The sequence below is a fragment of the Vulpes lagopus genome, chromosome 19 (genome assembly GCF_018345385.1).
Source record: "Vulpes lagopus strain Blue_001 chromosome 19, ASM1834538v1, whole genome shotgun sequence".
In the NCBI taxonomy this organism is placed as follows: Eukaryota; Metazoa; Chordata; class Mammalia; order Carnivora; family Canidae; genus Vulpes; species Vulpes lagopus.
The window spans coordinates 6,452,864-6,524,952 of NC_054842.1; the positions used below are offsets into that span (position 1 = coordinate 6,452,864).

The window sequence follows — 72,089 nt, forward strand, 5'->3', positions numbered from 1 at the left end:
GCAGCACTCAGTCTTCGAAATTCAGAGGATAAGGTAGGTGCTTCTTGCCCATATTGGCTCCAACAAGCCACTCTAGAAACAACATGGCTGCCTGCCATGAGGCTGGAGGTTGGAGGATAGGTACCACTGCTACCACATAGAAGGCTGAAATTGGTGATAATCAACTGAAATTTACTAGTCAGGCTTTCTCCTGAAAGTTGCAGGCATACAAATAGACTCCAGATATCCATAATCGTTACTTCAGATAATTTCTTCCAGAACAATTCTTTTCTAGGTATAGAGACAGATTCCTGGTGCTTCCTATTCTGTCATCTTCCCTGATGTCCCCCCACAAAAGATTTTATGCAGTGTTAGAATGATTTTGAGAGGATTATCAAAAATAAAATGAAATAGGACATTGTGATCCATGGGCTATACAGAAGGATTAAGGGGTAGCCCAATATAAAATCTCATTTCCATCTTCCTCCACATTATTAGTGAGGAACAATTAGAACTCAACATAGTGATATTTTCTCCTACTTAATGATTTTCCTCATAATTTGAGTTGGTGTTAGCATCAAGCCCCATTATCCAGTTGTCCAATATTGAGTCTCAATTTGAAATTAATTGTCCATATGCCTTAGCTTGGTATAATGGAGTTCTCTTTTTACTGTTGTGTATACATTCTGGAAAACAGATATGAGGCAGAGAGACACAAGAGATTTATGTAACAGACTGAATCAAAGCATTAAGAGAATCACTTTTATCATGTCCTTGAGCAGATAAGACAATCTGTCATCTCACTCTTTAGTAAGGATCTCATACCCCATTGTCCTCAACTGGTGAACATAAATCACAATGATAATTCTAAAGACTAAATATTATATCCTCAAAGAGTAGCCAAATGTATTCTCATACCCAGCTGGGGAGATAATGACCATTCACATTTATCATAGAGTTTATTACTGTCTGGTCATTATAACCCAAAGGGAAATCTAAAATCTACTGGAGTGTTAAAAGGAAGCATTTAGTTCACCAACACATTTATAAGTCCAGAGAAGGTATTATTTGCCAGGCTTGAGTTTTTATATGTGTTGTAGTTTAAAACTATGCTCTCCCTCATCCTTCCAGTTAGTACCGCTTAATATGTGTATAGAAGTGAGAACCACACTGGGAAGAGGAAAAGGTCAATGATTTTAAAACTGTAAGTCACAGCCGAAATTGGTGATTTCTCAAAGAAACCTTTGTAAATGAAAGAATGAAGTGGAATGAAATAGGGTGCAGAAGAGAACAGAATAAAACAAGCAGATATCAAATGCATAAAGTACTATTTCCTAAAATTTCCTGAAATTACCTTAGATATCAATATGTATCCTTCTTACAATGTAAAAATAATATCCTATTGTGAATCATGATAAAAAAATTTGAAATTCACTTTTTGTAAAACACCTAGATTTTGAGATCCTGTTCAGCCATTTGGGGAAGGAAAATTTGAGATGGTTACCAGGAAAATGTCAAAGTATGAGGAAGTCATTTTATAATTAGTAACATTAGAAATGACACAAATAATAATGATAATGTAATGGTTTGTGCATGAAGCATACGAAAGGGCCCTGTAAATCATTAAGCACTAATGTGCATATCAACCCCCTCATTTATCTGGGAATGGTCTTCATTATTGTGTGTTGTTTTTAATAATAATGCTTGGTCCCCATCCTATGGATTTGCCTATGACCATGTGTATTTGAGAGACTACACAGGTGAATGCACAGCCAGGTTGAGACATTGGCATTATGCAAATGTGACAAATGAAATACAGAGCCAGAATAAATCTCCTTAATGTGAACATGTCCAATGGCAGCTTATATAGTTTTGCCTCCCATGAGTATAAAATGTTTGATTTTAATTTTCAGGGAAGAACTGTCTATTTCAGAGTGTGTGGTTATAATTTGAGACTTCAGCTGATAGAAGATTTATTCAGAGCATTCAACCCCTCACTTTGGAATAAAATCATAGAATTTAACATGCACAGTTACATCGGAGGACACGAGACATGTTACATGTTACATGTTCTGCAGTTCCTGATTCTTACTCAGAACTGCTCCTAGCCTGAAAATGAATAGTGTTGCTTTTGTAAAGGCTGTATCTACTTGAGAATGTTTGCCCTGCTCTTTTTGGCACCAGAATATCTGAATCTGGCTTCATGTTCCAATGTCTCAGCATAGAGATATCTTGGACCTTGCCTATTTCAGGATTACACACTGATGACGCTCTCTGTAACCAGACCACACTTTTCAGACTCTTCAGGGCTGCCATCTCTCTGGTCTAAGATTAGTTAGCGTTCTGAGGCTTATTGACAGAGGAGATGATGTTCTAAAGTGTGTTTGGTTGGAAGAGTCTTTTTCTGCTTGGAATTTGAAAATAAAACAGATCTTGGTTAAATTAAGTACAAATATATGGATCCTATTACCCTTTTTGCTAGTTGAAGTTTTGGATAAACCATACTGAAATAACCACCTTTGGGTCACTCCATGCTCAATATTTTATGAGGCCACATGACATATATGGTATTTTATTACTCATTCAAACATTGGAAGAGGTCTGGGGAATGACAGAAATTATCATGGGGACGTGGGAAAGGACTAGGCAGGTGGGAGATGGGAGGGAAATGCAAATCACAACAATCCCTGGTTTTGCTTTGAACCACTATCTTAGCAGACACAAGCTACATACCTAAGGTACCCGCTATGCACTAAAGGTGAGGCAACATGAATGAGATTGATATTTGGGATCTCTATTCAAGGAATATACATTCTACAAGAAAAGATGAGACAGATGCAAAATGCTCTAAAGAGCTAGAATGAAAATGATACACCAGTGAGCAGATCTGCCTGTTGTGTGTTGGCTTCTTGCACATCACAGTTCTTACAGCTGCCAGCAATCCCAAAGAGCAAACCATTTAGTGCCCGAGAGTAGAAAATATTTTAACTATTTTAAAGTAAGACTATTTCAGTTAGAAAAGAAGGGACATGAGAGATTAGATCTATTTACGTATTTCCTGTTAAGCCAACCTATTAGGAAATTAATTGAAAGAGGACAAAATGGCATCTTAAAGCACATTATTTTTGCATTATTCTACTACTAAGAGAATAGAATTATCAGTCACTGGGTTTTCCTTAGCAGGGACCTTGGTTCACCTTTCAAGCTATAGTTCCTCAGAGAACAAGAACTTCCAGTAAAATAGACCTTTTAAAGCTCCCAGAATAATCAACCAGATGCCATCCTTTCACCATTTTTATGTATCAGAAGACAGCTGATGTGACCTAAAAGTCAGGGAGTAAATATTGGACAAGAAAACTGGGGTTCTTGGCTAAGATGAGATAGAGTCAGATTCCCTAAAAGGCCCCACTGGGGCAAGCTCAGTGTTGTGAAGAAAAAAACATGAAATTCAGTTAGTACCCTAAATGTCTACAGCATAAAATGCTGGTGATGGGGTGGTCTAGGGGAAACAACTGAGTTTCCTTTTTGAGCAATACTCTGAGTGGCATTTAGCTTCCATTTTGAAAGTTTCCAAAGTTATCTCTGAATAATTACACATAACTTCCTTAGACTAGAAAAGATACTCTGTAGTAGAGCAACCAAGAGTATCTCAGCTAGCTGAGGCCAACCAGTAAGGGCCAACCAGTGAATGTATCTAGTAGACAGAGTATATATAAAAGGAAATGATTTTGGATTAAAAGCCTCTCTTCATACATGTTGATCAATAGACTGACAATACATGTGATAAATTAAGAAGAGAAACCCTATAAAACCTCATTCCTTTTTTTTGGTAATGAAATGGGAAGGGAAGAATAGAAAGAGTCTAAGGTTTTCTCCTCTTTGATACATCTGCATAAATGGGTCCATTATGAGTCATTTCTATTAATTCATTCACAATATGCTTTGGTTTAACTACAGTTATATTACTCTAAAGGCTATATCATAACATATGAGTTTCTCAAACTAAGTGCTAAACTTCTTCCCAACTTTGGCTGCATGGTTGTTTTTTGTTTTTTGTTTTTTTGGGGGGGTTGTTTTGTTCAAAATGTAGAACTTTGGTTTTTTTCAGTTTTTATTTTAATACCAGTTAGTCAATATACAGTGCTATACTACTTTCAAGTGCACAATACAGTGATTCAACACTTCCATATATCATCCAGTGGTCCTCATAGCAAATGCACTCCTTAATTCCCACCACTTATTTTACCCATCCCCTCACCCATCTCCCCTCTGGTAATGATCAGCTTCTTCTCTACAATTAAGAGTATATTTCTTGGTCTCTCTCTCAATCTCTCTCTCCCTCTCTCTCTTTGCTCATTTGTCTTTTTTATTAAATTCCACATATGAGGAAGTCATATGGTATTTGTTTCTCTGACTGACTTATTTCACTAAGCGTAATACTCTCTAGCCCTATCTATTTGTTACAAATGGCAAATTTCATTCGTTTTATGGCTGAGTAATATTCCATTGTGTGTATATACCACACCTTTTTTATATATTCATCTGTTGATGGACACATGGGTTGTTTCCATGTCTCAGTTATTATAAATAATGCTGCTATGAACATCAGGGTGCATGTATCCCTTTGAATTAGTATTTTTGTATTCTTTGGGTAAATACCCAGTAATGTGATTGCTGGATCATAGAGTAATTTTATTTTTAACTTTTTGAGGAATCTTCATACTGTTTTCCACACTGTCTGTTTTAGTTTGCATTCCCACCAACAATGCACAAGTGACCCTTTTTCTCCATACCTCACCAACACTTCTTGTTGGCTACATGTTTTTTGAAGTATGATTGGAGGTGGTGGTAGATGTGGGATCATATATACACATGTACATAACATTTCAGGCAATTCCAGAAGTTTCCCAGACCCTAAACACCACTGTGAGCCCTTGAAGTATTCTTAGTGAAATTATGAAACACTGTTCTACTGGATTCTTTTAGATTTTTATACATTTGATTGTTCATTAGTTTTATTTCTATATAACAGCAATTACTGCTATGTAAATTCATTTTTAATTTTAAAAAATTCTCACATTATAAGCAGAAATCCCAGTCCACTGGCATCTACCCTAAAACAGCCTGAGTCGCTGCTGATTTCACAGTTAACAAAGGTTACCTTTACCCTCTTTAATATTTCCTTGAGGTAACGTGTTTATAAATTAATTCCCAATCCTAGGTGGTTAGGTCCCCTTTGTTGTCCTAACCAGGGTTGTCTCATTGTTTTTGCAAGTTTGGGTAAACATTTTACACTTCATTAAACACTCTATTCTTATTTTTATACATATTTTGAAATATATGAGACATATATAGATACCTATAAATATCTCAGCATAGCAAAACTGAACTATACTTTCCAAATTTCAAAAGAGATGTAGCTTTATCTCATATTATGCTAGAGATTAAGTTATTTCTAAGAGCTTCTATGAGACATTCCCCCATTCTTTTTTATTTTTTATTTTTATTATTATTATTTTTTTAATAAATTTATTTTTTATTGGTGTTCAATTTACCAACATACAGAACAACACCCAGTGCTCATCCCATCAAGTGCCCCCCTCAGTGCCCGTCACCCATTCACCCCCACCCCCCCACCCTCCTCCCCTTCCACCAACCCTAGTTCGTTTCCCAGAGTTAGGAGCCTTCATGTTCTGTCTCCCTTTCTGATATTTCCCACACATTTCTTCTCCCTTCCCTTATATTCCCTTTCACTATTATTTATATTCCCCAAATGAATGAGAACATACACTGTTTGTCCTTCTCCGATTGACTTACTTCACTCAGCATAATACCCTCCAGTTCCATCCACGTTGAAGCAAATGGTGGGTGTTTGTCGTTTCTAATGGCTGAGTAATATTCCATTGTATACATAGACCACATCTTCTTTATCCATTCATCTTTCGGTGGACACCAAGGCTCCTTCCACAGTTTGGCTATTGTGGCCATTGCTGCTAGAAACATTGGGGTGCAGGTGTCCCAGCGTTTCATTGCATCTGTATATTTGGGGTAAATCCCCAACAGTGCAATTGCTGGGTTGTAGGGCAGATCTATTTTTAACTCTTTGAGGAACCTCCACACAGTTTTCCAGAGTGGCTGCACCAGTTCACATTCCCACCAACAATGTATACATTAACAATGAGACTGAAGAAAGAGAAATTAAGGAGTCAATCCCATTTACAGTTGCACCCAAAAGCATAAGATACCTAGGAATAAACCTAACCAAAGAGGTAAATGATGTATACCCTAAAAACTATTGAACACTTCTGAAAGAAATTGAGGAAGACACAAAGAGATGGAAAAATATTCCATGCTCATGGATTGGCAGAATTAATATTGTGAAAATGTCAATGTTACCCAGGGCAATGTACACGTTTAATGCAATCCCTATCAAAATACCATGGACTTTCTTCAGAGAGTTAGAATAAATTATTTTAAGATTTGTGTGGAATCAGAAAAGACCCCTATTCTCTTCATAGCAATTTCTATTTCTCTTTCTTTCTGCCACAACATCTAACAATACCAGATATCTCTAATGGGAGGAGTGTCCTTCCTCCATGCACATATCCTTGACTATATACTACGCAACACTGCATTATCATCAGATATGAAATCTCCATAGTTGCAGAGCCATTCTCCCCTACGAAGGAGCATACAAGAGACCAGGCTCATCCGAACCCTACATAAGCAAAATCGCCAGTGAAATGACTGCAGTGGCAGAGGTAGTTCATTTTGCTTGTCATGGTTATTAAAAGTGCTGCTGCTTTATTACCAGGGACAGAATCTACGGAGCATCCTGAGCTTGTGTTCAATGCTAGACCTGCACATTCACTCTGGATAAGATGGCAAGGAGGAGGGACTTGTATGTTCTGCTATAATTCATGACTTATTTGGCATCTGTTTTTATCGAATAGAACCAGCATCAGAGATGATTTCTCTGAATAAAGTTTTTTCTTTAGAAAACAAGAATTCTGACTGGATTGCTTGTTAAGGTAACAGTTGGCACAAGCCCGGACTACAATGGTAACTAACCCCATAGCTCAGCAGAAATCCATCCAGAAAAGTGTGAAATGGCCTCTGCTAAGAAAGCATGAAGCAATGAGTCAGAAACTAACAGCAAACACCTAGAAAGACACAAACACAGATGTCATCTCCCCTTTCTCCTTTTCTTCCCGCTTCTCACACACCCACCAACTGAGGAGGATGGTGAGATTTTTCACAGATGCAATGTGGGTAGGAGAGATTTAGGTTGTTTGCTAGAATTTTTTGCTTTGTTTTGTTTTGTGCATTTGTTTTCTTTAATGTACTCCCGAATTTTCTCCCCAAATGATGTTTATCTCCAATCTCCATTTGCTTATTATTCTCCAAAGTAATTTAAAGTGAAGAAATCAGTATGCTTATCTTGATACTGGTCACATTGTTATAATGATTTTATATAATCAAGAGAGACAGAAAAATAAAAAGTGAAAGAGAAAAAAGCAAGAAGAGAATTTTTTTTTTAATTTTGAGAAATGACAAAAATAAAAGTCAACAGAGGATGACATATCCTTTGGTACCTAAATTATGTTAACATTTTCTTGGCACTGTTGGACTGAGAGTCATCATTTCTATTATTTAATAAATAGCATATTATCTTCCTGTAATCCCAATATAAATCCTGCTTAGAAATCCTGGGATTTGAATTACTTAACAAACTCTTTCTATCCCCATTCCTATACATCTAAGCAAGAAGAAAGTCTATTAGCCCATTCATGCTACTCTATAATTAAGAATGATGCTACTCTATAAATTTGGCTTTGAAACTCTGAACTATATGACTATAATTGAATTGTGTCCCCCTTTCCCAAATTAATATGTTCTAACACCCAGATATATTTTATATGTATGTACATATTTTATATGTATATATGAATATATATATATATATTTTTCAATCAAGTTACCATAGGGTTAGGGTGGGCTTTATCCAATATGACTGGTGCCCTTATAAAAAGGGAAAAATTGGAGATGGACATGTGCATAGGGAGAATGAAGATGAAGACAGAGATTGAAATGATAATTCTACAAGTTAAGAAATGCCAAAGATGGCCATCAAACCACCAGAAGCTAGGCAAGAGATATGGAATGGACTTTCAAAGCTGCGACAAACTGATCTAAAACACCTTGACCTTGGTATCACCCAAATCTGCATGATTTTATTGTGGAACTTGGTGTGGCAAAGTAATATATTGGCCTTATTCTTTTTATGCCTACCAGGACCTGCCTATCACCAACAAAGTACCCTATGAAGTCAGAAATAAAGTAGAAATCAGGATAACCAATTTTAAGGAGATATAAAAAGGCCTCTTTTACAATGTCCCAATTTAATATCTTGATATTCCAGAGAGAAAACATTCAACCATTAGAAATGTCATCGTCTGGGAAAAAGAAAAAAAGTACATGATATCAGTTATATGAGTTACAAAATAAAATTCATAGTTTTCTTATTCTAAACCAAGGTAAACATTAAAAATTGTCATCAAGATATAAAACAAAATCAATGAAAGCCTATGAGTGCCACCTCATATAAGACCTCCTAATATAATAAATTATGTCACAGTGTCTCCAGACCTATACTTAACAGTTTTGCAGTGATTGGTTTTAAACTATACTTGCCTTGAGACTCGAAATGAATAAATAACCAAATAACCACACGTTTTGCATGGATAGGTAGGCAAGTAAGTATTCACTTATAAAAGGTGCTCATCTAACTTCAAGTGGGACAATAAAACTCCTTATTTCAACAACTGTCACACAGTGCATCACAGTGCCTTCTGGAAAAGTATGATTTTCATCCTTTTATAATCATAACCATCATGAAATAAACTGTCCTGCCATTAAAGAGACTTGATTGACTCTTATGATATGTTGAATGAGGTTAAAAACAATTTGATCTGATTTTCAGAAAAAAGGCCATCTTAGCATATATGATAAATTTGATAATTATATAGTTATTCCCAAGGATAAAATAGATACCGTTTATTGAACACTCACTATGAGCAAGTCATTGGGTTTTGTATATATTATTTCATTTAATCCTCATAAAGCTAGGATTTTTTTTCTCTGCTACCTAATTTTGATGTGAGAATTATATTTAAATACATGAATGTGTTAATGAGTTTTATTTTCATAATTTAAAAATAATAGTTAAGTGATGTTGTCATCTTTTTGTGCCAACCCAAGTATTCATCCATGGATGTTAGGATGTCGGAGCTAGAAAATACATATGACTTTCTGATATCTGTGTGGATTCATAAGCAACCTGATTAATAGACCTAACATATCTGTTAAATATTTACATATTGGATGTTGCCCAATCTAATAATGCCAAACAGTCCAATTAAGTGATTATATCTCAAGTTTGTTTAGTTAGTTTACACAATTTCTGATTCCACCTGAGTCATAGCTACCATTTCTCCACATTCACATTAGATTAATATGGAAGTTCTGGACTATGAATGGAAATAGACTGAAGAAACAAGAACTAGCAGCAAGTATATACAAGGATCAACCAAGAAGATATTTTAGACCCAAGGATGTACAGAAGCTGAAGTTGCGGATAGGGCAATGAGACAGTGATAGGGAAAGGGGTGGAAAGAAGGAGGAAAAGAAGGGAGGGGCTTTAAAGGAGAAATTACATTGGGGGGAGGTGATGGAAATGTTGATTCAATTGTGGTGGTGCTTTCATGCGTGTACACATATGTAAAAACTCATAAAATTGTACCCTGAAATATGTACAGTTTACTATGATATATCAACCATACCTCAATAAATCTTTTTTTTTTAATGAGAAAAACTTATGTAATTTATTCACATATACGCAGTGGGGAACAGAGGAAAGAAAATATTATTTTTTAATCCGAAAAAGTAGTTTTATTGTTTATTCACCCTCTGAACTATTATACAGGAGCAAGTTGGGGGAGCTATGTGGACAGCCAACACTGCCAGCAGGGGTTGCCACAGGCTACCTGCCAAGCTCACGCTGGCTGTAAGTCTATCTACTAGATTAGAGACATGAGGGAGTTTGAAGAAATTTGTCATTTTATCTGGAATAATCTGTGGGGAGGTCCTGCTGCCATGTCTTGGACTAAGCCTTGTCTTTCACCTCCAATTTGTCTAAGATGCTGTGGGTACCTGCTTCGGTGGGTCCAATGGCTCCGTGCCAAAAAGAGAGCTAAAGGCTCCCAGATGTCACAAACAGTGAAAGAGCTAAGGGGCAGGCTTCATTGTCTGTAGATGCCAGTAATGTGTCACCAAGGTCCAAATAAACATCTGCAGGGGGTCAGATGCCAGAGTCCTCATCCTCAGAGGGAGGACAGAAAGCAGTTGGATCCACAGCTAAGAGATGCTCTTGGCACAGGACAGTCTAGGCCCAGCTCGGGACAGGGCAGTCTGTTCCCTAACTTCCAATCAGTCAGCTCTCAGGTTTCTCAGCAACTCTGTTTGGAATCCCTTTTTCAGAACTGAAGAATCAAACATTCCCAGCGAAAGTACTGCATTCATGAGAGCCCGTCCGAACTTTTTCAGTTTCCTTCCAGACTCTGAGGATACTGGCAGGAAATCCCCAGCCTCAACTTCCTCAGTGGGTCTTGCCCACTCCTGTTCTTATTTTGCCTTTGGTGGAGGCAGGAGTGCAGCCTGCCACAGTCTGGGCTCAGGCTAGAAAGCTTCAGGCCATTGCTAGTATGTCGTCCATTCAGTTGGCAAACTGGGACAAGCCCATAGGACACCACACGGTCAGTCTCGGTCTGAAAGACTCTGCTGGTAGGGGGTAAGGGGACTGATTTCTAAGTAGAGAGACAGCAGGTACAGGGAAGGTGGGATAAGCAAGCAGGGGCCTTCTAAGAGTTCCCATAACTGAACTGCTCTTTTAACCATTTCATATGCTGAGAAGTCACTGATGTTTGAAAAACTCCTGCCATAGGGCACAGGTGCCAGGGAAGAAATGTGTAGAATTTTAAGGAGAACAGCAACTTGTGCCTGGCGCAATGTCTTCAGTGAAGGAAAGAAAGGAAAGAAAATATTAAAATCAAAATTGAAAAAAAAAATAAAATCAAATCAAAATTGAATCTATTATACCTCCTAAGAGAGATGCAAAATGCATATCTCTACTACTACCTTCTCTGTGAGAAGATAAACAGATACTTCAAAGCCTCTGCCACTGATAATCTCTTGACTCACAAAGTACATTAATAAGTATTATATATTCAAAAGTAGGGCTCAAAGTTTAGAAAGGGATGTAAAGATAACTTGCCATATGAAATGAAATAAGCAAATTTAAGGGGATCCCTGGGTGGCTCAGTAGTTTAATACCTGCCTTCAGCCCAGGGCATGATCTTGGAGTCCCAGGATCAAGTCCCACATCAGGCTCCCTGCACGGAGTCTGCTTCCCTCTCTGCCTGTGTCTCTGCCTCTCTCTCTCTCTCTCTCTCTCTCTCTCTCTCTGTTACTATCATAAATAAATTAAAAAAAAATTTAAAAAATAAAAAAAAATAAAAATAAATAAAAAAAAATAAGTTCTTTATAGATTTTGGAAACTAGCCCTTTATCTGATACGTCATTTGCAAATATCTTCTCCCATTCTGTAGGTTGTCTTTTCGTTTTGTTGACTGTATCCTTTGCTGTGCAAAAGCTTCTTATCTTGAAGAAGTCCCAATAGTTCATTTTTGCTTTTGTTTCTTTTGCCTTTGTGGATGTATCTTGCAAGAAGTTACTGTGGCCGAGTTCAAAAAGGGTGTTGCCTGTGTTCTCTTCTATGATTTTGATGGACTCTTGTCTCACATTTAGATCTTTCATCCATTTTGAGTTTATCTTTGTGTATGGTGAAAGAGAGTGGTCCAGTTTCATTCTTCTGCATGTGGATGTCCAATTTTCCCAGCATCATTTATTGAAGAGACTGTCTTTCTTCCAATGGATAGTCTTTCCTCCTTTATCGAATATTAGATGACCATACATTTCAGGATCCACTTCTGGGTTCTCTATTCTGTTCCATTGATCTATGTGTCTGTTTTTGTGCCAGTACCACCCTGTCTTGATGACCACAGCTTTGTAGTACAGCCTGAAATCTGGCATTGTGATGCCCCCAGCTATGGTTTTCTTTTTTAAAATTCCCCTGGCTATTCGGGGTCTTTTCTGATTCCACACAAATCTTAAAATAATTTGTTCTAACTCTCTGAAGAAAGTCCATGGTATTTTGATAGGGATTGCATTAAACGTGTAAATTGCCCTGGGTAACATTGACATTTTTACAATATTAATTCTGCCAATCCATGAGCATGGAATATTTTTCCATCTCTTTGTGTCTTCCTCAATTTCTTTCAGAAGTGTTCTATAGTTTTTAGGGTATAGATCTTTTACCTCTTTGGTTAGGTTTATTCCTAGGTATCTTATGCTTTTGGGTGCAATTGTAAATGGGATTGACTCCTTAATTTCTCTTTCTTCAGTCTCATTGTTAGTGTATAGAAATGCCATTGATTTCTGGGCATTGATTTTGTATCCTGCCACGCTACCAAATTGCTGTATGAGTTCTAGCAATCTTGAGGTGGAGGCTTTTGGGTTTTCTATGTAGAGTATCATGTCATGGGCGAAGAGGGAGAGTTTGACTTCTTCTTTGCCAATTTGAATGCCTTTAATGTCTTTTTGTTGTCTGATTGCTGAGGCGAGGACTTCCAGAACTATGTTGAACAGCAGTGGTGAGAGTGGACATCCTTGTCTTGTTCCTGATCTTAGGGGAAAGGCTCCCAGTGCTTCCCCATTGAGAATGATATTTGCTGTGGGCTTTTCGTAGATGGCTTTTAAGATGTCGAGGAAAGTTCCCTCTATCCCTACACTCTGAAGGGTTTGATCAGGAATGGATGCTGTATTTTGTCAAATGCTTTCTCTGCATCTAATGAGAGGATCATATGGTTCTTGGTTTTCCTCTTGCTGATATGATGAATCACATTGATGGTTTTACGAGTTTTGAACCAGCCTTGTGTCCCGGGGATAAATCCTACTTGGTCATGGTGAATAATTTTCTTAATGTGTTGTTGGATCCTATTGGCTAGTATCTTGTTGAGAATTTTTGCATCCATGTTCATCAGGGATATTGGTCTGTAATTCTCCTTTTTGGTGGGGTCTTTGTCTGGTTTCGGAATTAAGGTGATGCTGGCCTCATAGAACGAATTTGGAAGTACTCCATCTCTTTCTATCTTTCCAAACAGCTTTAGTAGAATAGGTATGATTTCTTCTTTAAACATTTGATAGAATTCCCCTGGGAAGCCATCTGGCCCTGGACTCTTGTGTCTTGGGAGGTGTTTGATGACTGCTTCAATTTCCTCCCTGGTTATTGGCCTGTTCAGGTTTTCTATTTCTTCCTGCTCCAGTTTTGGTAGTTTGTGGCTTTCCAGGAATGCGTCCATTTCTTCCAGATTTCCTAATTTTTTGGCATACAGCTGTTCATAATATGTTTTTAAAATCGTTTGTATTTCCTTGGTGTTGGTAGTGATCTCTCCTTTCTCATTCATGATTTTATTAATTTGAGTCTTCTCTCTCTTCTTCTTAATAAGGTTGGCTAATGGTTTATCTATCTTATTAATTCTTCCAAAGAACCAACTCCTGGTTCTGTTGATCTGTTCCACAGTTCTTTTGGTCTCGATATCATTTAGTTCTGCTCGAATTTTAATTAACTGTCTTCTTCTGCTGGGGGGGGGGTCTATTTGTTGCTTTTTCTCTAGTTCCTTTATGTGTAAGGTGAGCTTTTGAATTTGAGATCTTTCCAGTTTTTGAATGAATGCTTGTATTGCAATGTATTTCCCCCTCAGGACTGCTTTTGCTGCATCCCAAAGATTCTGAACGGTTGTATCTTCATTCTCATTAGTTTCCATGAATCTTTTTAATTCTTCCTTCATTTCCTGGTTGACCTTTTCATCTTTTAGCAGGATGGTCCTTAACCTCCACGTGTTTGTGGTCCTTCCAAACTTCTTGTTGTGATTACGTTCTAATTTCAAGGCATTATGGTCTGAGAATATACAGGGGACTATCCCGATCTTTTGGTATCGGTTCAGACCCGATTTGTGACCCAGTATGTGGTCTATTCTGGAGAAAGTTCCATGTGCACTTGAGAAGAATGTGTATTCAGTAGAGTTTGGATGTAAAGTTCTGTAGGTATCTGTGAAATCCATCTGGTCCAGTGTATCATTTAAAGCTCTCGTTTCTTTGGATATGTTGTGCTTAGAAGACCTATCTAGTATAGAGAGAGCTAGATTGAAGTCACCAAGTATAAGTGTATTATTTTCAAAGTATTTCTTCACTTTGGTTATTAATTGGTTTAAATATTTGGCAGCTCCCACATTCGGGGCATATATATTGAGGATTGTTAAGTCCTCTTGTTGGATAGATCCTTTGAGTATGAGATAGTGTCCCTCTTCATCTCTCACTATAGTCTTCGGGGTAAATTTTAATTTATCTGATATAAGGATGGCAACCCCTGCTTTCTTTTGAGGACCATTTGAATGGTAAATGGTTCTCCAACCTTTATTTTCAGGTTGTAGCTGTCCTTCTGTCTAAAATGAGTCTCTTGTAGACAGCAAATAGATGGGTCCTGCTTTTTTATCCAGTCTGAAACCCTGCGCCTTTAGATGGGGTCATTAAGCCCGTTCACATTCAGAGTTACTATTGAGAGATATGAGTTTAGTGTCATCATATCTATTCAGTTCTTGTTTTTGTGGATTGTTCCACTGAACTTCTTCTTAAAGGGGAATTTTAAGAGTCCCCCTTAAAATTTCTTGCAGAGCTGGTTTGGAGGTTACATATTCTTTCAGTTGCTGCCTGTCTTGGAAGCTCTTTATCTCTCCTTCCATTTTGAATGAGAGCCTTGCTGGGTAAAGTATTCTTGGTTGCATGTTCTTCTCATTTTGGACCCTGAATATATCCTGCCATCCCTTTCTGGCCTGCCAGGTCTCTGTGGAGAGGTCTGCTGTTACCCTAATATTCCTCCCCATAAAAGTCAGGGACTTTTTTTCTCTTGCTGCTTTAAGGATCTTCTCCTTATCTTTGGGATTTGCAAGCTTCACTATTAAATGTCGAGGTGTTGAACGGTTTTTGTTGATTTTAGGGGGGGATCTCTCTATTTCCTGGATCGGAATGCCTGTTTCCCTTCCTAGATTCGGAAAGTTTTCAGCTAGGATTTGTTCAAATACATATTCTGGCCCTCTGGCCCTTTTGGCGCCCTCGGGAACCCCAATTAAACGTAGGTTTTTCTTCCTCACGCTGTCATTTATTTCCCTTAATCTATCTTCATGGTCTTTTAATTGCCTGTCTCTTTTTTCCTCAGTTTCCCTCTTTGCCATCAACTTGTCTTCTATGTCACTCACTCATTCTTCCACCTCGTCAAGCCTCGTTGTTAGGACTTCTAGCTTGGATTGCATCTCATTTAATTGATTTTTAATTTCTGTCTGATTGGATCTAAATTCTGCAGTCATGAAGTCTCTTGAGTCCTTTATGGTTTTTTCTAGAGCCACCAGTAGCTGTATAATAGCGCTTCTGAATTGGCTTTCTGACATTGAATTGTAATTCAGGTTTTGTAACTCTGTGGGAGAGAGGGCTGTTTCTGATTCTTTTTTTTGAGGTGAGGTTTTCCTTCTAGTCATTTTGCTCAGTGCAGAGTGGCCAAAAACAAGTTGTATGGGGAAAAGGAGAAAAAGAGAGAGAAGGAAAGAAAAGAGAAAAAGAAAAAAGAGAAAGAAAAAAAGGGGGAAAAGAGAAGAAAAAGAGAAAGAAAAGAAAGAAAGGAGAAAAAAAGAAAGAAAAAAGTGGGGGGTGGGGGAAGCAATCAGAAATCAAGAAGAAAGGAAGAAAAAAAAAGCACAAAACAAAACAAAACAAACAAAAACAAAAACAAAAAAACAAAACAAAACAAAAAAACACGGGGGAGTATCTTCCGACTCTGTTTACTTTAAGTTCGTTGACTTCCCTTGGAACTGGTCCGTGTCGCTGGTCTTCTGGGGGAGGGGCCTGCTGTGCTGATTCTCAGGTGTTAGCACTTGGGGGAGCTGCTCTGCCCCTGCCTGGTGCAGGGCTCAGTGGGGGGTGTTTACCCCGTGAGGCCCTGGGAGGAAGCCACAGTGGCGGGGCCAGCTCTGCAGCCCTGGAGTCAGCTCCCGCAGTAGCTCAGGAGCTCTCCGTCTGCAGGGCCTGGGGGCTCCGGGGCGGGGCCGCTGATCTGCTCAGCTCGGGGCAGGAGCGTCCTTGCTGTCCTGGGCCCTCCCGGCCTCTGCCTGTCCCGGGGGAGGCCGGATCCTGGGCTGTGTCCCGGCGCCCTGTGCTCCGGGGCCTGCGCTGTTGGATTTGCGCTCCCGCCCCGCAGCCCCCTCCGCGGAGCCGCCGCCCGAGCCCCTCCGAGCTGCTCCGGGTCCGGCCGTGCACGCTGCAGCCCTTAGGGAGCTCGGCGCACTCTCCGGGGCGCAGGTGCCTGTTAGTGTCCCAGGGAGCCCGAGGGCATCCCCGCCCTCCTGGGGTCCTGCTCCACCTCCCTGCGGGCCCCTTTCCTCCGGGAAGGTTGGTGCAGCTCCTGCTCCTCCGGGACGGGGCTCTCCTGTCCTGGGGACACTCGCCCCGGCCTCAGCCTGGCTCCTCGCGGGGCCCCTCCCCCTTGGAGGCCTTTTGTTTCTTTATTTCTTTTTCCCCGTCTTCCTACCTTGATAGAGGCGCGAACTCTTCTCACTGTAGCGTTCCAGCTGTTCTCTCTTTAAATCTCAGGCGGAATTCGTAGATTTTCAGGATGATTGGAAGGTTTTCTAGGTAATTTGTTGAGGACAGGTGACTTGGGGACCCTGCTCTTCTGCCATCTTGCCCCTCCCCCTCTCTTATTTCTGATCTTAAGTAGCATAGACTTTAAAGTAAACCAAGGAAAATAACTGTTAATAAATGTTTCTGTTCCACATAGCATCAGAAGAAAATGGGGGCATTGAGACTTTTGCAAAGAAACATTCATGGCAGAAATAGCAAGAAAAAAAAAAAGTAGAGGAGAAGTCAAACAAGAATCAATATCTATTTACAGAGGACCTTCTTTTTTAAAAAAAATGAATCATAAAACCTCCTGGGAAGGAAATGGCTTACAGTGCCTATAATGTTTGACCCCTGACCAGACCTTTGGTAAACAGTCTACTAGTCTAATTGGATTTAGTTAACAGGGGAACATATCTTTAAAATGTTTTTTAGTAGTATGTACTCAAGCATCCAGATTTGTTAAGATAAATAAACTTGGAATTTATAGAGTTGTGGGCTGTGGTTGGATGGAGAATAGGAAGCAATCAGGCAGATTTTTTTTCTCTGTGTCTGACTAAGAAAGAATAAATACTGAGAAGCCCCAATCTCAGACAGATTCCCTGAGAACAATGTTTTATACTTAATGCTACTGCAAAGACAAATCTCAACCCAGGGAAAGAAACATCTTATAGAAGCTATGTCTGATGGTTTCAGGTCATTCTGGAGAAGAATGTGTTTATGCTGCTTTTTTGCTTTATTCTTTCCGTAGCTGGCAACAGTTTTTGTTGGATAAGTATGTAAATCACTTGAGTCTATCTTAACAATTTAACCCTTGTGATGATGTACCAATTGTAAAGAGAAAACACTAGGTTTTACCTTGTGATGGGCTATTTGTATAATAGAGGAGACAGGTGTTGTAGGCTTAATGTTTGTGTGCCCCACCAAAATTCATAAATTGACATCCTAACTCCCAAGGTGATGGTATTAGGAAGTGGGTCTTGTGGAGTTGACTAGGTTTTGAGGGGAAGAGAGCTCCTGAGGGATATTAGGGATCTTACAAAGGAGCCTGCAGATAGCTCCCTCCCCTTACCCCTTCTATTACGATGTGGGGACACAGCAAGAAGTAGGCTCATCTGAAACCTGGCACAGGGCCCTGACAGGAACTCAATCATGCTGGCACATTGATCTTGAACTTCTAGTCTCTAAAAATTTCTGACATTTATGACCACTTAATGTATGCTACTTATGATGCAGCAACCTGAACTAATACAACAGGGCACAGGCCATTTCAATCTTGTGTTATGAGAGAAATCAGCATAGGGTACCAAGGAAAGAAATTACTCACTTAATTCTGAATCTTTTTAATTTTTTTAGTCATTAGTATGTCTCAGAGTCTTGTGGTTAATGAATAGTGTAGTTAATTTATTTAACTGCATTATTTTCTTAGTTTGTAACTCTCAGAAGGAAAGCATTTTGACTACTTACTTCTCTTTGAATACTGGTAAATTTCTAGTATATCTACCCATTTCAATTAGGTGCTAAATAAAATATTTTATAAAGAAAAGAAAAACATGATAAATATAGAAATCATTTAAATATTCAGTATGTAGAGATGTGAAGATATGTTTTTCTTCAAAATCTGCTGCCTTTGGCACAAAGCAAATATTTATTTTTATAGATTTTTATGTATGCTACATATTCCTAAAATATTTCTTTCAAAATAATCCTACCTTATCGTCCTTCTGCAAGGTCCACTTTACAACATATAATTATCAAGGATGGGCCCTTTTACTACATGACAGACTACATTTTATAATTTCTAAGGGAAAAATGGTACTTAAATACAGAGTAGAGATCTTATTTTTTTCCACTAGAGAAATGCTGCCTATGCACTACTGTAAATATATCTTCCTCAAAAGTCCAGAAGTTCAATTTAATATATTAAAAGAGCAGAGGTGATATTATTTATCAGGTTGATTGCTTTATGAGTGTTGAACCAGACTTGCATCCCAGGGATAAATCCCACTTGGTCATGGTGAATAATCTCAAAAAGAGAAAAAACAAGAACCATATGATCCTCTCAATAGATGCAGAGAAAGCATTTGACAAAATACAGCATCCATTCCTGATCAAAACTCTTCAGAGTGTAGGGATAGAGGGAGCATTTCTCAGCATCTTAAAAGCCATCTACGAAAAGCCTGCATCAAATATCATTCTCAATGGGGAAACGCTGGGAGCCTTTCCCCTAAGATCAGGAACAAAACAGGGATGTCCACTCTCACCACTGCTATGCACATATTATTAGAAGCCCTAGCCTCAGAAATCACGCAACAAAAAGAAATGAAAGGCATTCAAATTGGCAAAGAAGAAGTCAAACTCTCCCTCTTCACAGATGACATGATACTGTACATAGAAAACCCAAAAGACTCCACCCCAAGATTGCTAGAACTCATACAGCAATTTGGCAGTGTGGCAGGATGCAAAATCAATGCACAGAAATCAGTGGCATTTCTATGCACTAACAATGAGACTGAAGAAAGAGAAATTAAGGAGTTAATCTCATTTAACCAAAACCATAAGATACCTAGGAATAAACATAACAAAAGAGGTAAAGGATTTATACCCTAAAAACTACAGAACACTTCTGAAAGAAATTGAGGAAGACACAAAGAGATGGAAAAATAGTCCATGCTCATGGATTGGAAGAATTAATATTGTGGAAATGTCATGCTACAGAGGGCAATTCACACATTTAATGCAATCCCTATCAAAATACCATGGACTTTCTTCAGAGAGTTGGAACAAATCATCTTAAGATTTGTGTGGAATCAAAAAAAAAAAAAAAAGATTTGTGTGGAATGAGAAAAGACCCCAAATAGCCAGGGGAATATTGAAAACGAAAACCAGAGCTGGGGGCATCACAATGCCGGACTTCAAGTTGTACTACAAATCTGTGGTCATCAAGACAGTGTGGTAGTGGCATAAAAACAGACACATAGATTAATGGAACAGAATAGAGAACCCAGAAGTGGACCCTCAACTCTATGGTCAACTAATATTCGACAAAGCAGGAAAGACTATCCACTGGAAATAGGACAGTCTCTTCAATAAATGATGCTGGGAAAATTGGACATTCACGTGCAGAAGAATGAAATTGGACCATTCTCTTACACCATACACAAAGATAAACTCAAAATGGAGGAAAGATCTAAATGTGAGAGGATAATCCATCAAAATCCTAGAGGAGAACACAGGCAACACCATTTTTAACTTGGCCACAGCAACTTCTTGCAAAATACATCTATGAAGGCAAGGGAAACCATAGCAAAAATGAATTATTGGACTTAATCAAGTTAAAAAGTTTCTGCACAGCAAAAGAAACAGTCAACAAAACTAAAAGACAACCTACAGAATGGGAGAAGATATTTGCAAATGACATATCAGATAAAGGGCTAGTTTCCAAGATCTATAAAGAACTTATTAAACTCAACACCAAAGAAACATACAATCCAATCATGAAATAGGCAAAAGACATGAACAGAAATTTCACTTAAGAAGACATACACATGGTCAACAAGCACATGAGAAAATGCTCCACATCACTGGCCTTCAGGGAAATACAAATCAAAACCACAATGAGATACCACCTCACACTGGTGAGAATGAGGAAAATTAACAAGACAGGAAAGAACAAATGTTGGAGAGGATGTGGAGAAAGGGGAACCCTCACTACTGGTGGGAATATAAACTGGTACAGCCACTCAGGAAAACCGTGTGGAGGTTCCTCAAAGAGTTAAAAATAGACCTGCCCTACGACCCAGCCATTGCACTGTTGGGGATTTACCCCAAAGATTCAGATGCAATGAAACGTCGGGACACCTGCACCCCGATGTTTATAGCAGCAATGTCCACAATAGCCAAACTGGAAGGAGCCTCGGTGTCCATAGAAAGTTGAATGTTAAAGAAGATGTGGTCTATGTATACAATGGAATATTCCTCAGCCATTAGAAATGACAAATACCCACCATTTGCTCCAACGTGGATGGAACTGGACGGTATTATGCTGAGTGAAATAAGTCAATTGGAGAAGGACAAATATTATATGGTCTCATTCATTTGGGGACTATAAAAAATAGTGAAAGGGAATAAAGGGAAAGGAGAGAAAACGAGTGGGAAATATCAGTGAGGGTTACAGAACATGAGAGCCACCTAGCTCTGGGAAATGAACAAGGGCGGTGGAAAGGGAGGTGGGCAGGGAGTTGGGGTGACTGAGTGATGGGCACTCAGGTGGGCACTTGATTAGACGAGCACTGGGTGTTATGCTATATGTTGGCAAATCGAACTCCAATAAAAAATATACAAAAAAAATAAAAAAATAAATCAAAGAGCAGAGGTGGACACAGACTCATATTAGTAGTAAAAGATTTGGTAATAGATTTAAATATATTTCTGGTAAGTACTTCTTGGTCTCTAAATGTGAGTTCCTCTTCTGCAAAATGTTGGCAACCCAGCTGGTTGAGTTCTAGTGAGGTTTCTCTTCCTGGCTTGCAGACTGCTATCTGAGAACCTATTTTCTGTGACCATTAGTCATTTTAAGAGAAAACAAAAATTATTTCAACTTAAATTTTTTGTAAATCTACTCAAGTAGAACTGCTAAAAATGGAAGGGCACTGTGGATCACTGTTGGTATATTTATACATTTCAGGATTTGTAACTGTCTTTAATGGTGATTTAAGATGGGCATTTGTAGGGGAGACAATACAATGTTCTCTTTTAGCAAGCAGATTGTCTATCCTTTACATATTATGTGGATTTTCAACCATAACAGATAACTGAATTCAACAAGGTAAATGAACTTAAAGACTTTTATCTCCATTATTCCAGATGTATATAGAGACCTTACACATTATTTCCTATTTGACAGAGGGTAAACAAGATAATAACTAAGCTAACTAACTTTTTCAAATCCTAGGCAAAACTGAATTAGGAAAGAAACAATTTAGAACGTCCAAATTCAGAATCTCAAAATATAAAATTATTTAAGTGTATCTCCTCAATGCCTGGTTCTTATCTAGTAATATGTAGACTTCAAGTTCAAATCAACAATAGTAAAGTATGGGAAAATAGGTGGAGGTGCTTTGTAAATCTCTTAGAATTTTCAGGAGAACCTTGAAGTATTTCAAAAACCATAAATTCAAGCAGTACGAAAAACACACTCTTTTAGAGGTGAAATTTTTTATTTTCTACTTTAATCTCTGAATCAGCAAAATGTAGCCATAATAGCTGTGCCTTAGCTTGCTTTCTGGCGCCATTCGAGGGAAATAAACAGCTTCCAAAAAAATGAAGCTTTGTCTTCATCTCTATAGTTATCATTATTAAATTACAGATATTTTTTATCTTTGCTCATTTCCATCTACACCTCCTCTCTCCCCTCCCCTAAATTGAAGAAAAAAAAACCCAAAACCGTCTTCACAAGAATAATATTCATTTTGAATAATGGCAAGTCTGATCCAGATATGGCTGGCTGTTTCTTTGGTTGTAATATTCCAGTCTACAGTTTAAGTTCTCTGTTTTCACTGATTACATGAAACATGTAAATTTATGTTGATTTTTCCATTCACATTAAATGGAAATTTGCCAATTACTATCCTAGCTCAGGTAAAATTCATATTTCTATTCTTTGTCTCTCTCTCTTTTCCTCTTTTCTCAGCAAAGTCTATATTATTTACAAATCTGCCCTCTTCTCTCTCCTCTCCTCAATAAACTTTCTGCCAGTAGGGTTGACTTGGGGTACATTTTTATTGAATTCAACCAAAAAAAAATGTAGTTGTGTTACCTGAACATTATGAAATATGAATTCTTCAGAAATGTAGTTTTATTGATTTCAGTAACTTAGCAAGACAAACCGAAGGTTAGTGGAATATTTCCTGAAAGATATCTTACTGTTTTACCAACATTTAAAAAAAAATCTCATTTTCTTTTTTATATCACCTTTTTTTGAAGTACTATGCACCCAATTTAAGAGTATAACTCAAGCTTCAGAAAACCCTATTTCAGGGATGAAAAACAGAATAAGGAAAACCGTATTTTAAGAAGAAATGCACCGATATGGTACATATGAACAGATAATTATTTTGCATCCTCTACATGATAACAAAATTTGGAGTAGTGCCCATATAAAGCATGACTACGTCATTGAGAATATTAATTTACAGTCTTATGTATAAGTATGATGTGATATAGAGAGGGAGAGAAGTATGCTAGAATAGAAAATTTGTAAGTTTTAAATGCATTTGGATCAATTTTGCTCTTACTTTGTCATTTTTGCTCATAATAGCAAAATAATAGAATTTCCCTTTCTCTGAAGATAAACCCATAATAGAAGTAAAAATTGCTAAGACAATTTTCAGCCACCAATCTAATTTGGTTATGTTATTTTTCTCTCTCAGAAGGAAAAATAGTGACTTTCTATCCTGCTTTATTTGATTCTCTTTTAGATGCACACTTTCAGTCAATATACCAAGCACCACCTAAATTGCTGTCAATGCATCTGTTTTTAAAATGTTATTCCTAACAATAGGACCTTAAACTTATATAAAACTGAATAGATTTAAGTACAATATATCTAGTTATCCTCAGCATTGGTCCCATCTCTGTTCAACTCAGGTTCAGCTGAGGACATAAGGCCAGCTATGTAGAAAGGACAAAGTGATCAGAAAATGAAGTGGTGACTGGTGGATGTGCAGCCAGGCAATCAGTGACACCCACAGGGACCCAGCTGTAACACCAGGATGTTCTCACAACAGACAATCTAGCACAGGATAAGGAAGCCATCTGCAAAGACATAGGCAGGTGGCCCTCATCTACAGATATTTGAGGACAGTCACACAGACATGAAACCAGGATTTTAGTACCCCAAATTACTCCATCCTGGGGGACCAAAAGAAACATTAGGACACCATTCAAAATAACTAGGTTCCTACAGCTGGGAGAAAAGGTGTCTCTGTGGGTCTGTCTCTAAGCTTCTGTCCTTCAAAACTAAACTCCTTGTGGCAGAAAGAGGGACCAATTTCAAATGCAAATTTGATCATTTGAGATCCTTCAGTGGTCCCTCAGGAACATATTATGAACAGACCTTTATGAACTAGATTATGCCTGCCTTTCTCATTTTCCACCATAGCCCTTTATATTATAGCTCTATTTCATGTTTGGGGATCTTTTTGTTACTCACTCCATCTGCCTGGAAAACGCTTTATCTCCTTTACTGCATGGCAAAATATCTTCTGTCCTAAAATCACATGTTTTTTTTTTTTATTTACCTAAGAAAGATTTATTGAATACCCACAAAAAGCACTGTGTTAGAATCTAATATAAAGATAAAGCAAAAAGGCCTTTGAATTCTGGGAATTTATAGGAAGGTGGTAACAGAGGAGCTTAGAGACACAAGATGAGCCACTAGAGGAGCCATTTAATGTAATGGCCGGTATAGTTGTTAAAGTATTATTTAAAAAAAATGTATAATCATAACATTCATACAGACAGAACAAGAAAATGCACCAAGGATTTAAAAACTATATTTTGCTCATTAATTAATGACAGAACCAGCAAGATATTATAGCTGATTCAAAGTAGAATTCAAAGATATATACATTAAATAATAATACATAAAAATTTAAAGAGATATATATATATATACATGCATGTGTATGTATATATAAATGCATACACACAAATATATATATATATGAAATAAGTTTGCAAATAAATAATAGGTATATCCATAGGACAATAATCAAATACATCCCACCAGATACAACTATTTTTCATTTCTATGGACAAGAATCATTTGCATCATTAATAGCTTTCAACATTTTTCAGAGTTGTAAAATAGCTCCAAAATAATGAAAGCGGGAGATAACTGATAGGTGAGCTAGACAGGATACACAGTAATGTTTTCCTGCCCATGTCAGAGTTTTCCACAAATTTTCTGACAGAGTTGAGGCATAGGAGAAGGTAGTGGTCATAGAGAGTATGCACTTAAATTTACCTAGAGTTGGAAGAATTCTGAGAAAGGCTTCAGGGGATATTTGATTTTGATTGTTATTGTGAATGGAATTTTCCCAGGTCAATGTGAGAATAAGGCATATGAACTCTGGCAAAAGAATGAGAAAAAGGTGTTGGCACAGACTTCAAGGTGGTAACATTCATGGGTCTCAAGATCTCCAGTTTTTTCAGGACTCTAGATACAACACTGATGCAAGGATTCCTCTGGGATGCTTTGAGATAAGAGCAGCCGATGGCCCTTCCATCTCAGCTTGGTTCTCAAAGTGTGGTCGAGGAACAACAGCATTGACAACACTTGGGAACTTGTTAAAAGTGAAAATTCATGGGCCCTAACCTACACCTATTGAATCAGAAATCTAAGGGTGTACCAGGGAATCTATTCTAAAGAGCCCTCCATGTGATTCTGTAGAACTACTGTCTTAGAGAAATAGGCAGTTTACCTGAAGACCTATGGAGAGACACGACCTTGAGAACCTCAGCTGGAGGAAGAAAATCCTTCTACAATTATATGACAAGAATATATATGGAAAAATACACGATTTCTGATTTTGGAAAACAATTTTTGAGAAACTGAGAAAGTTTTATTTTCCCCAATCCTCAAGCTGTTCATATAACCCTGCAGTAATAATCTACTTAACAGGCTCATAAGTATATTGGGATATGGAAATAATATAATGTTTATAAAAAGTGTAAAAACAATGACAATCAAAATAACATAATAACGAGTTCTTAGGAAGATTTTATGATGTGCCAGTCATGATAAGTGTTTTATAATCTTCAAAACTGTACTGTTAACTAGGTTCTATCAACCCCATTTTACAGATGAGGAAATTGAGGCACACTGAGATTAGGTAAAACAGACACACACACACACACAGACACACACACACACACACAGCAAATAACCAAGCAGATATTCAAATAAAACTATCAGGCTCCAAAGCAAAGTATTTTGTAGCAATTGCTTAAAATTTGTTTTTAATATAACACTCTATGTGACAAATGATTTATATAAAACAAGGCAGCAGGAGGAGAGTGGTGACTCCCCACTGCAAAGGGATTTACTGCAGGTGTCTTCACATATGATTTTATAAAACCGTTGCTTGGAATGACTAGAAAATGAGATGCTGCGGTAAAAGTGGTTGATCTGAAGGGTCTACAACTTGGAGGGAAGTGCTGTGATTATGGCATATGCAATCTGCCCAGTTATTTAAGACTGTGTCACATAACCAGCAGCCCTCAAAGCCAGCCCCCCACCCCATTCCCATGCAGTTTGCTCTCTCTGTATCTCTGAATTTCAGGAGTTTCCTCTGTACTATTATGTCTAACTTTACTTCTTATCTTCCCGTTTCTGACTTTGCCTTGCTTTTCAAACCAGAATCTTGACACGATTTTTTTTTTTTACCTCCTTACTCTTCTTACTGTGCTTCAGATTTCCTTGTTTACTTTGGTTAAAAACCGTGTCCATTCTAACACAGCCTCTGGGGCCATCAGTCTCAGCTCAGCTCCTTGGTGGGAATGAAGGATGTTTACTAAGTTGGCCCCTTGAATAAGATCCAGATTTGATAGAGAAATAGATTCTGATATCTCAAATCCTTTCTTGAAATACAGTCTGGTACCTAAGAAAATTTTGATTGAAATGCATGGGCACCAGACTCTTGACCCTCTGATGAACCTCATCCAACGATTCTTAAAGTTTTTATCAGTGCATCTAAGTATAAGGTTTCTATTCCTCACTCTCAAAAGGTCATTAAAGTGTATAGCTCTGGCTGGAAATGTGGTGAGTGTCATGTCTATTGGTGGCCCTAGAGGACCAGTCAGTGGTGAAGTGGTAATAGGGACTGTCAAATTGATTGCCATGGCATTTCACACCCCCATTATCTCTAAGAGGAGGAACAGGCTATGAGAAAGATCTGGATATCATTTCCTTCTTGGCTTTCAATAATTTGATCAGAGGCAGCCATGACCAACAGATGTTGAAGATCTCTCAGACATTAAAGGCATTTTATTACCTTTTCTGCTACCTTCTATACAGTTAGGCTTGGGCAAATGAATAAATATATTTGGGGTAGTGAGAGCCTAGTTTCTCAATGGTGGTATAAGGAGTTACAGAAAAGAATAAGGGAAGGACTAGAGTATATTCCATGGTGATACTGATTGGGATTAAAATAATCAACATGAATACAAGTCTTATAATTGGTATGGATATTTGTTAGCTCTGTTGCTCAGTGGTTCCAGAAGAAATGTTACACTATTAACAATAAGTGTACCTAGTGCCAGGGCTTTTGGGTAAAAATCTGATTTCAAGGCTGGGGTAAGGAAAGTAAAGATGAGACCGGGATATATGGGATAGTATGTGCTAAAAAATCATGGAAACATACCAAAAAGTCACAGGAGTTAGAATGAAGGGTTTCCTATAGTTAAATATGGGATAATTTGAGCATCAAAATAAGTAAAGATAGTAATGGATTATAACTCATTGTATAGGATAAGAATCCATGAGTCTGTATTGATTGGATAGATAGATAGATAGATAGATAGATAATAGATGATAGATAGATTAGATAGATAGATAGATAGATAGATAGATAGATAGACAGATAGATAGATAGATGACAGATAAATTCTTTTCAGTAGACGGTTAACTAACAAATATGAATGGAATTATGGAGTTAGAAAAGCATAAATGGGTGGTAAATCTAGTAGGTGAACATTTGATGACAAAATATTTATATTCTGTCAAAGATGAAATTACTCTCCATAAATTGAGGCCAAAGGGAAAAATAGTAACTTTGCAGTGGAGAAACTCAACAAATGTTATCTTAACCCAAGTATCATAGTTAATATGTCCAATATTGGGACAAATCCACATCATGGACCCTTTGATGTGATGTACCAAGAAGTTAGGGTATCATATCTGGAGTATTCCTGCCAAAAAGTCCTAGTCTAAACCTATTCATGAGAAGACATCAGCCAAACTCAAAGTAGGGGGCAGGCAAAGACATCAAGGTCAAGGACAAAGAAAGGCTGAGGAATCTCCAGATTAAGGAGCATGAAAGAGACTTAAGCTTTAATGAAATTCGTGATCCTAATCCTGATCCAGGGGGGAAAAAAAGCCAAGATACTGTTGCTATCTGTGATGAAGTTTGATTATAGACTGTAGATTAGATATTAATATTGTTATCAATGTTAAATTTCCTGATTCTGATCATTGTACTATGTAAGAGAATATATAGGTTATAGAAGGCAAAGCCCTTGTGATTAGAGAAGGCACACTGCAATATTTAGGCATAACAATGGCTATGTTTACAACCCAATTTCAAATGTTTCAGAAAACTGATGAGAGAGGGAAAGAAAATGTGAACAATTTCTGAAACTGCATAAAGGGTATATGATTTCCTTATACTTTCCTGAAATTTTTCTGTAGCTTTGAAATTGTATCACAAACAAAGAAAACATTTCCACCACTTGAAAGGGGATAGTTCTCTGGAAAAGAAAAAATAAATGTCTTTGAAGTGGGAAGTACTTAGTAATGTGAAAGCAGAAAAAGTATAAAGTGAAGTTTCTTTATTATCAATATAACATAATATTTGCAAGGAAACTACAACCAAAAGGGTGACTGAAATGCTAGGTAAGGAGCATATCTGAAACTTCAAAACTCAGTCTTCAGATTTGTAACTTCATAAAAAAACTAGAAGCCCTTTAAAAGCAACTGTTTTGTTCAAACTTGTAAGAGTTCCTGGTGCTTAGTATTTTCATTGAGATAAACACTAGATAAAAGCAAAGTAATCTGTGGCAGTAATAATTGGGGAAACCTTATCTTTGCCTTGCGTTAATGGGTGCACTCATTTAGCATAGCTGATGGGCTAGTCAGCCCTGAAGTAGGTCAGTGAAGCAGTGTGATGGGGAAGGATGGTCAACAGGTCCCCTCCACAAATGGAGCCCCAGTGCAGAATTCTTCCCTTCTTTCCTTTAGGGTCTTTAAATGTTTACAATTTGCTTTATTTTTCTTGTTAAGTAAAAAGGGGCTAAGACCACTGATCACTACCTGCTCTAGGCACACAGGAAGACACTGTTTCAATTAAACCTTTAACAAGAATGCTGGGAACAAGTTATTATCATCCTATTTTACAGATAAACCAAGGTTCTGAATGGTTGAGCAAGTGTCCAGTAATCATAAATGCAGTAAATGGCAGTATACCTACCTGTAGAATGTCTGCTCCTTCCACCACATTGCCCTCCTCTGCATAAAGATGTGCCCATTCTGGAGAAGGGATTGAGTTAAATCAGCTTCAGGAACATCTTCTATGCTGAGAAGGTGCCAGGTATGCAGGCACTAGCAGGGGGTATAAGTGATCATTGGAAAAAATCAAAAGTATAAGTAAAAGTTCTGTTCTGGTTTCTTTTTTATCAACCACCTTAGTTTTCTTATCATCCACTTTAAATTTCTTAATCACCCATTGCTCATTTCTTTATTTTCATGCTTTGAAATACTATTATGGATCTGAGAAGCAGGATGAAAATCTTTGTTTTTAGTAAATATACATTTGGAAACTACCCAGTGAGAAGTAATCCATGAAAGTTGCTATTAGGGCAGCCCATGGTAAATGGAGTGCGGAGAGTGAGTTCCAAGTGTGTCCCTACACACTCCATATCCACAATATTCACACACACACACACACACACACACACACACACACACACACTCATACAGTGAAAATAGCAGAAGCTGACAGAACACATAATCTGGAGTTTGACAGAAATAAATCCAAGGCCTAGTTTCTTCATTTATAACTGTCATGGCTCTCAGGAAATGACACACACTACAAGGAGTTCAGTTGGAGTCAAGAAGTGAGCGACTTGGGACATCACTGTTTCCCAGACAATATTGCCTCATGTTTCTCTTTTGTCCAAAGAGAATGAAGTATCATCCCTGTTATGTCAAGGATTGTTGTAATATCTACATTACATAATAAAGTGCTTGGGATACTATGAAGTCCTAAATAAAGTGTTGCTTTTGAAGCAATATTTTCTCTGTTGTCAATGAGTCACTCGATGTTGAGCAAGGATCAAACTCTACAAATATAAAATAATTCACATTAGTTCTCAAGAATATAATAATTCTCCATTAGACTAATCTGCACAGGCAAGAACCATGTTGGGCATAACCTAGGCATTCAACAAATAAAAAATATGCCTGGACACACGATGGCAATTGGAGGCCAAAGATTCTATGATATTGTGTTGGTTCCTCAAATTCTTTAAAACACCGGCCCCCAGCACAGTGTCTCTGATGGTTGATTTTATGTGTCATCTTGGCTGGGACGCAGTCCAAAGATATTTGGCCAAATGTTATACTAGATGTTTCTGTGAATGTGTATTGTGGATGAGATTAACATTTAAGTCAACAGACTCTGAGTACAGCAGATTACCTTCCATAAAATGAGTAGGCCTCACCCAATCACTTGAAGGCTTTAAAGGAACAAATGCTTCCCTTGAGCATGAAGGAATTCTGGAACCAGATAGCCTTTGGAATCAAAATGCAACTCTTCCCTGGGTCTCTGACCCACTAGCCTACCCTGCAGATTTTGGACTAATCGAGCCTCTGCAATCACATGAGCCAGTTCCTTAAAATAAACCTCTCTTGGCAAACCAGGAAATAGACTCTTAACTATAGAGAACAAACTGATCCTAACCAGAGGGGAGGTGAGTGGGGGGATAGGTGAAATAGGTGATGTGAATTAAGGAGTGCACTTGTGAAGAGGACCTAGTGTTGTGTGTAAGCACTGAATCATTTCATTGTACACCTGAAACTAATATTATACTATATATTAATTAATTAGAATTCAAATATAAATGTTAAAAATAACTGTTTCTCTATATACATACACATCCTATTGATTCTTTCTCTGAGAAGAACCCTGACTAATACCACTGTTTTTTTTTTTTTTTTAATTTTTATTGGAGTTCAATTTGCTAACATATAGCATAACACCCAGTGCTCATCCCAACAACTGCTCGCCACAGTGCCCGTCACCCAGTCACCCCAACCCCCCACTCAACTCCATTTCCACTACCCCTTGTTCGTTTCCCAGAGTTAGGTGGCTCTCATTTTCTGTAACCCTCACTGATATTTTCACTCATTTTTCTCTCCTTTCCCCTTTATTTCCTTTCACTATTTTTTATATTCCCCAAATGAATGAGACCATATAATGTTTGTCCTTCTCCGATTGACTTACTTCACTCAGCATAATACCCTCTAGTTCCATCTACGACGAAGCAAATGGTGGGTATTTGTCATTTCTAATGGCTGAGGAATATTCCATTGTATACACAGACCACATCTTCTTTATCCATTCATCTTTTGATGGACACCGAGGCTCCTTCCACAGTTTGGCTGTTGTGGACATTGCTGCTAGAAACATCGGGGTGCAGGTGTTCTGGCGTTTCACTGTATCTGTATCATTGGGGTAAATCCCCAGCAGTGCAATTGCTGGGTCCTAGGGCAGGTCTATTTTTAACTCTGAGGAACCTCCACAGAGTTTTCCAGAGTGGCTGCACCAGTTCACATTCCCACCAATAGTGCAAGAGGTTCCCCTTTCTCGGCAGCCTCTCCAACATTTGTTGTTTCCTGCCTTGTCAATTTTCCCCATTCTCACTGGTGTGAGGTGGTATCTCATTGTCGTTTTGATTTGTATTTCCCTGATGGCAAGTGATGCAGAGCATATTCTCATGTGCTTGTTGACCATGTTTATGTCTTCTTTGCTGAAATTTCTGTTCATCTTTTGCCTATTTCATGATTGGATTGTTTGTTTCTTTGCTGTTGAGTTTAAGAAGTTCTTTATAGATCTTGGATACTAGCCCTTTATCAGATATGTCATTTGCAAATATCTTCTCCCATTCTGTAGGTTATTTTTAGTTTTGTTGACTGTTTCTTTTGCTGTGCAGAAGCATTTTATCTTGATTGGGTCCTAATAATTCATTTTTGCTATGGTTACCCTTGCCTTCATGGATGTATCTTGCAAGAAGTTGCTGTGGCCAAGTTCAGAAAGGGTGTTGCCTGTGTTCTCCTCTAGGATTTTGATGGATTATCCTCTCACATTTAGATCTTTCCCCCATTTTGAGTTTATCTTTGGGTATGGTGTAAGAGAATGGTCCAATTTCATTCTTCTGCACGTGGCTGTCCAATTTTCCCAGCACCATTTATTGAAGAGACTGTCCTATTTCCAGTGGATTATCTTTCCTGCTTTGTCGAATATTAGTTGACCATAGAGTTGAGGGTCCACTTCTGGATTCTCTATTCTGTTCCATTGATCTATGTGTCTGTTTTTGTGCCAGTACCACACTGTCTTGTAGCACAACCTGAAATCTGGCATTGTGATGCCCCCAGCTCTGGTTTTCGTTTTCAATATTCCCCTGGCTATTTGGGGTCTTTTCTGATTCCACACAAATCTTAAAATAATTTTTTCTAACTCTCTGAAGAAAGTCCGTGGTATTTTGATAGGGATTGCATTAAACGTGTAAATTGCCCTGGGTAACATTGACATTTTCACAATATTAATTCTGCCAATCCATGAGCATGGAATATTTTTCCATCTCTTTGTGACTACCTCAATTCCTTTCAGAAGTGTTCTATAGTTTTTAGGGTATAGATCCTTTACCTCTTTGGTTAGGTTTATTCCTAGGTATCTTATGCTTTTGGGTGCAATTGTAAATGGGATTGACTCCTTAATTTCTTTCTTCAGTCTCACTGTTAGTGTATAGAAATGCCACTGATTTCTGGGCATTGATTTTGTATCCTGCCACGCTACCAAATTGCTGTATGAGTTCTAGCAATCTTGGGGTGGAGGCTTTTGGGTTTTCTATGTAGAGTATCATGTCATCGGCGAAGAGGGAGAGTTTGACTTCTTCTTTGCCCATTTGAATGCCTTTAATGTCTTTTTGTTGTCTGATTGCTGAGGCGAGGACTTCCAGTACTATGTTGAATAGCAGTGGTGAGAGTGGACATCCCTGTCTTGTTCCTGATCTTAGGGGAAAGGCTCCCAGTGCTTCCCCATTGGGAATGATATTTGCTGTGGGCTTTTCGTAGATGGCTTTTAAGATGTCGAGGAAAGTTCCCTCTATCCCTACACTCTGAAGAGTTTTGATCAGGAATGGAGGCTGTATTTTGTCAAATGCTTTCTCTGCATCTGTTGAGAGGATCATATGGTTCTTGGTTTCTCTCTTGCTGATATGATGAATCACATTGATTGTTTTGCGAGCGTTGAACCAGCCTTGTGTCCCGGGGATAAATCCTACTTGGTCATGGTGAATAATTTTCTTAATGTGTTGTTGGATCCTATTGGCTAGTATCTTGTTGAGAATTTTTGCATCCATGTTCATCAGGGATATTGGTCTGTAATTCTCCTTTTTGGTGGGGTCTTTTTCTGGTTTTGGAATTAAGGTGATGCTGGACTCATAGAATGAATTTGGAAGTACTCCATCTCTTTCTATCTTTCCAAACAGCTTTAGTAGAATAGGTATGATTCCTTCTTAAAACATTTGATAGAATTCTCCTGGGAAGCCATCTGGCCCTGGACTCTTGCGTCTTGGGAGGTTTTTGAGGACTGCTTCAATTTCCTCCGTGGTTATTGGCCAGTTCAGGTTTTCTATTTCTTCCTGCTCCAGTTTTGGTAGTTTGTGGCTTTCCAGGAATGCGTCCATTCCTTCTAGATTACCTAATTTATTGGCGTACAGCTGTTCATAATATGTTTTTAAAATCGTTTGTATTTCCTTGGTATTGGTAGTGATCTCTCCTTTCTCATTCATGATTTTATTAATTTGAGTCTTTTCTCTCTTCTTTTCAATAAGGCTGGCTAATGGTTTATCTATCTTATTAATTCTTTCAAAGAACCAACTCCTGGTTTTTTTGATCTGTTCCACAGTTCTTCTGGTCTCGATTTCATTGAGTTCTGCTCGAATCTTTATTAACTCTCTTCTTCTGCTGGGTGTAGGATCTATTTGCTGTTTTTTCTCTAGCTCCTTTAGGTGTAAGGGTAGCTTTTGTATTTGAGTTCTTTCCAGTTTTTGAATGGATGCTTGTATTGCGATGTATTTCCCCCTTAGGACTGCTTTTGCTGCATCCCACAGATTTTGAACGGTAGTATCTTCATTCTCATTAGTTTCCATGAATCTTTTTAATTCTTCCTTAATTTCCTGGTTGACCCTTCATATTTTAGCAGGATGGTCCTTTACCTCCACGTGTTTGAGGTCCTTCCAAACTTCTTTTTGTGATTTAGTTCTAATTTCAAGGCATTATGGTCTGAGAATATTCAGGAGACGAACCAATCTTCTGGTATCGGTTCAGACCCGATTTGTGACCCAGTATGTGGTCTATTCTGGAGAAAGTTCCACGTGCACTTGAGAAGAATGTGTATTCAGTTGAGTTTGGATGTAAAGTTCTGTAGATATCTGTGAAATCCATCTGGTCCAGTGTATCATTTAAAGCTCTCGTTTCTTTGGAGATGTTGTGCTTAGAAGACCTATCGAGGGTAGAAAGAGCTAGATTGAAGTCACCAAGTTTAAGTGTATTATTATCTAAGTATTTCTTCACTTTGGTTATTAATTGGTTTAAATATTTGGCAGCTCCCATATTCGGGGCATATATATTGAGGATTGTTAAGTCCTCTTGTTGGAGAGATCCTTTAAGTATCAGATAGTGTCCCTCTTCATCTCTCACTACAGTCTTCGGGGTAAATTTTAGTTTATCAGATATAAGGATGGCAACCCCTGCTTTCTTTTGAGGACCATTTGAATGGTAAATGGTTCTCCAATCTTTATTTTCAGGTTGTAGGTGTCCTTCTGTCTAAAATGAGTCTCTTGTAGACAGCAAATAGATGGGTCCTGCTCTTTTATCCAGTCTGAAACCCTGCACCTTTTGATGGGGTCATTAAGCCCATTCACGTTCAGAGTTACTATTGACAGATATGAGTTTAGTGTCATCATGATATCTATTCAGTCCTTGTTATTGTGGATTGTTCCACTGAAGTGCTTCTTAAAGGGGAATTTTAAGAGTCCCCCTTAAAATTTCTTGCAGCGCTGGTTTGGAGGTCACATATTCTTTCAGTTCCTGCCTGTCTTGGAAGCTCTTTATCTCTCCTTCCATTTTGAATGAGAGCCTTGCTGGATAAAATATTATTGGTTGCATGTTCTTCTCATTTAGGACCCTGAATATATCCTGCCAGCCCTTTCTGGCCTGCCAGGTCTCTGTGGAGAGGTCTGCTGTTACCCTAATATTCCTCCCCATAAAGGTCAGGGATTTCTTGTCTCTTGCTGCTTTAAGGATCTTCTCTTTATCTTTGGAATTTGCAAGTTTCACTATTAAACATTGAGGTGTTGAACAGCTTGTTTTGATTTTAGCGGGGCGGGGGGGACCTCTCTATCTCCTGGATCTGCATGCCTGTTGCCCTCCCCAAGTCAGCGGAAGTTCTCAGCTGTGATTTGATCAAATACACTTTCTGGTCCTCTCTATCTTTTGGTGCCCTCTGGAACCCCAATTAAATGTAGATTTTTCCTTCTGAAGCTGTCATTTATTTCCCTTAACCTTTCCTCATGATCTTTTAATTGTTTTTCTCTTTTTTCCTCAGCTTCCTTCTTTGCATCAACTTGTCTTCTATGTCACTCACTCATTCTTCTACCTCATTAACCCTGTTGTTAGGACCTTCAGTTTGGATTGCATCTCATTTAATTGATTTTTAATTTTGGCCTGATTAGATCTAAATTCTGCAGTCATGAAGTCTCTTGAATCCTTTATGCTTTTTTCCAAAACCACCAGTAGCTTTATAATTGTGCTTCTGTATTGGCTTTCTGACATTGAGCTGTTGAGTATTTTATTGAAACATGATGCCCTGCTGTCCCAACAGCATCCAGCCACCTCCCCCAGTGCCAAGTTGGCTGGGTCCCGATCCAGCGATGTGGTTGAGTTCAGACCCAATGGTGTCAGGCAGGACTCCAGACTGAGAAACTGGTTATCAAAGCAGGATACCAGATGAGAGTCCTTAGTTGACAAATATTTAAGTGGTAAAAGGCTCTTAAAGAATGTAGGATGAGAAGTTCTGAATGGAAGTGCTGGCGGCCCTCCTCAGAGTTGAGTGCTGGGATGGGGTGTGCCAAGGAGCGGGAAGGGCCCATGTGGCCAGCTGTGGGAGTGACTGAAGTTACCTGTGTGGACTGACCGGTGTGGACTGACCATGTGGATGGCATCCCTGAGGCTGTCCTGGTAGACAGGGCAGGAAACCCCAAGAGGGAAATCAGGCTGCTCTGCTCAGAACAATTCCCTTTTCTATCCTGGGCTGCCAAGTACAGACCCAAATGCCCAATTTTAGATAATTGAGATATTTGTACTTTCTCACTCTCCAGGAAGAGTACAAGGAAACCACAATGCAGCCTGTGGAGGGAAGATGGGGGAGGAACCACGCCCGGGGTGACACCCATGGGAGCCACAGGGGCTAGAGGAGAGCAGGTCCTCCAAGCAGCTCTCAGGAGTGCGACATCTTGTCTGGAGGCATGAACCCTGTGTCCCCGAGGGTCCTGAGCGCCACTCGGCCATCTGCCGCGCCGCCAGGTGGGTTATGCTGCCATTGTTGAGAGACAGGCGGAGCCAGCCTTCAGGAGGGAACTGCAGTGCCCGGCACACGATGTAGCGGATGACATTGGCATGGCAGGTGAAGATCTTGTAACTGTCCTCCTGCTGCTTGACATCTGCAGAAGGTGCCCTGATCTGGGCTCCGTCTTCATAATACACAGCCTCTGACTTCTAGTGGGACACAGGAGTGTCGGTCTCAATGGGGGCGCCCTCCCTCAGCAGGTCTGTGCCGACCTTGCAGACACCTGGCAGGTGCTTGTTGATGATTTCAGTGGTTTCCATGGCTCGGGTCATGGACGAATGGACAATTTCATTAGACTTCAACCCCAAGCTTGGAAGTCGGAGCCCAGTTAGTTCAGCCTGTTCACGACCCAGGGGTGTTAGAGAGCGGTGCTTTTCCAGGAAGGCATCCACGTGGTACTGGGAGTGCCTGATGAGGAAGATGTGTCGTGTGGCCTTTGCTTTGCAGTGGTCCAGCCTGGACGCCAGTTCTTCTTCTCCAGAGTCTAGGTTCCTCTTCCACAGGTTGACCAAGGATAGTGGTTCTTGCCTGTCCCAGGTGGGGTCCCAGACGCCCGGCCCGGGATGCGCGGTCCCCGCCCACGCCGGCACCCAGACCACGCGCGGCTCCGCGTCCCCGCCCGCGCGGGGCTTCCCCAGCGCCACCTCGGAGAAGAGCACCGAGGCGGAGCCCGGCCAGGCCGCAGGCCGCTAGCTGCAGCGCCCGTCGGAGGGCCCCGCCCGCCCGGCCCCTGCAATCCAAACTGCTACTCTGCGGGACAGAGGACTGTTTCTGAATCTTTTGTGGTGAGTTCTTCCTTCTAGTCATTTTGCTCAGTGCAGAGTGGCTAAAAACAAGTGGTACTGGAAAAGGGAAGGAAAAAGAGAGGAAAAAGGGGGGGAAACAAACAAACAAAAAGAAGGGGTACCCTCTGGTTCTATATACTGTGAATCCCTCGACTTCCCCTTTCCAGCGCTGGTCGGTCAAGAACTTGCTCTTCCCCTGTCCCTGCAGCTGGTCTTCTGGGGAGGGGCCTGCTGTGCTGACTCGCAGGTGTGTGCACCTGGGGGAGCTGCCCCGCCCCCTGCCAGGTGCACGGCTCAGTGGGAGCTGTTTACCCCGTGAGGCCCCTGTTCCCTGGTGGCCCCACTCCGTCCCAGGCACACGGTGACACGCGGAGGAACCACCCCACTGGCGGCGGCCAGCTCCCCAGCCCTGGAGTCAGCTCCCCCAGTAACTCCCGCAGCTCCCAGTCCGCATGGGCCTGGATGTTCCCGGGGCGGGGGCGCCCACCTGCACGCTTGGGGGCGCCCGGGGGCAGGAGCGTACTCGCTGTCCTGCGTCCTCCCCGCCTCCGCCTGTCCCGGGGGAGCGCAGGCCCGTGGGCTGTGTCCGCCGAGGTCCTGGGATCCGGGGCCTGCGCCACTCTGGGATCCCGCTCCGGGACCCCAGAGCCACGCAGCCCCCTCCGCTCGGAGCTGTCGCCTGAGCCGCCGCCCGAGCTGCTCCCCGAGGCGCCGGTCATGCGCTCCAGCCCTTTAGGGAGCTTGTCCCGAGGTGTGCGGCACGCTCTCCCCTGGGGCGCAGGTCCTCTGTTAGTGACCTGGGACCCTGGGGGCTCCCCTGCCCTTCCTGGGATCCTGCCTGAGTCCCTGCAAGCACCTTTCTGCCCAGGAAGATTGGTGAAGCTCCTGCTTCTCCGGGACGGGGTTTTCCTGTCCTGGGGACACTCGCCGCTGTGCCTTAGCCCTGCTCCTGGGGGGCCCCTCCCCTTTGGTGCTTTTTTATTTATTTTTCCCCTCTTCCTACCTTGATAGAAGCGTGAACTCCTCACTGTAGCGTTCCAGCTGTTCTCTCTTTAAATCTCAGGCCAAATTGGTAGGTTTTCAGGATGATATGTAAGTTATCTAGGTAAGTTGGTGGGGTCAGGTGACTTGGGGACCCTACTCTTCCATCATCTTGCCCCGTCCCCCTAATACCACTGTTAATGCTTAATAAATATCATGGTTTTTTAATCCCCAAATGAAATATTCTTTAGCCCTCACAATACTTCACTCTAACAGAATCTTTTTGCTTTCCAAATAAAAATTACTTCAAAAGTGTTTCTATATTTAATTGTTCATTCCTTCCCAAATATTATTGACTCCTCATTTAATCATCTACTAGTAAACATAATGGAAGAAAAGCTCTGGGTAAAGCAAATGGAGGGCCATACCCAAATTTAGCAATGGTGACAGTCTAAAATATTGACAGATTACAAATTTAAAAGTTACACAAAATGAATATAATTGTGTGGAACTATCCCTATTTTTTAAAATATTTTATTTATTTATTCATGAGAGACAGAGAGAGAGAGAGAGAGAGAGAGGCAGGAACACAGGCAGAGGGAGAAGCAGGCTCCATGCAGGGAGCTCGACATGGGACTCAATCGCAGGCTGCCCTCCCTATGGAAATTAATTTTACTTGTGGAATAAAGCACCTTAAGGAAACTTTCCCTCTATGAAAATACTTGACTTAGAAAATGGAGCTGAAGTTGAATTCATTTAATTCTGCATCTAATGTAGAAAAATGGCACTGAAATTTTGAAAGGAACATGAAATTGTTGTACTTTCTAAGTCTCTATGAATAAAGTAGGTGAGGAGAAGGAGAAAAATTCAATTTAACACTGAGAGTAATTTTCACCTTTTCTTCCTTAAAAAACATATGTGAAATGCCATGTGTTGTCATGGAAACGGTAAAATAAGAAATCTGTTTCTGAATGCTTAAAGTTAGGTGCAAGATTGTCAAATACAGGCTGTTTGTATTGTCTCTTATAAAAGAGAAAAAGACATAATGATTTGGTACATAACCATCCTTGTATTTATTCTAACTCTTCTCTTTAGTCTGTGTTTTGTGTGTGGGCGACTTCCAAAGTTATTTCCGTTTATTTTCCTTCCCGGAGCTTACTGCAGGCACCTTTTCTGGACCTTATTTATAATGCCATTGGGTTAAAATATAAAGCATAGATTTTAAAGCTGAAAGGTCACTTAAAGGAATTTAATAAAAAGCAAGGACCTATTCAAATTCATGTAACCATGCTCACAACACAAAATACTTGAAGCAATAGTTGTAATGTAGTTTTTTTAGAGTAAGGTATACCCCTGAGTTTGAGTACTAATTCTTTCCTTTAGTTACTCTGTGACCTTGAGCAACATACTTCATTCCTCTCTAATCTGTTTTCAAATCTGTAAAATGAAACTAATCGACTTACTTTTTTAAGAATTACTGGATAAATATTAAATAGTATACCCAAGGCACAAATATTAGTCATTATTATCTCATTTCAATTACTCACATTAGTGGATTGGACCAAAGCTTAAATAACAAACTGACCTATAATCTTCACATCCCTTCGCTTTTTGAGCCTGTGGTTGGATACATACATGCCATTCTTTTTTTTTTAAGATTTTATTAATTCCATGAGAGAGAGAGAGAGAGGCAGAGACACAGGCAAAGAGAGAATCAGGCTCTATGCAGGGAACCCGACGCAGGACTCCATCCCGGGTCTCCAGGATCAGGCCCTGGGCTGAAGGCGGCACTGAACTGCTGAGCCACTCCGGCTGCCCCATACATGCCATTCTTGATCATTGACAATGATTCCTACCAAAGGCTAGAATCTTTCTCTAACCTTCAAGGTCCATCTCCCAATCTTGACCTGCATGCTACCAATCAACCCAGAGCCACTGAGCATTCAGCTGGAAGAGACTCAAGTACTTTTATTTCATGGGTGGAAATGCAATCTCCAGGAACAGTGTTTGGTTGAAGATCCCACTCTCTGAGGAAGAGGTAGGGCCTGATCTTCCAGCTTCCAATTCAGAGCTCCAGATTTTGTGTCCCATAAATACTGACCCAAGAAGAGCAAGAATATACTTACGCTATGCTAATTTCCATTGTTCTATCTTTGCCTTAGAGAGAGTAGTTTTCTTCAAATGTGGATACCAATGTGAGCACATGAAATCATCCTAAGGGCTATAGGAGCAGAAATAATCTAAAGGAATCAATTTCTAGCTCTTCAACATTCCTGGCTTTTTCCTAAAACTGATCTTCCTGAGAACCTATCTTCCTTCCACTTTACAACAAATTTTCTCCCTTTCATCCATCCCACTACTTCCTATGATGCATTATCTCAGAGAGAGAGAAAACCTCCAAAGTGGAAGCCTCCTGTATTATTAGTTAAGCTACCCCAAACCCTTTCCTGTCTTAAGCATATTTACAGTAATAGTGGAGGTGTTAAAAAGGGACAGAAGCTAATGTCAGAATGTTCTAAAATCAAATACATGATAAAGGGTGAAAGGAATGATGATTTAATGACATTACTTCTTCCATCCCCCAACCAATATCCAAAAATTACTTTTCTTTGAGGGAGAACCCCATGAAAAGAAAATAGAGTATGGGTAGGAAAGGCTGAATGCTATGAATTTTGGATTTCATATTAAATGCATGAAAATTTTACAGCTATTTTTTGATACATATCCTTGGAGCATGCATTTAACTGAAAAGAAAGAGATCCTTAAATGGTCAAAGTCATATAATATCTGTGCTTCTTTTAAACGCAATTCTGATGTTTTCAGAACTACCATGTATAAAAGAATATATGAAGGAAGTGTGAAAAATTTGCTAATTGATGAATATGGATGGTGAGTAAGTGGGGATTTGTTTTATTATTCTATTCGTATATATGCTTGAAACTTTGCATAATATCACCATATTATTAATTAACCTTGGAAGAGAAAAACTCTTCGATGTACAAATACCATAGAAGAAATGGAAAAATTACCAAAGAACACTCCCTATGCCTGTTCAACTATCCGTGGATTGAGAGGTAATGTACTTCAAACTCTCCAAACCAGTTTTCAAATGTAACAATCAGTGCCAGAAAGCCGCCTCTCCAGCACTCTCCAATCAAAAAAAGTGATTTAATTTGGAAACACTGCAATGATAGGAAACTCTGCCAGTCAATGGGATTCTTTCCTGATGGGTTTCACTGTAGTGTCATCTGGTTAGGTCATTTTGGTGGGAAACCATGTTTTTAGTAACCTGATATATCTTATTTTGGGCAGGTTAGATTCCTAGTGGAAAATCCTTCCAGTGCCTTGTCTGCAGACCTATAAACTTTGGTGCAAGCATTCTGGACCTGAGTGGGACTAAAGGGCCTGGTAGTATTTCCACTTTAGCTGTACACACATATGTGTGTTGTTTGAAGTACTTCAAAATGTTTTATGATACTGCTATTTTTGCTCACTATATAGAATGGATGCATGTCCATTTTTTTTTCCTTTTCCTAAATTTCTGGAAGCTTTCAATTTTTTCCTGATCTGAACTTTCACCTAAATACATGTAGGAGTGTGTCTTTTATTCCTTAATCTTTTATTTTAATTATCTCTTAATTATCCATAGTATAAACCTCCATGCTGTTTTCTCATGCCCTTAACTATTTATTTGAATATCCCAACCTCCCCATTATCTCTTTTTTGTATAAACTCTTACCACATGGACACAGAGACCCTAAATCTATCTTCTATGTTTTATAACTTTCTTTTCACATTCTTTCTTTCTTTTTTTTTTAAGATTTTCTTTATTCATGAGAGACACACAGAGAGAGAGAGAGAGAGAAGTCAGAGACACAGGCAGAGGGAGAAGCACGTTCCATGCAGGGAGCCTGACGTGGGACTCGATCCCGGGTCTCCAGGATCAGGCCCTGGGCTGAAGGCAGCGCTAAACTGCTGAACTACCTGGACTCCCCTATTTCTTTCTTTTATATTTGCCCCATTTGATCATTTTTTGGCTTAATAACCCAAAATCATAATTAATTTCTTATAACAATTATACTCACAATATTCTGGTTTTTGTTATCTACTGAACTCATTTGTATTTAAGAATCATATTATTAAAAAAAAAAAGAATCATATTATTTTTAAGATTTTATTGAGTTATTATTTGTGAATGATTAATTCACTTTTTGTCATTCCAAGGATATAACTACATTTTAAGTCTTATTTTTGTTAAACTAATTCTGCTCATTGAAAAATAATATCCTATTTTTTAGTGTGGTATCTATTTTTCTTGGGCTTGATATCTTCAACTGTTAGTGACTTATGTAATTAAACTTATCTTTTAGTCTGAGACTTCTTCATTCCCCTTATATGGATGCTATTATTGTTTCCTATAGCTACCTATTGTCCATACACAAAAATTTCCATGATTTCTAATAAAATTGATTAGTTTATAAATCATCAAAATCCTGAACAAAGAAAAGCCTCTTCTATTTGGTATCTCATATCCTTCTCCTCCCCACACTTCCAGACTATAACTGATTAATTCACCAGCTACTGTTTTTCTATATAGCAAACTACACAGTGCAAGAAGTAAATCACTTTTACAGGCAATCCTCTGTTATACAGGCAACTATGTTGTATAGTGCAACAAGTGCATCACTTTTCAGTTTCAGCTGCCATATAGACAGGCTTTATTGACTCTTTTTAAAAATGGTTCCCATTTGTTAATAATGGATGGAAGGATAGTTGCCAAAAGGCTGCCTCCAGCATAATCCCAGAAGTAACAGATGCCACACTCAAGCTTCAGATTTTGGCTAATGTGAAATAGCAGGGCCCATATTTATCCTCTGCCTGAAAAATCTAAAACATTGATAAAATATATGATACAATAATTTTCAAGATACTGGACATCAGGCAAAGAAGGACAGTAAGCCCTGAGAAATGGAAGACAATTGAGATGGACCCTACAATTGCCTAGCTTATTGCTTTAAAAGAATTTCCCAGCCATGGTACAGGGGAAAACTCAAGACTGAGCATGGTGGATTTCTGGAGCTGAGATTCTGAGGTTAACAAGTCTGCTACAGTTTGTAGAATGGAGCACAGGGAGATCTGGAGAGAGAATAAAAAGATAAGCCACAGACAGGAAGAAAATATTAAAAATTATACATTTCTATAAGTACTTGTATCCAGAATATACAAATAATCCTCAAAAATCAATAACGAGAAAATAAACAAAAAAATAAAACTAACACCAATAAAACTAGACCAGAAGTTTGAACAGAAACTTTGTTGCCAAAGATACACAGATCATAAATAAGAATATCAAAATTTAGTCAACGTTAATCATCAGATAAATGGGAATTAAAACCACAATAGGAAACAAACACCCCAAGTAGAATGGTTAAAATTAAAGATTTCTCATACCAGGTGTTAGTAAGGATGCAGTGGTCCTTATGAAACCACTTTGGAAAATAATCTGGGAGTTTCTTTAAAAATAAAACCTACAGCTCTATTATTTATACTGCCCTGGGAATTTATGCAAGAGGAATGAAAGCATATGTCCACACAAAGACTTGTACGCAAATGTTCACAACAACCTTATTTGTAACAAATAAGAACTGGAAACAAATCAAATATCCATCAACCACTGAATGGATAAACAAATTGCAATATGACATGCAATGGAATAGTATTCATCAATTTAAAAAATGAACCACTGATATATGCAAAAAGTTGTATAAATCTCAGAATAATTATATCAAGTGGAAAAAAAACAGACCAAACAGTGAACATATATGATTCCTTTTATAGAAAATTCTAGAAAATGCAAACTAACTGTAGTAACAGAAAATAGATTAGTGATTGTCTGGAACTACAGTGGGGGTGGCAGCTAAGGTCAGGAGAAAGAGGTTACAAAATATCATGAGGATACTTTTTGGGGGCTGATGGTTTTACAGGTATACATATATTTCAAAACTTATTAGAATACAATATTTTAAATATATATATTTTACTGTATGTCAATTAGACCTTTACAGAGTTATTTTTTAAAGGGGCAGAAGCAGATGCTGATGTTAAATGCCCACACCCAATAGCTTTTAGCATCTCTTGGGGGAAGGATGAGTCTCTCTCTGCCCTTTCCAACTCTGAGCCTCCCTCCTTTCTACCTTGGGCCCCTGTTTTTCAACTCTTCAGAACACACTTCCTGCTACTGTCGTAGCTGACCAACAAACGCTTCCATAGCATACACTCTAGGTATAACTTCTTTTCCACATCTTTTGGGAGCAGGGCTTTGAAATGTATGTCCCAGGGTCACGTTCTTTTTCCCCAACACAAACAAGGTGTTGCCTCTCTCACCTCCCACCTCTTAATCCTAGAATCCTTGCTCACCTCTGCATTTTGACTGCAGCTAGAACCTGAACTGGAGGAATGGCTAGAAGCATAAACAAGCAAAACCAAAACCAAAACCAAAACCAAACCAAAAACAAACAAACAAACAAACAAACAAAAACAATTGTATTTGAAGGCAGTCAGTGGGGAATGACTTAACTATTCTGGTCTTTGAATAGCAAAAAGAAATTGTCATTGGACATTTAGACCTTGAGAAGAAAGATTTAGAGATCACTATTCACACAGGCATTTAACTCTTGAGGGCTCTTTCCCTTTGAAGGCTAGTTTATGGTCAACATTGGGAATATGACTACACTGTCCATACCACAGTATTATGGCTTGAAGTACAGCTGTGTTCTACTTCAGTCCTCACCAACTGCTAACAACTCGGGGTCCGTGGCAGGAGGTGGGAAACTATACAGAAAACCCGCACATTGTGCAATCCTGTAACAAAAATGGATGTACAGGACAGGAAAGTGCTCAGAAGTTCCAGGCTAGGAGGTTCTAGTTCAAGAAGGCAATGTAGAAGCCTCCTGAACTTACCTCTTCACACAGAGACTGAATCTACAGATACACACAGGACAATTTCCTCTGAAAAAGATCTAGAAACTAGCTGAATGACTCCTACACATAGGGCAAATGAGAAAATCCCACATAAAAATAGGTAGAAAAATCTGATACATAATCTCACCATAAGCCCTACCCTTCATGTAGTGACCCACACACAAGAGAGAACTCACAACTCAGAGTTTCTGAAGAGTGAAGGGTTTAAATCCCACATCTGGCACCTCAACTTTAAGACCTACTTCTAAGAGACAGGCCCTCAAAACATCTAGGTTTGAAAGCCAGTGAGGTTTGTGTCCATGAGACCCACAGAGCACAGAACTGAGAAATGGCTCTTCAAGGGCTTTTGCAGACTCACTTGACTACACCCCAGGGCCCAGCACAGGAGCAGCTAACTGAAACATACCCAGTCTTTTGGGAAAAGGCTTATTTGCTTATCTTAAAAGCTTCAGCCTGAGGATAAGATATCTAATTAAATACATATCTAGAAGCCAACTTAAAAACTCTCCAAAGATCATGGATCTTTGGCACCATCCTCATACCCTCGCTCTGTCTAAAGGAACTTATATACACATCTAACATGACCCAGTTTTTGTGGTTGCTGCCTAGAAGATACTGCTTGATCTCCTGCCTCTAGCAAGATTTAGTCTAAGCTACATCCTAGACTTTGACTAAGCCTAGTCTACATTAAGATCTAGTCTAGAATGACACAATCATTGTGCCTATCAAGAAAATATTTAATATTTAAACCTATGTGTAAGTAATAAAGAATAAGGAATTAACCTACTATAAAAACCTTTATAGTTTGTTATATATGTATGCATAGCAAACTCTATGTGTTCATCACTAAAATAGACAACTATTAACATGTCTTATTGCTGCCTTCCATAAATTCTCATGTTAAAATTATTATTGTATTTGGCAATCTTGGCTCTGGGGTTCCAAGAGCCAAGTTCTTTAGTGACTGGACACTAAAGTCAAGAGTCTGCTTCCCAGAATGAGCAAACAGGGAATAAAGCATCTCTTTTATGGTGTTATGGTGTTTTGGTGAAATCCAAGTAACATCACTAAAAATTTTAGTCTTTATTTTTCTTCTTGATTATCTTCCATCATTCAGATTCTAAAGTTGTATTTCATTTCAATAACATTATCTCACCAAAACCCTTCACATCAACTGTGACCCCACTGATGCTCTGTGTTAATTTCAGACCTGGCAGGAAATTTCCTTTATGATGTCTCCTAGGATTTATTGGCCATTTACATCCTTTACACTCCAGTCTATCCTATGCAAGGATACCATCCTGCATCACTGTGTGGTACATATTTCCTTTATCTCATGCTTATCCATGTTGAAATTTCACTCTCCTGTATCATAGTTGATGGTCAGAATAAGCTACCAGGTTTTTCTTTAAAATACCTTATTTAAAAAAATACCTTATTTATTCATGAGAGACACATACAGAGAAAGACAGAGACACAGGCAGAGGGAGAAGCAGGCTCCATGCAGGGAGCTCAATGTGGTTCTCAATCCCAGGACCCTGGGATCACGCTCTGAGCGGAAGGCAGACGCTCAACCGCTGAGCCACCCAGGTGTCCCAGCTATCAGTTTTTATATCTGAATTTGTTAATTTGGTCTTTGGAGTGAAATATATTCTTCCAAAATGCTATTGTACCATTTTGTTCCTAGATTGCTATTCCATTCCATATATTTAGACAGTGTATATACCTGGAGGAAGCATTTTCAATGGCGTGCTCCCAGTGATCACTACAAAATGCTCTCCTGTACTATAATAGTAAAAACAGTTGTTTTATCCTTAAAACTTTTTTTTTAGAAATAAAATAATATTTTCAAGTTTGAATATTACTGGGCAGATCCTGAATCCTTGAAACATATTTTCATGTTTAGCCTTAATAAAAAATATTTCCATAACCCTGAAGCCATTGAATTTTTAAAAGATACATTGTAAATAGTGCAGGCATATTTCACTCTATAATAAAAAGGAAAGGCATCTCATCTCCAGGTAAGAGTAACATTGGAATTCCTATACATTAAAGAATAACCAATATGACATTGAGGATTAATGACTGAGATCAGACTCATCCCTATTCTTTTGGGGATGATGGATAAATATGAATATAAGTCATCTCAAAAAAGCCAAAAGCATAGATCCTAAAAACATAGAAAAGAGAGACCACAGATGTTAAAGCTTTGTTTCACTAACATCATGATTTTCCTTCTCATTAAATTTTCGTTGAAATAGTATGTATAGACGTCCTTAACATTTTTTGTACAATAGAAAAATTTCTCAGTCTACTTAAGGCTACTGACTCCTTTTTCAAAATAAAGTTTTTAAATACATAAGGTAAAATACATAGGATTGCCAAGGAAAATAATTACATTGAAATATAGTTATCAGAATACTTAAAAATGATGAAGAAGTAATGTAGTCTTTTTATTGATGAGTTAAATAATAAGATGCACTGGCAGATCTATATAAATAACATAATTACAAATGATGTTGAGCATAAACAATATGTTGACACATCTTTAATAGCTTCAATAAGATGTGGAAGTATCTGTCATTTCTATTGATGACAAGGTTATAGGTACTGGTAATACTATTATGGTTTGTTTACTTATATTTATAAATTAAAGAAATGACAGATATCAGTTAGAACATAGTGAAAATAAAGATACATTCTTTCTTATCTTAATCCATGGATCTCCTGAATTCTATTTCATGTAGGGAGTTCCTTTGTCCTGTATGGTTTAGCAAAAACATTTTTACACATGTATCTCTAGTTGGGATTTTTGTTATTCAATTGAGTATTCTTGAGGGCATACTAATCATCTTAAACTAAGTCAGAGGCTCAGAGTTGCAAGGCAAACAATGTGGTACCATCTGAAAGAGGCTTACAGTCTAGCAGAGTAAAAAATTTTCATAAATTACTGCAATGAGGGGATCCCTGGGTGGCGCAGCGGTTTGGCGCCTGCCTTTGGCCCAGGGCGCGATCCTGGAGACCCGGGATCGAATCCCACGTCGGGCTCCCGCTGCATGGAGCCTGCTTCTCCCTCTGCCTGTGTCTCTGCCTCTCTCTCTATCTCTCTGTGACTATCATAAATAAATAAAAATTTTAAAAAAATTTTAAAAAATTACTGCAATGAAACATTAGAAATATTATGAGGAAAGAAATTATATATCCAGTAGAGAGAAAGCATAAACGAGGGAAAGATCAAATAGGCACAACTTCTAAAAACATAGGGGATATCAACAGGAAAAAGTGATGGACAGCAAAGAACTATCCAGGCAGATGAAACTTTATGATCGAAAATACTGAGATATAAAATAATTCTACCAAAGTTGATCATTTAATATGACTGGATACCTAGAGCAAGGATCTCTTGCCAAAATTACTTTGTATTCCCTGTCTATGGAGATGCTTAAATTTAGCCAACTTTATTATAGAAATGCTTTATTCCAAAAAAATTGTATTCGTCTATTCCACTCAAGTGTGTTAACTTTTGTATATTTGTTAAATGAATGAATGAATGAATGAATGAATGAATTTTGAACCCAATAGTGGCTCCAGTAATACCTAACAGTTCTCATAAGAGCCATCAGGTGGCAGATATTTAATCCAAGAATGGCTGTTAACTGAGCAAAACTCAGATGATGAAATGCATAATAGCTTTTTTTTTCTTAATTCTTACTGTCTGAGTTTATTAAAATCAAAAGGATTTCATGAGGAGACAAACTAAGAATATTTTTAGCCCTTTTGGCCTAGAGAAATAACTGCTTATTGAATTGGTTTGTGAAATTGAATTTGAAAAAGACAATAACACTCTTCTTTCGGCAAAGAAATAATAATAAAAAGGAATTTTCAAGCAAGTCATCTATCTATAGAGATTTCTATTCCTTACTCTCTAAAATCAGTAAAAGAAGGACTGCAACCATGAAAGTCATATTGTTACATATTATTTGAAGAAACAAAGTGGGTAAGATTCATACACACAGTGATTTCTTTCTCTTTTTGCCACATGGAAACTAAACCTCAAGTCACCATATACATGTATAGACAGACAGATAGATAAACATATTGATAAATAGGTATAAATAGATCATAATCATATACAGCAGAAAGGGAGTATCTGAAACATAACACCCCGAACCACATAGAGGATGAATCTATAGGCCCTCAGTACCCTTGGTTGCATTTAATTCTGGATGTGATGCCTTAAGTGGGACATTGAGAAAAAGAGAGAGGTCATCAAAAAGAGATTTTCCAGAATAGAAATCAGGTCATATGGGGAACAGCTTCAGGAAATGAAGGTTCTCAGCTGGGACACGTGACATAGGAACCACTGAGGGCTCGCGTGGGGAAGACAGACAGCTACTTTTCCTCTGAATTAGGACAACTGAGTTACAAAGAGATGGGATTCTGCTTTAAAAAGGGGAGGATTTTTTCATAATTAGGGCAGACCACCTAGGGAAACTCTGAGGTTTACTTCAACAGACTGTTCAAGTAGAAGCTCAAGTGTAATAATGTGTATAAAAACCCAATCTATTTCTTGGGACCATACTCTCAGAAATATAAGGCAACACATGAAAATACATTGCACAATGCCTGGATCACAACACACGTTCAATAAACCATACTTTTTTGTTTGTACTCTTTGTTACTACCTTAAATCTGTCATGTACTCATTTTTGCTACAGAAAATAAATAGTGAGGAACCCTGGGTGGCGCAGCGGTTTGGCGCCTGCCTTTGGCCCAGGGCGCGATCCTGGAGACCCGGGATAGAGTCCCACGTCTGGTTCCCAGTGCATGGAGCCTGCTTCTCCCTCTGTCTGGGTCTCTGCCTCTCTCTCTCTCTCTCTGTGTGACTATTATGAATAAATAAAAATTTAAAAAAAAAAGAAAAGAAATAGTGAAAGGGATTATAGAGGAAAGGAGAGAAAAAAGAGTGGGAAAAATCAGAGAGGGTGACAAAACATGAGAGACTCCTAAATCTGGGAAACAACAAGGGGTAATGGAAGTGGAGGTGGGCAGGGAGATGGGGTAACTGGGTGACGGGCACTGAGGAGGGCACTTGATGGGATGAGCACTGGGTGTTATAGTATATGTTGGCAAATTAAACTCCAATAAAAAATATACAAAATAAAAGAAAATAAATCTAACTTATCTGCCCATATAACTTCATATATGCTTATAATAAAAACTTTAATATGTAATCCACACATATTGCTTTTCAATCTGTCAAACACACTTGTACATATTTATCTCATTTATTTAATACAGTGACCAGAGCATAATTTTTGATACATAATTACTTAGCAAGTCCTTGTGAGTCATCCATTTTCCTTCTGTTATACAATAGTCTTATTGTGTAAGTGTCCTCTGTTTATAAGTTGCAGAAATAGAAGTTTAATTTATACTTTATTTTTTTCCTATGTTCTTTTTTTACAATGATATCTCAGTCTATATAAGAATGTTACCTCAATATAGATACAAAAAAAATCCAAAAGCATATATGTGTATGCATGAGTGTGTATGTGTGTGTATGAGAGAGAGAGAGGCAGACAGACATAAAGAGAAGGAGACAGAATGAGAGCGAAAGACAGGTCCAGGAAAATCCAAACATATACAGCTTTTGATTTTGTATTAAGAAAGTTTTGCTACTCATCAGAGAATACCAATTTAGTTTCATAGAAGAGTCCTGTTGCTTCTGTCAAATATATCCACATTACACATGGGTTTACTAAGTGATGACTCATGACATGCATGTGCGTTTTATATGTAAACATATGTTTTCCATCTATACATGCACATATACAGATATTGCCCAATTTAGTAGATAAGCTACTAAACAATGATGAACTCTCTCAACATTGGCTAGGACTAATGTGATACACCGCAAAAACTCTACAAAGATATGCAGAGCAGCATTAAAGTTGACCACTAGAGTAAGGTTAATTAAAGCTATTCTTGGAAATGTTGAGCGATCAGCAAGAAGAGGATTAAATTGGGGTCACTGGGAGTTCCCCCTGCACTCAGCATGCTGAGTATCCCATTATATTGTTCCTAATAATCTGTGCCAGCCTGTAATGGCTTATATATTTATAGGTTATCCAATGAAGTTTACAAATTCAAGTGTTAATTCAAACACAGCCTTTTCTTTGATGAATTTACTTGGAGCATTTGTTATGGGCCAGGCATCATATAAAGAGGTTTACATGTGTGGATTTCACTTATTAACTCAATGAATATCTAATTATAAAATACATTTACAGTTTTGCAAACTGAGTTCTAGAAAGAATAAATAGTCGGCACTGGGTTACATAGGTGAGCCAGCTTTTGAATCCAGGCACTAATGTCTGAATCATCTAATCTTGCCCACTTAGACTAAGAACCATGGAGAGGTAATAATAATAGGAAGTACTGCCCAGGGAATGCATAAGTCTTGGGGTTTGGGTCAGACAGCCCAGCTGTGAGAGAAGGAAATGGGTTTCATACATATAATGGTACCTGGGAGCATTTCAGGTCTGGGAGTAGCACAATCAAACGCTGGGGATGAGGGTTAGTTTTTTAACCAATATGATTCCAGGGACAGATGTATAAGTTGACATCAAGAACCACAAACCTGAATAAGATAGGCCCCCTGAGGAGGGGCAGATCCCAGAAGACAATGCCTTAGATAAACAAAAACCTGTTCCTCACCTGTCCATGAAGGCTCCCCTGCTCCTGGCCCTGGCATTCAGCTCACTTAAGCTAGTATACATCCCTGAAAGACAGTATTGTCCATAGTCAAAGGCAAGTACATAGCAAAGGTTATAATTTAGCATATAAGACTTCACGAAAATCTTTAATGGATGTACAGATTTCATTACCAATGAAGACAATATATTCATGTTTCCGTCCTTTCTCCTCCCTCCCTCTCTTCCCACCCGTCTCTCCCCAGCCTCACACACACTATTCCCCAACACACATATTCATACCACCCTGATTATGACATTTCCCAATTAGTAAGCTACTAAACAATGTGACATGGGATGAATGCCCATGACAGTAAGGTAGCATGCTGAGAGATTGCCACTGATGTAAGGCCAAAATTAAAATATTGATTCAGCCAGGGAAACTCTGAGGTAGCATATAAATGAAACTGACTTACAACTGTGGGTTTTAAGGAATGTACTGAAGCAAGCTCAGACGCTGGCCATTACCTTGTTGTATGCTTCCATTGCATGAGTTTTTGTGCTCCATGAAGTGTACCTCTGGAGTCCTAGTGAGAATTTCAGGAGTCTTAAACACCTGATGGCTGTCCATTAAGTCACTTTCTTTAGGAAAATAATGCATTTTTTTTTCATTTTATTTACTTTTAAGTTAATTATTTTGCCAGGGTCTTGAAAGGAGTGAAGGCAGCTAAATGTGAACTATACATCAGAAAGCATAGTTATTTTTAAGGTCATTGGTGCAAATTCTTGTCATCGCAATACTCCATATCCAACGGTGCTCAGATATTCCAGTAAAGTATCTTCCTTCAGAAAATACAAATTAAGGGTGAGCAAAAATAGAGCACTCAGTTCAAAGCTGCGTGATGGCAAGTGTGATTTTCTCTGCACACATCTAGTTGGGATCTGAGACCCAGATAACTCTATCCCTGATGAGTCCATTTTTCATGCTGCCTGATATTCCTTTGGCACATGTGATTGAGTCACTCCTTTGTGTCAGGCACTTACTCTGGGGCTAAAGATATAGCAGAATATCTCATTCTTGTGGATCTCATCTTCTAGTAGAGATAAAGGTAATATATATTAAGCAAAGAAATACTTTCATTTTAGATGGCGGTAAGTTCTATTATGAAAATACAAGAAAGTATGTGGGTTCTTAGCCACTTTAGATACTGTGATTGGTGGAAATCTCCTAAAGAAAGGTAGTTTTGGATTAAGTGCTAAATATATTAAATATTTGACTATGTATAGACATGGGGGTGGGAACATGCTTAGCATGTACCAGAAGCAACAAGAGGACCAGTGTGGGGAGAATGCCATGAGAAGGAGCATAGCAAAAATAGGAAATTTGATGGAGCCAGATCATGTAGGAACTTCTAGACCCTGGCAAGATGTTTTGGACCAACTTGTTAAAAACATTTGGAGGATTTTAAGTGGAAAAGTGATATCTGATTTCTCCTATGAAAAGTGTACCCTGGCACCATGTTGAAAATGGATGGTCAGAGAAAAAGTAAGGTAGAAAATCCCATTATAATGTCATTCTTGAAATATCAACTCATCAGCATGTAATATTAAATTGAGATCACAGGGAGTTTCTGATATATTCAGCATACTGAATGACCCATTATGATATTCATATTTTTTCTAAAAATCAAATATCTAAAAGTTTATGCATTCCAAGGGTATCCCAATAAGGCTTACTGATGTTATTCCTAAATCAAATATTTTTCTTGTTTTTTTTCTATTATTGTTGTCATTGGGTCTTTGCCCTAATTCCCCTTATGTTGACAGACAGATTTTCCAATGGTAGAAAATCAGAAGGCAAGTATTTAACTCAGCTCAACCACCATTTGCCAAGAGACCTTGAGCATTCTCTGAGCCATTTTGGGCCAGGGTCTTTTTATCTAAGAATGAGTGGGGTCAGCACAAGTTCCTCTGGCTCTGACATTATATCATCATTCAGATCATAGAATTAATTAGAGATGGCCTCAATTAACTTTGTCATTTATTATTTAGAAGGGGAAATTAATTGACCATGAGCTCAGTGACCTAAATATCAGTTATACGTGTGTGCTGGCTTCAAATAATAGTTTCATTTTCTTTGTTGCACTTATACTCTCTAAAACCATCAAGCTTCTTTGTTTTTACTCCTCCTGTTATCATATATGTTTCATGAGTGCAAGGATACTGTCCAATTTTTTCAAACTTATATGTCCTGCCTTTAAAAAGAGTACTTAGAATATAGCAAATGCTCAATAAATACTTGTTAAATGAATTAGTAAATGAATAATTCATTACCACAGTGAGAATTCCTAGGCACTAGGAGGCATAGCAGAAACAACAAGCTGACATACAACTAAATATTATGAATTGCCATAGACAAGTATTTACATAATTTTTAAAGTTATGAAATATTTTATTTAATTAAATTCTTGCGTAAAAGGATATGAAAGTATATGAAAACCTGGCTCTGGGGTAAGAAGGGATGGAAAGACCAGAGTTTTGTTTAAACACCTTTGTTTCCCCAATTCCTTCACAAGCAACCACTGAAGGACCTCCAAAAGTGGTTAGAAAACTGCTAGACCACAGTGTGACAATGCACTATGGAAGAATTGGTGCCCAGATGAAAACACAATTATCCCAGCAAGACCTTCTTCCACTCAGAGGAAACAAAACCATCTTCTTTTTTTTCTTTCTGTTCACAATAATATCATTAAAACAAAATAATACTCATTGACTTTGGGGCATGTATGTCATACCAGGATTTGCCCAGAAGCTTTCTTCATTCTAGTTGCCACCACCTAGTCTAGGATTTCTTTCCCTCTAGCATAGGCTACAGTGTTCAGGAAACTGCCCCACATTTGTTGTCTCTGACACAATAGAGCATGTTAGAATAGTCATTACTATTCAGGAAAAGACATGTAAATGCAACAATCAGGGTAGTAATAAAGATTCCAAAAATATCAAAAAATCTTTGAAGGAGTTGTCTCTGGACTAGGGTGAAGTGTGGAACCCCATCCCTCTCAGCATATCTCCTACTCTCCTTTTCTACATAGATGTTCTGAGCATATATCTTCCTAAAGAGCATGGGCTTTGGGGGAACATAAACAGGGATTTAAATGTTGGCTGTATCACAAAATCAGCCACAGATGCTGGCAAATAACATCATTGTCAGAGTCATTACCGCCTCTTACATAATATGAAACCACCATGTCATGTGATCATCGAGAACAATGGTTTCTGTGATGGTTTAGCATAAATTAAGCTGAGGGGTTTCTCTCTTTTTCAATCTTTTTCTGTGGATTTCCATTTTGAATCTAGTTCATGGGCAAAAAAAATCTTTCATTGGTTTGTACAGAAAAAAAGCTGTGGAGAATGGTAACAGTTAACGGACAGAAAGGCTTATTAGTCTACCATGAAATGATTAAGGGCAATACCCTGACTCAGACATCTCAGTACTAAGGTATACTTTCCCCTTTGCTCCAGATCCTCCCAGGACAACACCACATTGTTATGAAAATTAGACCAAAGACTTGAATATTTTGGAATATGCTGTTGTGGTTTTTTATTCACTCAAGTTCTGCAGGAGAAACAAGAGCAGCAACCAGTGGACATCCTACTGCTTCTCCTGAGCTTTTAACATATCAGGAGTATTATCTATTCCCTTGTGTAAATGACTCCAACCCAAAGTCCATCCCTTTCCAACTTCTGTACCTTCCTAGGAATTTTGGGAGGATCAGATGTTCTATGGCTAGTATTAGAAAAGAGAGTTGAGTGTATATTTTGGAAGCAGGAGGCATCACACTGAATAAGGTAAGATATGTGTCTGAAAGGAGATCCACATACACATTTGAAAAGAAAAGGAATTATAAAAGAAATAACAGAAGTGGGACATTGAAGATTTTTCTTTTTAGTTGAGACTTTGACTTTCAGAAGAGGTGACATAAATTCCTGTTGATTATGAAAAGCTGATTTCATCATCACTTGTCATAATTGTCCCCTGTGCTCATGGCCTAAGTTCTCTTTCCTCATCTGGCAAACTCTGATTCATATTTCTGCAATGAGCTGCATTTTCACATTTTCTGTGAATCCATGGGAGGCATTCGCCCTCTTCTCTGAATTCCCACATACTCTATTCATGCATCCTGCACATCACTTCTGCTGCTATATTTAGAATCTACAATCCCCTGCCTCTCTGCTCATTAGGCCACAAGACCTTCAAAGGCAAGAACTGTGTCCCATTCTTCTTTATCGTTCCAATCCTACCTCTATCTTTATGGCAGATGTCCAGTACATATTCTCGGGGTAAAGGGTGGAAAAAAGTAAGCACTTCTGTCCGGATTTCTTGGCATTTCACTTCTTCCAGAGTTGCTTTTCAATTTGGATCTTCCTTGGGGTTGTTTAAGGTAATTTTTAGGAGCCCCAGGAACTACTGGGGTTCTTTCTTTTAGTTTTAACGATATGCTTTTCCCTATATCTTTCTAGATGTCATCCACCTGCTCCCTAGAATCATATTATGTTTTCCCATGTATCCAAACTCCAAAATACCTAATGTCACCCAAAGCCAGTCATGACAAGTCAGCAGCAAAATTCCACAGTGAATTGCTAAAGCCCAGGCAATAGTTTTCTCTTCCAGGAATCCTCTTAAACATTTTCTTAAATATTCCTTTTTATGGCCTTTTTTGATCATCAAGAGGACATACTATAAGTACACTTTTCTTGGCCTGGATTTATTAAACTATAATTTGGGCAGCATTCCCCTGTGCTAGTCTATAAAAAGGTCAAATGAAGGAATTCTGTCTACATCCCATATCTGTGTCCAGTTTGCTCAGTTCCAAGTACAGCAATCTGCACCTGAAGGACCTTAAAGACAGAGAATTTGCATAATAGAACTAGCACATTCTACTTGTCTCCTGACCTATTTGTCCATCTTCACATAAATCTTCTAAAATAAAGTCTCCACTCTGACGCCTGACTCAAATTTTCCAGGGTGATAGTTTGTAATTTTGAACCAAGCCACTTAAACACTAGCCTGAATTGGTTCCATAAATCCTTTTACACAATTTTGACTCATCTATAATTAATCATAATAATAAAATTGTTAAATTCCATTTATTTCTAAAACCATAAATCTTTCACACCAGATAATTTGTAGTATGGCATGATTAGCAGAGTGGCATAATTAGCACATTCCAGAAACCTAGAGCATGACCTTGGATTGAATTGTGTTAGTTCTTCTTATCTCATTATCAGTAACTTCAATGGAAGATTATAAAGTCTGTTGCTCACACATAAGCCCTTTCCTGTTCTTTTTTTGTTTTTTTTTTAATAAATTAATTTTTATTGGTGTTCAATTTACCAACATACAGAAAAACACCCAGTGCTCATCCCGTCAAGTGTCCACCTCAGTGCCCGTCATCCATTCCCCCCCACCCCCCGCCCTCCTCCCCTTCCACCAACCCTAGTTCGTTTCCCAGAGTTAGGAGTCTTCATGTTCTGTCTCCCTTTCTGATATTTCCCACACATTTCTTCTCCCTTCCCTTATATTCCCTTTCACTATTATTTATATTCCCCAAATGAGTGAGAACATACACTGTCCTTCTCCGATTGACTTATTTCACTCAGCATAATACCCTCCAGTTCCATCCATGTCGAAGCAAATGGTGGGTATTTGTCGTTTCTAATGGCTGAGTAATATTCCATTGTATACATAAACCACATCTTCTTTATCCATTCATCTTTCGATGGACACCGAGGCTCCTTCCACAGTTTGGCTATTGTGGCCATTGCTGCTATAAACATCGGGGTGCAGGTGTCCCGACGTTTCATTGCATCTGAATCTTTGGGGTAAATCCCCAACAGTGCAATGGCTGGGTCGTAGGGCAGGTCTATTTTTAACTCTTTGAGGAACCTCCACACAGTTTTCCAGAGTGGCTGCACCAGTTCACATTCCCACCAACAGTGTAAGAGGGTTCCCTTTTCCCCGCATCCACTCCAACATCCCTGATGAACATGGATGCAAAAATTCTCAACAAGATACTAGCCAATAGGATCCAACAACACATTAAGAAAATTATTCACCATGACCAAGTAGGATTTATCCCCGGGACACAAGGCTGGTTCAACACTCGTAAAACAATCAATGTGATTCATCATATCAGCAAGAGAAAAACAAAGAACCATATGATCCTCTCATTAGATGCAGAGAAAGCATTTGACAAAATACAGCATCCATTCCTGATCAAAACACTTCAGAGTGTTGGGATAGAGGGAACTTTCCTCAACATCTTAAAAGCCATCTACGAAAAACCCACAGCAAGTATCATTCTCAATGGGGAAGCACTGGGAGCCTTTCCCCTAAGATCAGGAACAGGACAGGGATGTCCACTCTCACCACTGCTATTCAACATAGTACTGGAAGTCCTCACCTCAGCAATCAGACAACAAAAAGACATTAAATGCATTCAAATTGGCAAAGAAGAAGTCAAACTTTCCCTTTTTTTTTGTTTTTTGTTTGTTTGTTTGTTTGTTTTTGTCCTGTGAGCTGTATTGCACCAGGGAGTGTCTCTCCTATGAGGCAATCCAGTTTTCCTTGTTTTTTGACTGTCAGGTTTAAATGCAATTAAGTAAAATGGTAGTTGAATTGATTTAAATGCATACAACATTCACAAAAATGTGTTTTATATAAATCTAGTACATATAATAACACTTAGTACATATATTAACCCCATATAAAAGCCCATTATATAGTCAATGCAAACTTTTAGAAGCAAGGCCAAGAGCCAACACACTGTCACTTCCAAATAATTCTACTGGTCAAAGGTATATTACCTCTGCAGTAATACAAAGCTCCATGCTTAGAAAAAGGCTCTGAGCTTAGTTTAATGCTCTGTTATTGCAATCTTGATATTTTTAATAATTTTTATGCAAGGGAACCCACATCTTCATTTTGCACTGGGATCCTCAAATTATGGATCTGGTCCTAGTCAAAAGAAGTCACAAGGCCAGCCCAGATTCTAAAGAAGGGGAGAGAGGGGATAGAATGTTTCTTATTGGGTAGAGAGCATGTATGTTTATGGTGAGAAAGAATTGATAGGGATCTTCTTTGGAGACTACCATATCCATGGCCTATAATGAAGAAACTGGGGTGGAAAGAGAGGAAGCAACTTTCACCAAATCACATGGAGCTGGCTCTCCATGTCCCAGATACAGTTCTGGTACCTACTAGGCACCCACTATGCTTAGTCCAGAGCACACTGGGAATACAATCCTTAACTTGTTGGAGAATCCATTCTTATACAGTCACTAAAGAGGACCATTACCAAGAGAATTGATTGGAACACAGTGTATTTCCTTTCAATATCTTAGCATCCCATTTAGTTGTGTTAGTTATGGAGCCTCCTTGTCAATTCTGATTCTGCAGACTTCAATGCCTAAGACCAGCCGTTTATATTTTATCTTACCTGGGCCAGTTCCTGAGCTTTTGAAACCATGTCCAGTAGGGTTAATACGGTTGAAACTAGCAAAAAGTTTAAAGCTGGTCTTTCAGAGAACTGTTTCTCCCTTTCAGATCCCACTAACAAACTCACTGGCTGTCCCTGCAGAAGCCTGAATTCAAGGAAATGGTTCCAGCCTAGGAACAAGTAAGGCCCCACATTCCATATCCAAGAAAATGAGCCCAAAACCCCATTCAGGTTATATTAGCTTTCAGAGCATGCCCTAACCCATTTCCCTTGCCTAAGATAACCTCCTGATATCAGAGGCTGAATTTCATCTCATTCTGAGGTTAAGTCTCCACCCTAAGTGAACAGGAGATGTATATTACCTATATGTTTGCTCAATGTGCATGCTTCATCTTTCCTCATGAATAATCATGTTTCTCTGCCCTTTTCCATCGATATATGTAATCTCAACTCCCAGGATTATCAAAACTTGTTCTTTCTTTCTTCTAGGAGGCAGATTTGAGGCCGACCCATGTCTCGGTGATTGGCTTTGCTGGACATCAGGCAGATAGACTTAGGTTTGAGTACATTTTCTCCTTTCCCAACTAAGAACCAGTAACATAGGAGAGAAAAGCTGTGTACTAGGGCCAGGTCCAGGAAGATATAACACGAGGTAGGGGAGGCCCAGAGACTAGGAAAGAAAGGAAAGTCAATAGATAAGTCCTCTCACTCAGGGGACTGAGAAGTGAGATTCAATAAAATGAGGAAATAAAAGAGGATGGGATCAGGAGTTGGAGCTTCTGGATATGAAATCTTAGAAAGGCAGTAATTTAGGGAGATTTATTACTAGGTGACCTAATGATCTGATAGGCTGAGGAATCATAAAGGTGGGTATTAGTAGGATTAAAAAGCTCATTTTTATAGAGAACTATAAGATATGATAGTTTTAAGACATATTACGTTGTTTTCAGCATTTGCTATATGATTATGAGTTATATTAATAATAAAATCATATCTTCTCCAGCTTTGTGTTTTGGTGCATCTTGCCCTTCTAGTATTACTTTGTAAATAGTATTTGATGTAAAGATGCTATGTTAGATATGATTCAGTGTTCAGAATAAAATTCAAAATCAGTGTCTAAAATAATTGGAATTCTTTAATGTTTCTATATATCAAGTATTATAAACTTTATATATGTATTTGTTTGTGTGTGGTTTGTTTATGAGACAGGGAGCACACAGAGGGAGAGGGAGAGGAGGAAGCAGACTCCCTGATGAGCAGGGAGCCAGATGTTGGGCTTGATCCCAGGACCCTGGGATCATGACCTCATCTAAACCAGATGCTTAACCAACTGAGCCACCCAAATGCCCATACATATATATCTTATGTATTCTCACTTAATTCTACCCTTTGTGGTAGATGATGATATCATCAATATTATACATAAAAGAGAGTTAACATGAGATAAAACTCTTAACAGAGTACATAAGTAAGCAGGATGGTAATCTACAAAACCTAATTGATTAATCCCACCCTATCTATCTGTTTCAGGTTTTTGTGGTACTAGGAGGCAAACTATTGCAAAACATAGTGTCTTAAGACAACATTTATTTATTCACAGTTCTGTGGGTTGACTATTTGTCTGGGCTCAGCTGAGCAGTTCCTCTGCTAGTCTCCACTGGGATTACACTGATGGTGGGTACAGTCATCTGGTGGCCCAAAATAGAGCTGAATGGGTCCAGATGGTCTCACTGCCATGTCCAAAGATTGGTGCTGGTTTATAGCCGGCCTCTCTCTGCATACATTCTTTCAGCCACATGGGTACTATAGCTTAAGCTTCTTTATAAAGCATCTGGGTCCTAAGAAGGGAAAATGAAGTACTTCAAGGCTCTTAGGGTTTAACCTTGTGACTCACAATATCACTTGCCCTGAGTTCTGTTTGTCAAAACAAATCACAAGGCTGACCCAGATTTAAGGAATGCCGAGTAGACTCAAAATCTTAAGGGGAGAGGCTGCAGAGTATTTGTTGTCCATTTCAATGTATCACAATTTCCACACTTGCTAGAGGGAGAAGTTTGATGCAAGGATATCATCCAGGACTACTACTCTGGGCCTCTGAGCCACTTCTGCTGAGCTGAGGCTCTTCTGCACCCATGCATACAGCTGAGAGGAGAAAATAGGCTAAAGCTCAGCTCCCAGTTGCATTTTGGTGCTGCACCATCTGCACAAGCATATACAACAGCCCTAAATACACCTGATTTTTCCCTTGACTCAAAAAACTTTTTTCATTTATTGTTTGGTTGGTTTAGAAAATGTTTTCAGTATTTTATTCCAAAATAAATTATTTGTGAGCATTATATAAAGAAACATTTGCAAAAGCCTGAAATAGCAGGCATTCTACATTTTTTTTTATAAATTTCTTTTTCTAAGTATAACTTCTCATGAATGAAAATGTAGTCACAAAACCAGTGGCGGGCAGGTCCTGTCTGCCTGCGTGTGCGTAGTCACACTTATCCTGCTGCAATCATGCCTTGATTTAGCAGTCTGCCTAGAAATGCTGAGGCACATCCATGCTTGTTCATACTTTATTATAAGTTAAAGGATTCTTTTGAGGGCAATTTATACACTAATAATAACTGCAGAACAAGTATCTAACTAGTTAAAATGCTACCATTTTCAGAGCAGAGTGCTCTTGGGTCACAACCAGTGCCTTGTTTGTGTTGATCATGGAATCTGGACCTAAAAAATGCCATGAAAAATGACCACTACTAAATCTGATTCCCATTTGCCAAATGGGGATATGGGGACCATGAACATTTGCTGATCTCCCACTGTTATTCTGCATGGATGTTGCACCAAGGTACCCAAGATTCAGAAATAGTCCCTGCCTCCACCCCCTTCACCATCCTTCCCCTGCAAGCTGTAAATCCCTACAGGCAGAGACTGGGTTACAGATGTGCATTGGAGGTAATCATCTTCAGCTTCAAGGCCATTGGGTCACAGCCTCTGATCTCAAGCATCTCCTTCTCAGCGTGCCTTAAACATATCATTATTTTTTATTATTATTTTTTTATGGATCCTATGAAATGAGAAAGCAGTTGGGAAACACTGATTTAGGGTTTCCTTACTGACATACAAATACAGTTGCTTGGGTCAATTTTAAGCAATAAAATCTGCTCATGGCCATACTTGAAAAAAAAATCCTCAATGTCCTGAACTCAAACTTGTCTATGCATAAACACATGTATATTGTGTATATATATATATAGTACATATATACATACATATATATGTATATATACTAGTTGATTACACTGAACATATTTGCTTTCACTTTTGTCCTTAATATGTCTTGGATGACTGTCCATATCAATATATGTATAAGACGTGTATGTATAAGTATATGTAAATCTTCCCCATTCCTTTAGCTACTATAGTACTCCATTGTTTACATAGCCATACTTTGTTTTTCAATTAGTTTCTTATGAATAACATTTTTATTGTTTCTGGGTTTGTACTGTTACTGGCCATGCTACCAGCAGCCCATGGAGTTTACTGTAGAAGTTCAATACCCAGGCCTTGTATCCATCCAGATGGCCTCATTCTAATCCTACCTGTTCTGCCCACTAGTTAAGTACCTAGAGCAAGACTCTTCCCTTCTGCCTTCTCACTTTTCTCATGTACAATATTGTAAAAGAAGTAGTGCCTAGATCATTGAGTTTGAGGCTGGATTAAATGGGATTTTTAGTGCTCAAAACAGACTCCTGCACATTGTAAATACTCAATTCATGCTGACTACTGTTGCTATATATCCATTCCAACATATTTATGGGATAAAATGATTCTACCTTTGAAATTACCATATCAAAGTTTTAAAAGATACTTCAAATTGCCCTTGCAAATTTTTATTGTGCCTGTTTCTTCACATTCATTTTAATTTATCAAACTAAATTTTTGCTGAATCTGATTAGTGATTTAAGTTTAATTAATTTATGCTAATCTGAATATCTTTTTTATTTTTAACATGCTGGGATATTTCATATCTTTACTCATCTTTCTCTAGTTCGTGGCTTTTGTTTATTTTTTATTGAATTGTTCATTGTTATCTCATTAATTTGAAAAATTGATATCAAAAATGTAAAAAAAAAAAAAAAGCCTTACTCCAAATGTATTTCTTTTAAATTCTCAGAAAAGCTTGTCCTTTGTCTCTTGTTTTTATACTTTTCTCGGTCATACAGCTGGCTTTTTTAAGTATAGTTTTGGGATCTTCTATGTGTTAAAACCTTTCTCTTTGCTGTTGATATTGTGTTATGAATACATGTTTTTGCTTTCAGATTTTTTATCATTCTAGATCTTAGGGTATTGGTAGAGGACATGGGGCAGAGATGTGTGTAGGTATGGCCACTTGAAGGTAGAATCTGCACAGCTGACATCTCTGATGATATGATACTTGAGCTGAGAATAACAGGATGAGAATGAGCCAGCCATGTGCAGAGGCAGAGGGAACAGGAAATAACCAAGAACCCAAAGATCTGCTCTGCCTGAGTAATAGGAATGTGGCCCAGTTTGAGTAATCTTAGTATCTGTGGGGAGAAATGGGCAGAGAATAGCTCTAAAGGAAACCTCAGACACCACAGTTTTTATATGTGGACTATTACAGTGGCCTATATCACAAGTGATTCAATGTCAGATATGAACTCAGGGACCTACTAGCACAAGAGAATGTTCTTTGCACCATGAATACAATTGACTTAGCATTTGGAGTCAAGGGAACGGCAAAGCAGAGTGTTGATTCTTCAAAATTAGAGAATATTTTTTCCCATCAAAAGCAATAAAACACATGCCAAATGAAATACCCTGTGAGAGGAAGGGAGACAGAACATAAAGACTCCTAACTCGGGAAAACGAACTAGGGGTGGTGGAAGGGGAGGAGGACGGGTGTTGGAGGGGAATGGGTGACGGGCACTGAGGTGGACACTTGACGGGATGAGCACTGGGTGTTTTTCTGTATGTTGGTAAATTGAACACCAATAAAAATTAATTAAAAAAATACCCTGTGAGAAATAATTTATAATGAAAAAGGGAAAAGGTTACAATACAATGGCATATACATTCTCCAAAAAAATATATATATATATATATTTTTGAAAATTCTCCAGAACAACAGATGTCTTATGGAAATTTACTATGAAAAATAGCACTTAATGAATAACTCCAAGAAATATTTAAACTGTCATCTTTCTTGATGGAAAGGTAAATGGCATAACTGTATGGCAGGAACCACTTCAGATTTGTAGCTATGCAGATTTACATGTGTGTGAGAAGGTGCGTGTAAGACAGACAGGGTGTGTGTGTGTGTGTGTGTGTGTGTGTGTGTGTGTGTTCCAAAGAAATCTCTGAAAAACTAACATAGTTTCATGGATCTGTTCTCAAGCTTTCAAATTCCATCAGCCCTAGACTATCTACAGTGTGCAGCTGGTGCTGTTCATTGAGCTGAAATCCTGGAATGAGTTGGTTTAATTAAGGTGAGACCATTGTGTATAATAGTCATGCTTAAATCTTAAATCAAAAGGCTTTGACATATTTTAGATTTTAAAATCAAGTATTTCTTCCAAGAACTAAGACTGAACCCCACTGAGAGGAATGGTAAGCTTCTGTCCATGACTGCATTGGGAGTGGTAAGCTGCACTGCTGTAAAGGAAGTTCTCTTGGGAACACAGCAACAGAAACACTGGAATAGGCTTTCCATGCATCTCAGGCAAGACCACTCATTTTGATGAAATCACTTTTGAACAGAATCTTTAGTGCTCTATGGAACATAAACTTGGAGTTCAGGAACATGGGTAGTCTTGTGAGATTATTCAATTCACGATGAGCAAGTCGGAGCATTCCTGGCCCACTCTTGAGATCTAAATAGTCCCCAAATTCTCTCCCTTGGGTACTGTTGATTAAATACCAAGTCATGCTCTATAGTATCTACCATGTGGACCAGTCACACTTCATTATCAGGGACTTTAACTTTCATACAATTCACAATGTATTTGATACTTTTTATATTATTACCATTATAATCCAATCCTATTTTCTAAAGTTACAACCAAGTTGTCAAAGTAGAGATTAAGTGTCCCCAAATGTACAATATCCACTTTCCCACACATACATACACAATTTTGGATAGTGTCTTAGATATTTCCAGAAGTGACTTGGCTGTCATATTGCTTCTTAGAGGACCACTTTAATTCTAAGGTTTAAGAGACAGCTAATATTATGCTGTGCCTTAGGTGGAAGACAGAGGACTGACCCACAGACCACAGAGCTAGTCATAGCAGTGTGCAGACCTGTCTGCAGTGTAGGGCCCAGGGGGACTCAATGGATTTTTCAACGTATATACATAAAACGATCCAAAATTGCAAACCAGTACATGTTAATCATAGATGAGGAAATGAGCCAGAGCCAAAATGATAAAAGCAGTAGAAAACCTGCAGATCAAATAGTGAGGGAGTGTGGGAATTAGAAAATGTGTAATGAATAAGCTCTAAAATTGAGTTTAAGATGGACTGACCATATAAGCTGAGGACAGAAGCTGTGACTAACTTAAGGCCACATAAGGATTATTTTCTTATATGTTTTTTCTAGCTAGCACATCTAGGATACAGGCCTTCCCAGTTAGGAAAAGCATACAAGAACATACAGCAGATGTTATCCAAAAACAAAGAATATTGTTCAGCCATGAGAAGGAAGGAAATCCTGCCATTTGCAATAACATGTATACACCTTGAGGACACTAAGCTAAGTGAAGTAAGTTAGAGAAAGACATACTGTATGATCGCACTTATTCGTGAAATCTAAAGAAGTCAAACTCACAGAAATAGAGTAGAATTGTGATTACCAGGAGCTGGGCAGTAAGGAAAATGGAGAGACATTGATCAAAGGGTACAAAGTTCCATCTATAAGATGAAAAATTCTAGTGTTATAATGTGCTACATTGATGATTATAGTGATTATAGTAAAAGCAAATATGACTCTCACAGAGTGAAGCCCAGAAATGAAAGACAGAAAGGAAAAAGAATAGTCATAGCTTTCCAGCCCCGAACCAGGCAAGATTGGATCCTCCCTGAGGCCATCTGCAAACTTCCAATATCAGGTTACAGGAGGCGGTAATTGACTATTTTACTGGTTTCTTTGCTTTGATATTCCTGAAAACAGAATCTGAGCCAAGGACTCCAGCTGGTTTAATTGGGAAGGAACCCCATGGAGCAGGAGTACAGAAGGAGATGGAGCAGGAAAGGAGAGAGAAAGGGTAATACTAAGGTGCATAATGGGATTGGCAAGGGACAGTCATTACTTAATCCAGCTGGAGCCTTCTGAGGTACCACTTGATTAAGTGTTTCTCTAAACTTTCCACCTCTGAGCAGAAATTTGGAAATATTATCCACTGATTCCACCCTTCATTGGTCAAGGGGTGGTCCCACTGGGCTTTAACTCCTCTATACTCCTGGTTGCACATTCAAAAGTGTAGACCTGGGCATTGTGTTTCATAGAGTCAGAGGAGCTTCAGGGTTAGAAATGAGCATCTGCATCACCAGAGGTAAGGCCTGTCTGAGTGCACCTGGGTGAACCCATCAGGTTCATGTGTCTAAAAGGTAATGATGAAAGATTCTGAAGTGACTCACAAGAGGTGTCTGATAACATCTGCAAAACTGAGTCCTAACCAACATAGAATGTGAACTTCTAGTTATTGTCAAGAGAATTAGAACTAAAAGAATGTAATTTTTGTCAAAGTTGAGCACAGAAGGAATGAATGAACCTCTGGCATGTACATTACTGTATTAATAACCTTAAAACATTTTTTTCTCTCCTACAACTTCTTAAAATAAGGAGAAAGATCTTTGCATCCGTTCTTAAAGTAGGAAAATAGTCTGGTGTCTGACTATGGCTTCTGCCCACTAAGAATTAGGACTTTAAAATAAGAAGGGAAATTACAAACAACCATATGATTGAAGCCTGTGATTTTCCTGAAAGAGCACAGTTTATATTTTTATTTTTATATTTCTTAATTGGGAAACTTAAAGTTAGGAAGTAATATTCTTTAAAAAAACAAATTTGCCATTCTTTTAATATTAATGGACCACCTTATGACCATGAAAAGAGTTCAGGCACAAGGATATTTTAATAACTCATTTATATTTGATCTTCACTTATATTATTATTATTTTTTTTGATCTTCACTTATATTAAATTAGTTTAACAGCTGCAAGTCAATTAGAATCTATCCAGCTATTACAGTGTTTGGCTATAACTTCAAAAATGTTATGTGCATAGGCATTTAATATATAATCAGTGTATATATACATACATATATACAAAATATATTTATATGTACACATAGAGATTCGTGTGTGTGTGTGTGTGTGTGTGTGTATGTGTAGGATATATGCAATATAAATGTAGGTTAGTCATATCTGAGAGCTCCTGTCCCCCTGCACAGTTTTACAACTAACTTTTCTTTTTTTTTTAACTTTTCTTTTCAATGAATTTCCACTTTCCAATATATTTTTTGTGCTTCCAAGGACACTTGAGAGAATGATCCTTGTCTCAGGGGCATAGCTATTATTATTGGAGATATTGATGCCAACTGCTATCATGCTCATAGGAAGGGCTCCTACAGGAACATCCATGCATTGAGCAGACATTTGCCTCAGTTCTCCATAGAACATGACTTTCATTGAAGTTGTCTAAAGTTCATGAATGACAGAAAGGAAATTCCATCCAAAGAATAATTTCTCCCATTCTCACTTGATATATACCTTGAAGGTCTTTTTCAATCAACTTATTACAATCTACTCTAATACTTTCCAACTATTGCATATGCATGGAGCATGGTTATACCATAATTTTAATTTATTTGGAAAATTAAGAGTTAGGAAATAATACTCTTTACAAAACAAATTTGTCTTTCTTTTAATATTAATGGGCTAAACATGAGTATGGAAAGAGGATGGAAATTGCACAAAAAGCGCTCTTTTCAAAGCTGCTGTCTTGCTACTCAGTGGTATGGCACTATCATAATTGATATAATTTGTCACATAATGAATAACATTAGATTACCCTGTGCTATTGCAAACACTACTGCAGTACATGTTTTCAGTACAAACAACTCCATGAATAAGATGAAGTTTAAGAAGTGTTGTTGAGGTGGCAGGATATAATAGTGTGTGTGTGTGTGTGTGTGTGTGTGTGTGTGTGTGTGTGTGTACATCTGGTATCTATTGCTAAACTTTCATCCAGGAATTTTGTTTTTTTGTTTTGTTTTGTTAATAAATGTATTTTTTATTGGTGTTCAATTTGCCAACATATAGAATAACACCTAGTGCTCATCCCATCAAGTGCCCCCCTTAGTGCCCCTCACCCAGTCACCCCCACCCCCCACCCACCTCCCCTTCCACCACCTCATCCAGGAATTTTGTACAAGGTTATCCCTCCAATATTGTTGTCACCCATGAAGTATCCTTAATGCCTTTTAACAATTTCACAGTGTAATTAAAACCCAAATAATAAATAACAAAAAAGTAACAAAATAAAAAAAGCAACAGTTTAGGTGACTGGTAGGAGTGCATACATATAAGCCAAAAGCCATTGTCAGTTCAGATAAGATTTTGTTGACAAACAAAATCATTTGGTGCCAAGTTTATAAAAACAACTTTGAGTTTCAGACTTTTCTGTATTTCACAATTGTACATAAGATATTGTGAATCTTTTTATTATCAAAACATTCACCTCTGAATAATATCTCCTTAATTATGCATAATATTGAATGTTCATCTTATATTCTTACTACCCATGTGTTTACTTCTTCTGAGCTGAGCTATTTATTCATATCCTGTGCCCAGTTTTAGTTTTGATTACTTAAATATGTCACATAAATTTTAAGATTGGCTGATTTCAATTATTTTTTTATTTTATTTTTTAAGATTTTGTTTATTCATGAGAAACGCACAGAGAGAGAGAGAGAGAGAGGCAAAGACACAGGCAGAGGAAGAAACAGGCTCCATGTAGGGAGCCTGATGTGGGACTCGATCCGGGGTCTCCAGGATCAAGCCCTGGGCCGAAGGCGGCTCTAAACTGCTGAGCCACCCAGCTGCCCTGCCATTTTCAATTATGTTCTCTTATTAAGTAGTTTGGTTTTGAGTTGTAATGTTTTTTTAAAGATTTTATTTATTTATTCATGAGAGACACAGAGAGAGAGAGAGAGGCAGAGACACAGAAGAAGGAGAAGCAGGCTCCATGTAGGGAGCCTGCGGTGGGACTCGATCCCGGGTCTCCAGGATCAGGCCCTGGGCTAAAGGCAGCGCTAAACCACTGAGCCACCCAAGCTACCCAGAGTTGTAATATTTTTTAAACATAAAAAATGTTTAAAACTTGGCTCAACTTTTACATTTTATGTCATGCTGAGAATTCCTTCATTCACTGATATTTTCTTCTGATATTTGAGGTTTTTCTTTTTTATACTCAATCATTTGGAAATGTGTTTGGGTGTGAAAGAAGTATACTAAGAATGCAGATTTCTTTTTTCTAAATGACATTTAAATTGTTCCAATATCATTATGTAATGATCCACCTTACTAATTTCATGTATCCTATTTATATTAGATTATTTATATGGGTCTATTTCTAATCTCTCAATTCTGGTGCCTTGAATTATTTGTCTATTATTTTTACAGCATCAATCTGAGAAGCTGGAAGGACAAAAAAAGATACTAACACAGCTATTACCACAGCAACACTACAATCAGATCACAGAGGAGCAAAATTGTCTGGTGTTCTCAATAAAAGAACGTGAGAACAAAGTATTTAATATCCAGCCATGATTTCATTTAAGAATTAGGCTACAAAATATTTTGAAGATGCAAGAATCAAGGGAATATTTTTCACAAAAGACATTCTTAAAGCATTCATTTAGGGGAAAAGACTCTAGACAAATTAAGGGATTACTAAGAAGGCATCAGAAAAAGAAACTAGTAGAAAGTGGCATATATAGGTCTTTTCTATATTTCTAGCAAATAATAACCTAGTAACAACAAAACGCAGATTTGATTTATCAAAGTCTAATGCCAGTTGATACTGTTAAACTTTTTTCTAGATGATGCAATAACCTTAGAACAACTTAACTTCATTACCACCTCTCCCAATTTATTTATTCTGGTTATATATATTAACAAGGCAATGTATGAATATATTTGTTTTATACAGTCCTAGCTCATTGTCCACGCATCTACCTCCTTTGTTCTTTTCCATTTTTCCTGCACTTGTCAACCCCTTTTACTTTCTTTTGTTCACTGTTAATAACTTCACATGTTTAGTTTTGGAGTATATGCTAGTGAATTAGCATTACAATTTTTGTCATTTTTCATTTATTTTTAAAAGATACATGTTCTGAATATATAATTCTCAATTGGCAGGTATTCTTTTTTAGAACATTGATTATAACATCTTCTGATCCTCTGGCTTGCTTTGTTACTTGTAAGAAGTCACAAGTGTCACAGTTTGAAAGTTTTCTTTTTACCTTTAGTACTTTAGAGCTTCTCTAAGATGTGTTTAGGTTTGAGCACCTTTTTGCTTATCCTCTTTGGAATTTATATTTCTAGGATTTTTGGCTTGATACCTTTCACCTGGAAAATTCTTAGCCCTTAGCTCTTTAAATAGTCTCTTTATTCTCTCTCTATTCTCCTGGAATGTAGGCTTCTTGTATATTACCTTGCTCCTTGTATTCTTGAAAGCTTTTGCTTTCTAGCCTATATTTAATTAGATTCTCCTTATCTTTTATTATTCTAAGAATCAATTATTATGGTCTCTTTCTAGACTTTCTGTTTAGTTCTTTTACAAACATATTTTGTTTTTGTTTTAAAGATTTTATTTATTTATTCATGATAGACAGAAAGAGAGAGGCAGAGACACAGGCAGAGGGAGAAGCAGGCTCCATGCCGGGAGCCTGACGTGGGACTCCAGGATCGCGCCCTGGGCCAAAGGTAGGCGCCAAACCACTGAGCCACCCAGGGATCCCCTGCTTTGTTTTTTAAATAATTTTTTTCATGCTGACATTTTAAAACTTGATTTTTAGTATTTCAACTTGGTAAATATAAATGTTCAACAAACAACTAAGGATAAACAGAAAAATGAGGAGACAAGATGTTATGTGCAATAAACAGAAGAGAACAGATTAAGTCATGAATAGTCATAGTCATAGTCATGAAATAAGTCAAGAAAATAGATAAAAGGCATAAATATTAAAAAAGAAGTGACTCTCATTCAGAGAAGACATGATCCTATATATAGAAAACTCAGTGGAGTCCTTATAGATTTGTGCTTCCATCACTGTATATACTACAAAGATTTGAAAGATGATAAAAGTTATTCCAAGTATATTTATATGAATATATTTAATAATTATTTGAAAAATACACTGTAGGGGATCCCTGGGTGGCTCAGCAGTTTAGTGCCTGCCTTTGGCCCAGGGTGTGATCCTGGAGTCCCAGGATCGAGTCCCACGTCGGGCTCCAGGCATGGAGCCTGCTTCTCCCTCCTCCTGTGTCTCTTCCTCTCTCTCTTTCTCTCTCTCTCTCTCTCTATCATAAACAAATAAATAAATAAATCTTAAAA

The 72,089-nt window shown here is 38.3% G+C and overlaps 1 pseudogene; it reads right to left on the reverse strand.

The window, feature by feature from the left end:
* Positions 1-36,383: 36,383 nt before the first annotated feature.
* On the reverse strand, positions 36,384-38,016 carry LOC121479047 (annotated as a pseudogene).
* Between the last annotated feature and the right edge of the window lie 34,073 nt (positions 38,017-72,089).